Source organism: Bidens hawaiensis, unplaced genomic scaffold (assembly GCF_021521415.1).
Source record: "Bidens hawaiensis isolate Kalapana, Puna unplaced genomic scaffold, B.hawaiensis_p1.1 tig00042911_1, whole genome shotgun sequence".
In the NCBI taxonomy this organism is placed as follows: Eukaryota; Viridiplantae; Streptophyta; class Magnoliopsida; order Asterales; family Asteraceae; genus Bidens; species Bidens hawaiensis.
The window spans coordinates 21,092-93,180 of NW_027497599.1; positions in this window are offsets into that span (position 1 = coordinate 21,092).

Consider the following 72,089-nt stretch of genomic DNA (forward strand, 5'->3'; position numbering starts at 1 on the left):
GTAGTTATAGTACAGCCACTAGCCCATAGGGGGTCTTTTTTTTGGGAATATCATTGTAGATACTTTTGGTGTATCATTCAAGCACTGACCCATAGCGGGTTATGTCGAAATGATGCTGATGTAGGACCGTTGTACGAAAACTTGATCTATGGGCTGATGTTTAGGAAATGTGTACTGATGCTTATGTAATATGTACTAATGTTTATTAATGAATGGAATATGTGTTGTGTATTGAGATTGGAAATTGTATTAATTATATGTATTTTCTTAATGTTGTGTAGAATGGCACCAAAATGGTCAGCTCAAATGTCAGAAGTGGATGTGAGTCGTCTGATTGCTCGGCAGTTAGAGGCGGCGATACCGGATATAGTATCGCGCATCGCTGCCAGTATTAATAATACGACCAATCCAGGCCCTGCGAGCAATCAAACGACCACAAATAATGATGGGGGACAAAATGTTAATCCTCCACAGAGCGATAACTCGATTCCGAGTAATGACGCACCGCCTAGGGTGGTCGTTACAGACAGTAATGGTCCTATACCTAGTGTAGAAACGAACCGCACTGAGCCGACTCCTGCCGCAAAGGGGTGTTCAATCAAAGATTTTATGTTGTGCAAGCCCCTAGAATTTAGCGGGTCGGAGGGACCAAATGGGTTGGTTAAGTGGATTGAGAAATTAGAGGCCGTTGTGAACATCAGCAACTGCGCTGAGGATTACGTTGTTAAGTATGCTACTTGCACGATCACGGACCATGCCTTGACATGGTGGAACACAATAGTGCAAACTCGCGGTCAGGCAGCGACAAACCGCATGACCTGGGCAGAGCTCAAGGCTCTTGTACTGGAACATTTCTGTCCGAAAAACGAACTGCAGAAATTAGAAAACGAATTGTGGAACCTGGAGATGCAGGGGGCAGACCACTTGGGTTATACGAACCGATTTAATGAGTTGTCATGATTGGTGCCATGGTTGGTCACCCCAGAGTCAAAGAGGGTTGAGCGTTATATATGGGGACTAACTCCAATAGTAAGGAGTATAGTCAACTCTGGGGACACAAGACGTTTGAGGGTGTGGTGACGCAAGCTGGTATCGTCACGTACGATTTCGTGAGGAGTGGGTCACTGAAGGTGGCAGGAGAGTCTGCTGGGGGAAAGCGAGGTACGTATGATAATAGGACCCAGGAGAAGCAGCAAAATAAACGTGCTAGGCCCGCTGCCAAGAACTACGCCATGACTAGTTCAGGCGGAAGGCAGGAATCGCAGAAAGGGACGTTCCCTAAGTGTGGGAAATGCGGATACCAGCATGGTGGCGTGTGCAAGGAGGTAGTGTGCCACCGGTGTGGCAAGAATGGGCACTACGCACCAAGTTGTAGGAGAAACCTGAACAATCTGAACCGACAACCGCAACCTATCCGTGCGCAGCCATTTAGGACCCAACCAGCTCGACAACAATACCCACAAGGAAACCAAATGATGACCACCAGCCGTGCTTGCTTTGAATGCGGCAGCACAGATCACTTCAAAAGAAACTGTCCGAAACTGAACCAGGGAGGAAATGGGAGACAAACCGTGGGTCAGGCATCGTCGTCCAATCCTTCGAGAGGCCGAGCATTCGTGATGGGGGCGAACGAAGCACGCCAGGACCCCAGCGTAGTGACAGGTACATTCCTCGTCTCTGATCATTACGCTTCTGTATTATTTGATACAGGCGCCGATAGAAGTTTTGTTTCTGTTAAATTCCAATCGATAGCAAACCTTCCGATTAGTGAACCCATAGAACCTTATACCGTAGAAGTCGCTAACGGTAAAACCATGATAGTTAATCAGATAGTTCGGAATTGCCCTTTTATTCTGAACGATCAATCCTTCCTGATTGACTTAATACCGGTAGAAGTAGGTAGTTTTGACGTGATAGTGGGAATGAATTGGTTAGCACGTAACAAAGTAGAAATAAACTGTGAAAAGAAAATCGTCAAGGTCCGGGTGTCGGGTGACGAAGAGGTGTTAGTTCAAGGAGAGAAGTCGGGCACAATGATACCATTTATATCCCACCTCAAAGTGTTAAAATATACGACAGGGATGTGTGGCGTATCTAGCGAGTTTGATGGCCACAGATTCTGAGGAGAAACGGGTGGATGATATCCCGGTGGTACGCGAATTTCCACAAGTTTTCCCAGAAGAACTTCCTGGATTACCGCCAACCCGACAGGTCGAATTCAGAATCGATTTATTACCTCAAGCTGGCCCTGTTGCTAAAGCACCCTACCGACTTGCACCGTCCGAGAAGCAAGAATTATCCAGTCGGTTGCAAGAATTGTCGGATAAAGGATTTATACGTCCTAGTCATTCCCCGTGGGGTGCACCTGTATTATTCGTGAAAAAGAAGGACGGGAGCCTTAGAATGTGCATTGATTACAGGGAGTTGAACAAGTTAACAATAAAAAATAGGTACCCTCTTCCTTGAATTGATGACCTGTTTGACCAGCTGCAAGGGGCGAGCTATTTCTCAAAAATCGATCTTAGATCGGGATACCATCAGGTTAGAATTCAGGAAGAGGATATCCCAAAAACCGCATTCCGGACTCGCTACGGCCATTACGAGTTCTTAGTTATGCCTTTCGGGCTAACAAATGCGCCGGCAGTGTTCATGAACCTCATGAATCGAGTCTATAAACCCTACCTCGACAAATTCGTCATCGTGTTTATTGACGACATTCTGATTTACTCGAAAAGTAAAGAAGAGTACGAGCAACACTTAAGAATAATTTTAGAGCTTCTGGATCAGGAGAAGTTGTATGCAAAATTCTCCAAGTGTAACTTCTGGTTACAAGAAGTGCAATTCCTCGGTCACGTCGTAAACCATCAAGTAATACACGTAGATCCGAGTAAGGTTGATGCAATTAAGAATTGGCAAGCGCCTAAATCGCCAAAGGAAATCCGCCAATTCTTAGGCTTAGCTGGATATTATCGTCGATTTATAGAGAACTTTTCCAGCATCGCCCAACCTTTAACTCTCCTGACTCAAAAGGATCGAAAGTATGAATGGGGAGAAGAGCCAGAAACGGCGTTTCAAACGTTAAAGCAAAAATTGTGCCAGGCGCCGATTTTAAGTCTCCCCGATGGAAACGATGGTTTTGTCGCATATTGCGACGCATCGCGTAGAGGGTTAGGATGCGTGTTGATGCAGAATAATAAGGTTATAGCCTATGCTTCCCGACAGTTAAAAGTACACGAGAAAAATTACACTACTCACGACTTAGAACTGGGAGCGGTTATCTTCGCACTTAAAATCTGGAGACATTATCTCTACGGTACGAAGTGCACCATCTTCACCGATCATAAAAGTTTGCAGCACATATTCTATCAGAAAGAACTGAATATGAGGCAACGAAGATGGGTCGAGTTGTTAAGCGATTATGACTGTGACATCCATTATCACCCCGGCAAGGCTAACGTCGTAGCCGATGCCTTGAGTAGGAAAGATCGAATTAAGCCATTGCGAGTGCGAGCACTGGAGATGATAGTCCAGTCGAACCTTTCGGACCTGATCCGAGTCGCTCAACGTGAGGCGTTGAAAGAGGAACAATTGGAGAAGGAGGGACTTTACGGCAATGAAAAGAATTTCGAACAGCGCGTGGACGAAATTCTCTATTTCAAAAGTTGGATTTGGATCCCGACCCTCCATGACCTTCGTGAATTAATCATGGACGAAGCGCATAGATCGAAATATTCCATACATCCGGGATCTGATAAGATGTACAAGGATGTGAAGGAGTTCTACTGGTGGCCGGGTATGAAAAAGGATATCGCAACGTATGTCGGTAAGTGTACGACTTGTGCGAGAGTTAAGGCGGAGCACCAGAAACCCTCGGGGATGTTACAACAACCGGAAATTCCCGAATGGAAGTGGGAGCAAATCACGATGGATTTTGTGACACATCTTCCTAAGACGTCCCGAGGACATGATGCAATTTGGGTAATCGTGGATCGATTAACCAAATCGGCACATTTTATCCCGATTAGAAATAATTATAACACTGAGAGACTTGCGCAGATTTATATAAATGAAATTGTGTCTCGTCATGGGATACCCATCTCAATCATCTCCGATCGGGATAGTCATTTCACCTCCAATCTTTGGCAAGCGGTGCAAGAAGCGCTGGGGACGCGTATTGATCTAAGCACAGCTTACCACCCTCAGACCGATGGTCAGTCTGAGAGGACCATCCAAACCCTAGAGGATTTGCTTCGTGCATGCGTACTGGATTTTAAGGGAAATTGGGATCAACATCTCCCACTCGTTGAATTTTCCTATAATAACAGTTACCATAGCAGTATAAAGGCAGCGCCTTACGAAGCATTGTATGGTCGGAAGTGCCGATCACCACTCTGCTGGACTGAATTGGGCGACACTCAGGTTATTAGATCAGACCTGGTCCAGGAAACGACCAGCAAAATCCTTGAAATTAGGAACAATTTGAAGGCCGCGCGGGATCGGCAGAAGAGTTATGCCGATACCCGTTGAAAACCGTTGTCGTTTGAGAAAGGTGATAAAGTGTATTTAAAGGTATCGCCTTGGAAGGGTGTAGTCAGATTTGGGAAGGCAGGGAAGTTAGCCCCGAGATATATTGGATCATTTAATATTACTGCAAAAATCGGTCCCGTAGCATACCGATTAGAGCTACCCGATGAACTGGGTGCAGTTCACAACGTGTTTCAGGTATCAAACTTGAAAAGATGTCTGGCGGATGAGACATCGGTGTTACCTTTAGAGGGTGTCCAAATAAGTGATAAGCTCAATTTCGTAGAGGAACCCATAGAAATAGTAGACAGGAAAATCAAGCAACTTAGACACAATAAGATTTCGTTGGTCAAAGTTAGATGGAATTCGCAACGAGGCCCAGAATATACATGGGAACGAAAGGACGAATTCCGGAAGAAATACCCCTACCTATTTCCTCAAAAAGAAGTAGTCGTCGCGTAAAATTTCGAGGACGAAATTTTTGTTACGGGGGAGAATGTAACGATTCCGGCAGAATCAGGTATACCCTAACCGGTATAAACTATTTATGTGTTATTTAATGATGAATATATGAATTATAATGCGTTGATACGAGTATGTATGACTCACAGTACGGATTATACTCGATTATACAGTTAATCGTATCGGAAATACGATTAACCGAACAACGGTTGTTGAAACCCGAACGAATCGAGGATTACATTATAGACGAGATATATAATATTTAGTGATGTTTACGAAGTATTAAAGCTTCGGGATAAGTGAATTAAAGCACAGAAAAAGAATTTCGATTTAATGGTACGTCGGTACGTTAAACGAAACCTTTAATACCAAACCGAGCAAGAGACGATCGATCAAGCCAAAAAAGATGCGCAATTATTAATAATATGATGTTTCAAGTTAATAAATGTCATGGTTTAAGGTTTTGAAGTTTTTAAATCGGTTTTATATAAACTTCCTTTTTAAGCCGAAAAACGACCGTTTTAGCCTCGTTTTAAGCCGAATTAAACGTTTAACCGAAAAACGAACTGAACCAGATTATCCAAAACATTATCCAGATTACGGAAATCTGAATATGTGGCTAAGGTTGGAGGAGTGGGTCCCACCCCACCCTCCTTTGTGTTCCGATCGGGTTAAGGGGGTAAGACCCCTTTTCCTTTTTATTTTTTTTTACAACACAATCACAATCTTCAACATTTTCTCTCAATCTCAAGAGCTAAAACCCGAGTTTTGTAGCAAGAACAACGAGGTAAAGGTCGATTTATATTCGTTTTCATCTTCCTTTATCGAGTTTTATTGCAAGAAAATGAGGTTTCAAGTGAAAAAGGGTGAAAACCCGAGATGAAACCGATTCTTGCATGATCAAGTGATGTATACGGGTTATACAAGAGATCTTGGTCCAAGAAAGGAGTAAAACGAACCAAAAACGAATTTTTACGGTTTAAATCTTTGTTTTATATCAAAACCGAAACCATGAAAGAAATGGCTTGATTTTGGGTGTAACTTGCTTGGTGTGGTGTTATTGTGCTTGTAGGTGTTGTATCTAGTTGATAGCAAAGGCTAGAAAGCGAGATCCTTGCGATTTGAAGCTAGAAACACAAGGTAGTTCGGTTTTTGTGTGATGATTAAGTTTTGGACAGATTGTGACTCGTTTAGAGTTAGGTCATGAAATTTTACAGAGGTGTTAGATATATGAAAATATGAGTTCTGTGAAATTTTGGTAATTTTTGGACAAAGGATGAATATTTGGTGAATTTAATGCTCGGTTTTGGCCAAAAATGGTGAAAAATAGATAAATATCATGAAAAATTCTGGAAAATTACAGATAAGCTTTTTATAACATGTATAAGTTACACACAAAATTTGGGGTCAGTTGGAGAAGTCTAAGTAGGCTTTTCGGTTAAACGAGTTCTAGGGTTTTCTAGCTCAGTTTTAGTGAAAATGGCATGTAAAACGAGATTTTGGTTCTGGAAAAATTACAGGGGACTATGTCGATGGCAGGGGTCATCCAGGAAAAATTTGGGATTTTTCTAAGATCGTTTGGTATTTACGACATATTTAGTGTTTAAATGGTGTTTAAAAATAGATAAATAAATTTTAAATATAAAAATTAATTCTGGAAATATTTTTATTAAACTCCCCACTGTCAAAAAGTGATTTGTGCAAAATTTCAAGATCCGAGTCTAAACGGATAATTATTTGTGCTAAAAAGAAGATAAAAACAAACTTTTAAAGCTTAAAACGCGTAAACCGGTAAAGTTCGCATAAGCGAGCTGACTGGTGTATAAAAACCCTAAAAATGGACTATTTTCATATAACTAAGCTAAACAAGTAAAAATAAATCATCCGAAAATAATTCGGATGATTTGAGTAATTTTTACCCGATTTAACAGTTTCCGGTGCGCTAAAGACGAAAACGGGTCCCGCGGCCAATCGGGGCGCCTAAACCGAGCTCTAATTTCACAACTTTAAATAAAATATCAGTCAACCACTATTTTCGGGTCGTGTGTGACCAAACTCATTTTTGAAACGTAAAAACGGACAACCGTGCTAGGCACGCAAATCGGGGAAAATAAAATAATAGTAATTTTGACTGTTAAACTCTAAACGAATCACAATCTGAGTCCGGAAAAGTGTTTCTGGGTTAAAGTTGTATTAATAGTGATTGTATAGTAACGAACTTAGGGATCGTATTACAGATCCGGGCTAATAGCTGGTGTACTGTGATACCTACTTGTTGCGATAAGGTGAGTTTCACGAGCCCCTTTTTCCTGAATTGTTTTTAAATATTTTCCCGGGGCGGAAAGTATGTTGTTACTAAAATGTTTAAGTACATACTGAACGCATGGATTTGCATGTATTTATATATTTTTTTTATTGTACGGGAATCGTACGGAAATGTACTAAGATGGTAATTGTCTGAGTTACTAACATTGTAAGGCCCCGCAACACGAGTGATTAACTGAAAGCCGGTAGAGTGTGGATAGTACTATTGGTCTGACAAACCCAACTTGTCTGGCATGGAATTGCTGATGTTTCCCAGCCAGTTGCACATGTCTATATTGGGTGTTATATTTATTTTGTTATGTAATGTTAGGCATAGCGGTTTGGGGCAGGTTCGTGGGCGGAGTATGCCACGGGGTTGTGTGTGATAGTTAGAGGTTTCACTTGTGGGCTCAGCATAATTACATCGCTAATATATGATTTATCATAGTGATTTGTCAATGTTTATTTACATTTGTGAAACTCACCAATTATTCGTAGTTGATCCGTTTTCTTTCCATGCTTTCTAGGTACTCCCAAACTGGAATAAGTGCTACATACTTGATGATGCGTGCTTTTTGTGGAAGCTTAGTGATCATTTTGTATTAATTATGTTAATGTAATGTTGGTAAAACTTATGTGCTATCGCCTAGACGGTAACTAAACTCGGAACAATGTAATATGATGTGAATTAATGTAGTGGTGTTTTCTTTATAAGCAATGTTGTTGATATCAGATGTGTCTGTTGCATCCCGTTTACGTTTCCGCTGCGGTTACGGGGTGTTACAACTAATGCAACGAAAAAAAGTAATCGCTTACGCCTCTCGTCAACTCAAAGTGCACGAAAAGAACTATACAACTCACGATCAAGAGTTAGGCGTCATAATCTTTGCACTTTAGATATGGAGGCACTATCTCTATGGAGTAAAATTTATCGTGTACACTGATCATCAAAGCTTTAAACACATCTTCAATCAAAAAGAGCTTAATATGCGCCAACGACGCTGGATGGAAAATCTCAACGACTACGACTGTGAGATCGTCTATCACAAAGGTAAAGCCAACGTGTGGCTGACGCCTTGAGTCGTAAAGAGCACGAAAAGTCAAAAAGAGTCCGAGCGTTAAGGTTAGAACTTCAAATCGATCTTATTGACCAAATTAAATCTGCCCAAATTCAAGAGATCAATGAAAACCGAATCTCCGACGAAAAACGTAACGGCACCATTGACTCGCTAATCAAAGGTGACGATGGTATCCTTAGAATGGGAAATCGAATTTGGGTACTAACCGTTGGGGACTTGCGTGAAAAGATTATGAACAAAGCCCATAAGTCCAAATACATGATGCACCCTGGTAGTGACAAAATGTATCAAAACCTCAAGCCAAACTACTAGTGGAATGAGATGAAAAGGGACATCGCTTCGCATGTAGTGAAATATTTAACTTGTTTAAAAGTCAAGGCTGAACACCAAAATCCTTCGGGATTGCTCTAGCAACATGAACTTCCCGTATGAAAGTGGGAGTTAATCACTATGGACTTCATAACTAAACTCCCGAAAACGACTCGACAACATAATGCTATATGGGTAATTGTGGGTCGTTTAACAAAGTCCGCACACTTTATACCTATCAGTGAGTCGTATTCAATGGATAGATTAGTGCGTATTTATATGAACAAAATCGTTGCTTTGCATGGAGTACCGCTATCTATAATCTCTGATCGAGACAGCCGTTTCACGTCTCACTTTTGGAAAAGCTTCCAACAAGCCTTAGGCACCAAGTTAAACCTTAGCACCACCTATCATCCACAAACTGATGGGCAAAGCGAAAGGACAATTCAAACGTTGGAAGATATGCTCCGCGCATGTGTGATAGACTTAGGTGGAAGTTGGGATGACCACTTAACCCTAATGGAATTCTCATATAATAATAGTTATCATACAAGTATTCAAGCCGCACCATTCGAGGCGTTATATGGTCGAAAATGTAGGACGCCTGTGTGCTGGTCTGAAATTGGAGATTATCAATTATCTGGACCCGGAATAGTCCAAGAAACCACCGACAAAGTTCTTCAAATTCGAGAACGACTTAAGACAGCACGTGATCGCCAAAAGAGTTACGCCGATGTCCGTCGTAAGTCGTTAGAGTTCAATGTTGGTGACAAAGTTTTATTAAAAGTCTCGCCATGGAAAGGCGTAGTTCGCTTCGGCAAGAAAGGAAAGCTAAGTCCTCGATTCGTTGGACCCTTCTAGATACTTGAATGAATTGACACTGTTGCATATCGTTTGCTACTGCCCGAGGAAATGCAAGGGATACACGACGTATTCCATGTTTCGAACCTGCGTAAGTGTCTAGCCGACGAATCTCTTTCGATGCCATTAAAAGATGTAGAAATTAACGAAAACTTTAAATTCATTGAAAGACCAATGTAAATAGAATATTTGAAAACAAAAAACTTAAAAGACGAACTTTGAAAATTGTGAAAGTAAGATGGGACTCACGAAGAAGGCCCGAGTATACTTGGGAACTCGAGTCGGAAATGAGAAAGAAATACCCCCACTTGTTCTCGTAAGCAATCTCGAGGACGAGATTTATTTCAAGGTGGGGAGGATGTAACATCACGGAAAATATCGAACCAAAAATGCCAAAAACCAAAGTAAAGGGACCAAATCTGTCAACTTCCAAAGTGCGGGGTTAAAAAGGTAATTTCTGTTTTCCTGACCCATCGCGCTACGCGATGGATCAGAAGAAAGACCTATCGCGTACTGTGATGGGTTGTCTGACACGTGTGCCACGTGGCACATGGTGGCACCGTCTGCCGCCACGTGTCACCACGTGGCAACACGGCTGCCACGTGGCGCAAAGCATTCCACGTGGCAGGCCTACGCTGTGACTCAGCCAGCCTACGTCGCGTACCGCGACAGGCTAGCCAAGGGACCCATCAGGTACCGCGATGAGATCCAAAATCTTGCCTATAAATAGCAAGTACGGGATCTTCACAAATCACACCAAATTCACACACTTTACTCTCTCTCTAACATCTCACTACATCTCGAAGTTCGTGCCCTCGATCCACTTCGATAAACGTGCCCGAATCCTCATTTTCCGTGCCATACCTCGATATTCGTGCCACTCCCTGACGATATTCCAAACAAGAAGGAGGCGATGTCCCGACGTCCCGACAATCATCTTGAAATACGTACCGCGAAGAGTTGGTGTCTCGATTCGTTTGCCCAAGTGGAACATTGATCAAGAAAGGTTGATAAAGAAAATGATGTCGAAGTGTTGCCCGAGCATGAAAGGTTTATTAAACCAAGAAAAGGTAGGCATAATTCCCGAATAAAATAATAATAAAATATTGTAAAGGCTTAATGCCCTAAGTCGAAATTATACTCGATGTCTCAAAGATAAAAAGAAAAGAAAACAAAGAAAAATAAATGTATTTATATATGTGTGTATATATATATATATAATTCTTTGTTATAAAATATTATTTAAGTATAATGAGTATTTTTAAATAATAAAGAAAAGAATATGTCTCTTATTGAAGAAGAAACGTAGGGTTTTACTAAAGGGTTATAAAGATTACTTTCTAACTAAAGGTTTTTAAGTAAAAGGGAAGTGAACTAAAAGTTCATCGAGATAAATAAGACTAAAGGTCTTAAGCCGGATCATGTATCCAACTAACAAAAGTTATACTCGTATTATAGGTGTGAGATAGTAAGGGAAAGACCCAAGGACGGTGTTTGAAGCTGATCCCAAACAAAAGGTGAATACGCCCCACTTATACAAACTTATTTTCAAACGAGTCAACGTGTTATATGAAAAACTTTACATGAGACTAAGTGTCTCTAAAAACATTGTAAATAAGAGTATAAGCCTAGCCCTCAGGTTGTAGTATACGTTTGTCTGGATCCTTACATAAGTGGAATGCGGTGGGCACATCGTACCATGCTTGGTCACGACCTCCAGCCACGATGGGCCGGACCTAAGTTACGTTCGAGTGAGACTGACCATGTGTATATTTATGGTACCTAAGTTATGTCGAAACGCTGCGGTGTTTTGCTGAGGTGACCTAGTGTAGAGACTCGAGTTTATAATGATATTGTTTTAACTTGATTATTCCTAAGCCAAGATGGGCCGAGATTTACGTGGTCTCGAGGGGTGATTAAGTAAAGAAAATATTTAGCGTCAGCATATTCACCATTGCTGACGTATTTTCTAATATTTTGCAGGTAACCAAGAATAGAGCTTGAAAGACGAAGGGCTCAAGAATCCGATGGCTCGGATATTTTTGTTTAAAATATTAAATCTGATGTTTTTGTAAAACTTATAAACATGTAAACTTAAACGAGACTTTTGTCTCGTCTTTTGTATTGTAAATATTTATAATCTAAATCCACATGTTTTATAAAGTCTTCCACATTAACTCGCTACTCTGATTTATTTACAAATGTGGTACCAACTATCGTTCACAATCGTAGGCCTAAGATGGGGGCATGACACCAGTAGCTTGGTCTAGTGGTAATGGGTATGAAATCTAACCTAAAGATCTTATTTGAAATATTTTTATACAAAATTTTTTTACACAACTCAAATCATAATAAAGTAAGCCCATTTGGAATTAAATTTTTTAAACCCAAAAAAATGTTCCTTTTATTGAAGGTTAAAAAAAATTTCGCCTTTGGCCCAAATTTTTTTTCGAATTCTCGAAGTCGGGCCTGCATTGGATATGTATGAAATGCAAAACGGACAAATAAAACATCAAACATTTGATCACATTGACTATAGAGAACATAACAGTAAACATGTTACAACTAGCAAAAACAACAAACGTTAGGTCATAACGTATACTTAAAATTAAATCCCACCACAACAATAAACATACCTCAACGCAGTCGAAAGAAAAAAACTATAGAAAAAATGACATTAAAAGCGACCAGTCATAGTCCATATATGCCGAAACAGTTATAACAAAAACAAAAAATAACAACACCAGCCATAGACCATGTAGGCTAAAACATTATTGAACACAATTAATTAAATTAATATAAAAAATCGTATATTCAAAATAATATTAAAAAAATAAAATAAACCCGCATAAGACGCAGGGTAAAAGCTAGTGTGTGTGTGTGTGTGTGTGTGTACTAGTTAGATGCCCGCACGATGTAGCGGGAAACAACACTTAAAAGGTTGTTAGCGAGCCAAGCCAAGCTCGAGTCGAACATCATACCGAGCCGACTCAGCTCTGCTCGAAATTAAAGATAAAATCTTAAACTCGAGTTCGCCTTGATTATTTTGATATTTATATGATTTGAGTACTTTTAATCATATTTTTTGTAAAACATATCAAAAGATAATAATATTTATATAAACATGAGGGGCAAAGTTGTAAGTAATCCTTAAAATAACAAATTTTGAGTAAGTTGAGGTACTATACTTGTAATTAATTTTACTTGTAAAACTAACTTGTACATTCATGCATATATCCATGCATTAATGACTTGTACAAATTAAACCGTTTATCTGTTTAAAAAAAAAAATATATATTGGCACGTCAATAAAAATAAGTTCGTTAAATGGGTATGTTAAGATTTAGTTTTAATCATATTTTTGTAAAAGATATAACAAAAAAACCAAAAAGAATAAAGTTAGAGTAAAAATTGGATAACCATGAGGGATGAAAGTTGTAATTATTTCTTAAATTAACAAAATTTGACTAAAGTTGAGGTACCAAACTTGTAATATATTTGTTGAAATCAAATGAACGTATGTTGATTGTGTTTAAAAGACCACTTTGTCCTTTATTACACTTGTACTTTATGCCTTACAAATTGTAAATCCTTTAAAAAAAGTGTCTAAATTTGCCCTTGTTTAGTGTATTATATATATTAAAGATATATATATATATATATAATGAAATATTTTTAATTTAATTAAAAAAAATATTTTTTAAATTTTCTTTCTTTCATCCTTCTTATATGTTGTTATTCTTCACCACAAAAATAAAAAAAATAAAAAAAAAACCAGTTGTAATGCATATATGCAATACATCGACTTTTTTTATAATGCATATGAGTGTGCATTTTGATATTTGAAATAGTGTTGAATAACATATATATGGTTGTTTGTATTGTACATTTGCAATAGTGTTATATTATATATAAAAATTAAAAAAAATCGATATAGTACATATATGCATTAGTATTGTATTACATATATGCAATAATATGTTTTGCATACAATTATTTGTGTCGTATTTGCATATATTTAATAGTGTGTATTAGTTAATGTATTTGTGTTGTATTATATGCAATAAAACACTATTTTATATATACAATACACATTAATGTTCATACGCATTACATCAACGGTTTTTTTTAGGAATAATATCATCTTATTAGAAGGAGGAAAGAAAAAGAAAATCAAATAATAGTTTTTTTAAAAATAGTTAAAAAAATTATTTGCTAGTTCTTTAGTTCTCTCTTTAAGAGGAGTTCTCTCTTGATCCCACACCTATATATATATGTATATATATATACACACTAGTTTTTATCCTCCATATTACGGGGGTTGTTTTATATTGTTTGTTCTAATAGTTATTTATTTTTTGAATTTATATTTTTTTTATTGTATAAAAGTTAATAATACACTTATGGTTTGATGATAAATTGTTCCATAAATGAGATGTTATAACTCGGTCTAAAAGTTATATGGTTTTGATGAGACCTAAGACCCGTTTATTTTTTTTACTATAAAATTGGTTTTTTTAATTATAAATAATATTTGTGATAGTTAATAATATATTTATGGTTTGAGGAGACCCAAGACCCGTTTATTTTTTAATATAAAATTGGTTTTTTAATTTAAATAATATATATATATATATATATATATATATTTTAAAATAAATAATATATTAATTTTTATTATATCCTATTTTATAGTATTTTTACATCAATAATTTGGTGATAAAAATATTTAATTTAATGAGATGTTATAACCCATTTAAGGAATATCTGGGTTTGGTAAGACTCATACCCATGAATTGGGGTCAAATGCATGAGAAGTCTCAATTTAAAAATCAAGCAAATCTGCTGACTTCAAAAAAAGGGTGAGCGACTACATCACGACACGTAGGATTTTTATGTATTCGTTATATATATTATATATATATATAGATAAATACCAATATGTCGGTGTCATAGTTTTTTTTAAAAACCCACGGATTATGTATTTATGAGTTTTGTTTCATCATTCACTCAAACTTGTTAGCATTGTAGGTTGGTTGAAGGTTGTTATAGCAACCACTTTGGTATTACGTTGCCCGGGCTCAAACCCCTTAGATGTTCATATACATCAAATTTTTATGTATCTATCTAACTATACTATTAAACCAATAGATTTTAAGTTAACTTAGCCTATTTTTATTGGTGGTTTCCTAAACTTTTCATCTATATCTACCACTTATCTAATTTTCATGTGAATAAAATAAATCAAAATTAAAATATCTATAATCAATTCTCTTTAATGATTAATAATTATAATTATTAATTATGAATTTCTATTATTTATATTATTTCTATTATTATGTATAGATTATATATTATAACATAATTTAACCTAAAAGCCCAAATCAGTTATCTACTCTTTCACGTCTTCATCCTCTTCCACCGATCTCAACCTTCAATTCATTTATCTGACCAATTCACCGTCCACCATCGATGAAGCTGTTCACCAACCGGATGTTTAATCCATAGCATATCGGCCTACCCATGACTGTGTTCACAATCCATCAATGTTACCACCGGTCACTTAAATCATCAGGTTTTATTTTATTGTATTTTGATTTAATTGAAACTATATTCTTTTTTTTTATTTTCATACACAAATTTAGGCTTCCCACCAGGTTTAATTTATTTTACTATAATTGGTTTTAATTTTAGATTTATGAAATTTTACCGATTGACTAATTAAAAATTTAACCATTGGAGTATAAATCTAGATCCGTAATGAATTTTAGATATCAATTCTAATTATTTTGTATTTATAATATAATTTTACAACATTACATTCAAGTATTTCAAAATTTGAAAATCCCATAATTAAAATCTCATAATTTTCGTCCATAATTTAAGCTAATTCAAAATCCCTAATTTTATGTTTTTAATTAATTATATTTATACCTTTCTTCTTTATTCAACTCTTCAAAAATTCAATCATTTACTACTATGTATAAATACTATGACTTTGACACAAGAATTCTTACACTGTCACACAATATTTAGCAAAAATATATTTTTTTGTTTGTAAGGTTTTGATTTTTTGTCGTGCTTATATAATTCATTTTGTTTTTTAGTGTTTTGGTTAAAAGTGTTATTGTTCCGAAATTAATAATTTGTTTATTTTTAATTTGTCATCACTAGGAAGATAGAGCCGACAAACATCACAATGTTGAACCAATTGGATGTGCTAAACAGTGACTGTGTCCTCAAGGTGCGTATTTTGAAACTATGGCGTCTCAAGGACAATTTAAAACACGGAGAAGATTGGTCGATAGAAATGATTTTGCAAGACGAAATATTATTGTTACACATTCATTAATTTTACTATATTATTCATATAATTTTGTACTAATGTTAATAATAATGTATCAGGGTAACATAATTCAAGCTTATGTAAAGAAGGGTTGCATCCCCAAGCATGATGTGTGGCTTGGTGAGAATAGGTCGTTGATTGTTATATTGATGTTCCATTTATGTACGCGAATATAAGTTTGGCTAGACGGGAACGTGGGTATAAGCCGACGACAGATTTGGCGACCGGGTTGAAGAAGTTTGTTAAGTGGTATCTTTGGTATTACGGTCATAATCAAGGAAAAACTAAATCTGTACATTCATAGTTTTGATTTGTGTTTTAGTTTTATGATTTTTTTTTATTTTATGAAAGAAGTAAAAGATCTAATGAGCATGATTCTTTGCTTGAGATGAGGATGACTCAAAACAATATTCTCATTTTGTTTTTCTAATTTACATTTGTAAGTTATGAACACAAGTTCCCCTTGATTAATATTATACATTTAATTTTATTGTGTTTTTATATATTTTTTATACGGATGATCACATGATTTAGGTTGTCTTAATATATGTCAAATCTACAAATTCATAATTTTGATTTGTTTTTTTTAATTATAATTTATTTTAAATTTGATTATAATTTTCTTTTCATCTGCTTTCGTTTGTGATATGGTGTTGATTTTAATTTGAGTGTAGATTTGATTTAAAAAAATAGAATGTTAGATTTAACTTTACTTTCGTAATTAGTAATAATGACTTTAGTACAGTTTTTGATTATTTTCATATAAAATAATCCCGAAATACAAAAATAGTTAGAAGTAATTAATTGTTTGTTCCACTAAATTACAACATCATGATACAATAATTAGTCAATATACTATGCAAATTAATTCATTTCATATCTTGAATCAAGTCAACAACTTTTTGAATACTCATTAATAATTTTGAGAAAATTCAGTATATATGTTAGAAAATAAAAAAGAACTTTATTTTATGAATTGTCTAAAATAAAGTTTTTTGATTTTCGTAACTTTAATTTAAAAAAAAAATATCACATAAGAAATGTCAAACTTCTGGTTATCTTTAATAGGAAATTGTTAAAATATGTACTTTTTAAAAATAAAGAATTTTGACTATAATTGAATGGTCAATGTTATTTTAATGAAAACTTAATTTTCGGTTATATTAAAATTCTCAACTTCTTCTAAATATGTCAATTAAAAAAAATAAATTCAAATATTAAACTTACCTATTAGTCTTCTATTTAGTATTTATCTTAGTCAAATCATTCTCATACTGAAATTTGTTTTTAGACATCCCTTTTCCCTATTGATTTAATTTGTGGCTGCATTTTCTCTTTATTTGTTGTTAATTGTAATATGGATTAGTGATCCTTAAGTTGAAATGATTCTTTCAACTGCCTCGTATGCTCTCGCTAAAACACACATGCATTTGGTATATAGCGAATATGTATGTATACTTTTTATTATTACTGGGGTTTTTAAAGGTTTATGTGATTCAACTTTTTTCTGTCTTTGTATTATTATTATTATTATTATTATTATTATTATCTATAATCAGGTTTGTAGTCAGCAAGCGGAGGATTTGTTATAATGAGGATGGCATATTTGAATGTCACACTGGTAATGCTTTCTCTGTTAGCATTATGAACTTGTGATAAGATACAACTGTTAAAGAGTTATATGTAGATGCTTGCATATACGTAATTTTGAAATAGTGCAATTTATATTATTTCATAAAATGATTTTATTCATCTTTATTTTTGCATTTGTTGGATGAATTGCAGATGATGTTTAAGAATTAGTTGGCTTACCAACTGAAGGCGTAGAAATAACATGCTTTCAACTGACATTTTTCCGTGATTACAATCTTCTTCAAATGAATATCCATTGCTTTACTTAATAATATATTCCAATAAGATATACACTTTAAAATATATTATTTTAATAATTATATTTTTTTCTAAGCATAATGGTTCCCATTGTATGATATGCATACCATTTGTTTCACTTTATTTATAGATGTCAAGGTTACTCTTATCTATTTGTGTAGTGAATTTATTTTATTAATTTTTAGTTTTAAATGATATAATTTGTTTTTATTTGATTATATTCACAAGATGACAATGGTCATCTGCGAATTGTTATAATGTAAGTGTTACTTTTTTTTTGCTGCATCACATTAATTGTTATTACGTTCACTTAATTTTGTGCTTTAAGTTATGTTCAAAAAGTCAAATGAATATCAAAGCTAACTTATCATTGATATATACATATATGCAATGATATGCATGTATGTATATACGTACTAATTACATAAGCTGCAAAAATATGATGTCAAAAGACTACCTTTGGTAAGAATTTTCTAACAAAAATTTTTAAAAGCATGGTGATCATTGTTGCACGACATATGTATATAAATATTATTTGGTGACTTTTAACCGAACATGTATTAACCCGGTCAAACCCGATCATTTCTCCTTCAAAAACCGGTTCCAACCCAAACCATTTGGGGAAAAAACCGAGTTTGACTTTTTTTGATTTAACCGAACTGGTTTCAACCTGACCTGCTTTGGTCCCAGAACTCGACTTATGCATCAAAATGAACCAAATAGGTTCAATGTCACATACATCTTATATTGAATCTTGGTAATCGTCCGACTAATACTTTTTTTATGTTTGCATAAACAGGTCTTTTTTACTCTAATATTGTCTTTGGTTAGTAAAGCACCAGCTGAATGACCTAACCCAGAACGAAGCTAAGTTAGGAGCATGAGGTAAAATACTATTTGAACGTGATTAAATCACCACTTAAATGATCACTATGAATTTGTTGGTTAGAGTTGACTAGAAATATATTTTTAAACAACCTTGACATTTTTTTTATTGTGAGAGTATAATTTTGGTCACTCTTGACTTTTTAGAGTTACTAATAGAAACCCATATTGGTTAAATGCGTCTTATATGGTACACATTTCCTATTGAAATTCAATGATGTCATTGCCTTAATGGAGGTTGTCAAAGATCATGGTTTGTTATTTCAAGATGTTGAAAAGGGTAAAATGGCCAATCAGTTTGTTTGGACTGTTGGTGAACTTTTAAAGATCGGAAGTAGTTTAGTAGTTTATGAGTTTTATATTTTTAAGTTTTAAATTATGTTTATAAACATTGTACTATGTAGTCTATGAATTCTATATTTTGTATGTTTTTTAAGTATTTTCTTTCCATATGAATATGAATTGTTATTAAATATTATCTTGTCGTTTAATAAAACATATTAAAAAATATCTTGTCGTTTGAAATTATATGTGTTTATTGGACGATTTTTATTTTTCCATCCGTGGCGTCCACGGGTCAATAACCTAGTTTTTTTATATTTTGGTAGGCTCTGACATTATATTTATTAAAGGCCTTTAAATTTAGATTATTTTTTAAGTATAATAGAGGAAATTAAATTTTATATTTAGTTTCGGTAGCGTAACGAATTTAAGCGATGCAAACTAAATACCCAACACCCTTGTTTTTTTACTTAGTTTTGGTATTGTAACAAACCTAGCCAATAATGAAATTAATTTTATTATATTTAGTTCTGGTACAATAATGAACCTAACTGGTAACAATCAAATGTGTGTCGACTCGCCGCTGCAAAGCCCACGTATAGTTTTTTCATTTTTTAAACATGTTAATTTTTTGAAATTATCTTTTGTGCTTAGTTCCAGTACCGTGGCAAACCTATCGTTACCGACCGAATTTCAGCCATCCCCGTATTTTGCCAACCGAATAAACGTGGTTATACACATATTTTTTTGTATCATAAGCTATACGCTATCATCATAAGTTGTACGCGTACTGACACTATTTTAGACGTTCACATATCATTTTATGTATTTAGTGTAGGTGTCGTGACGAACTTCACCGATACCAACCGCTTTTGCGTCAAGCCGCCGCCGCAACTTGACATGTTTTAAACCTAGTTAGTATAAAAGAAGAGTTTTGTGCCACAAAATGGGTACTTTTTATTTTTGTATATGTATTAATGGTTTTGAAAGATAATACATGCATTGGTGTTGGCTAGGTGGTTATGTTGGTAAGGGAAGTTGTTTGTGCCAGTTTGGAACTCAGGTTCGATTCCCTAAAACATCAATTCATTGTTTTAGTTTTTCAATTGCGTCATCACAAATGCCGATTGGACCACCTGGCGGCACCTTATTGGTCGACAACACTTTGTATTTTGTTGTTTTTAGTTTTGGTACCATAAGGAACATAACGTAAATTGATCAAATGCCAATTTTGTTTTTTTCTTTTTTGTTTTAGTTCCGGTACCGTAACAAATGTGAGGGTAACCGACCAAATTCACATAGACTCACTGGATTTTGTTTTAGTTCTGGTACCTTAACGAACGTAAAAAAAACCGATCGAATGCAAAATTTGTTTTTGTATTTTTTTTACCGTAACAAAGTAACCGAAACCGGCTGAATTTGGGTAGACTCAACACCTCAACACCCGGGATTGACAACGTCCAGGTTTTACCGACACCTGAGCTTTAGTTCGAATACTATAACGCATATAATTGAAACCGATCGAATTCGTGTCAACTTACTGCCTCAATGTCCCAGGACCGACAACTCTTGGGTTTTACCGACCTGTCCCGGCACAACATGCCGGGTGTAACACTAGTAACTAATTAAAATTATAAGTAATCGTTGAGGTGCATTCATCAAAATTAGAAATAAGATTTATGAAGATGCAACTATGTAGTTAGTATATATTTAAAGTGTTTGATTGTGTAATGATTCAGGTTGTACAAGAGGTTATATTTACATAAGAATTTTACTTATTACTTAATGATTTAATGGTACGATATTCATCCTTTTAAATTGAAGATGCGTTCAAATTTTTGCAAATACAAATTTTAAAGGATTTTAGCCGGAAACAAAATTTGTTGTTTATAAAAAGTAATAAAAAAAAGAGAGAGACAACACTTACATAGACTATCCTAAACTAAAGTATGATAATTTACAATGTGGTCTAATATTGTCCCGCAACTAAACGAGGAACGATCTGTAGCTTTGACCACTAACTTGAATCTTTAAGATGAAAGAGGTTTCGTAAAGATGCCAACCTTTTTGTGAAGAAAGTGGAATTCAAATTCAATGTGCTTTGTTTGAGCGTGAAACGCCAATTAGGCGCAAGATAGGTTGCACCTAAATTAATATTAGGAGTGGAAGTAAATAACAAACATGTTCATTGGGTGGGTGAGCAGTGTTGTGCGTGTAGACTTGTCCTACGTATGACAACATAAAACAAGAGTGAAATTTTAAGAAAGCATTGTTATCTAGACATAGTTTTTGAATATAAAGGAGATTTTTTTGATTTCAGGAAAATAAAAAACATTACATTTACAATACCAACATGAAGTTAGTCACTACCATAGCATATGTCTTAACTATCAAAACTAGATAGATCTGGTGTAACATGGTTGTTTGCAAAGTTAGCTATTGGGTTGGTCCGAAATATGTACGGATCACGGCTAGGACAATCACTTCATATATGAGAGAAACTTCAATAGGTTGTTCAACTCTGAGGTGGCAACATTCAAAATTCTGAACTAGATAAATGCACATTAAATATGATATTCAGTTTAAAACATATCTATAAAACTGACTGGAAGTAAACATGATAAGTGAGACTAATGCAAGTAATTTTCACTTAAATTTGAAACCATTTTCAACCTCTCACTTTTATTATCTTTCTTTTTGAATTAAGAAATAATTTTATTTTTGTTTCTTTTTACTTTCAACAGTAAAATCTTTTAATCAAAAAATATTAATGTTTATGCAATTTAAAAAAAAATTAATAACTTTTTTTTGGTGTGTTTGCATGTGGTTGTTTTATTTATTGTTTATGTAATTTTAAAGTTTTATTTATATGACTTTTATTATTTTTATTTTAAATATATTAATAGAACTTATTTTATTTTTAAATAATATGAAATAAAAAATAAAATACGTATAAAAGTATTTTAGTTTATGGAAAGAAAATATAGAAGTATGTAATTATGTGGAATATGTGGTGTTTAAAAGTGGATGTAGTGTTTGAGAAGAACTGAAAATTTTTAGTGTTTGAAAGTGAAAGAGTGGAAATCTGATGTGGCAGCTGATGTGGCGCGTTTAGTTTCTTTTTTACTCACCCATCATTGTCGATGCTCTGATTAATTCCACAACTGTTGCAGGACCCAAGTATAGTGTTTTGGGAGGATGCCTAAGAAAACTACCTACAACCGCGCCCTTGTCGGTGCCACAAGTGGGGCCATAACTGTCACACCCAAAACTCTTATCTTAACAGCGGAAGACTTAACTAAGTTAATTCGGGCGGTGACAAACGCCGTTTAGCCAACCACAATTATTCACTTAAAATATATTAAATGGACTTTTATTTAAATATCAGAGTGAACGCGTCTTTTAAATTACACGAATTGTAATTTTATTACAAGTCCAAACTTTATCCCTTCAAACACACTCCTGGCTTTTCCTCCCATCCTCGCTAGGACAATCACTTTATATATGAGAGAAAATTCAATAGGTTGTTCAACTTTGAGGTGGCAATATTCAAAATTCTGAACTAGATAAATACATATTGAATATGATATTCAGTTTAAAACATATCTATAAAACTGAGTGGAAGCAAACATGATAAGTGAAACTAATGCAAGTAATTTTCACTTAAATTTGAAACCATTTTCAACCTCTCACTTTTATCATCTTTCTTTTTGAATTAAGAAATAATTTATTTTTGTTTGTTTATACTTTCAACAGCAAAATTTTTTAATAAAAAAATATTATTGTTTATGTAATTTCATAAAAATAATAATTTTGTTTTGGTGTGTTTGCGTGTGGTTGTTTAATTTTTTGTTTATGTAATTTTAAAGTTTTATTTATATGACTTTTATTATTATTATTTTAAATATATTGCTAGAATTTATTTTATTTTTAAATAATATGAAATAAAAAATGAAATGCGTATAAAAGTATTTTAGTTTATGGAAAGAAAATATAGAAGTATGTAATTATGTGGAATATATGGTGTTTAAAAGTGGATGTAGTGTTTGAGAAGAACTGAGAATTTTTAGTGTTTGAAAGTGGAAGAGTGGAAATCTGATGTGGCAGCTGATGTGGCGCGTTTAGTTTCTTTTTACTCATCCACCATTGTCGATGCTCTGATTAGTGCCATAACTGTTGCAAGACCCAAGTATAGTGTTTTGAGAGGATGCCTAAGAAAACTACCTACAACCGCGCCCTTGTTGGTGCCACAAGAGGGGCCATAACTGTCACACCCAAAACTCTTATCTACACAGCGGAAGACTTAACTAAGTTAATTTGGGCGGCGACAAACGCCGTTTAGCCAACCACAATTATTCACTTAAAATATATTAAGTGGACTTTTATTTAAATATCTGAGTGAACGTGTCTTTTAAATTACACGAATTGTAATTTTATTACAAGTCCAAACTTTATCCCTTCAAACACACTCCTGGCTTTTCCTCCCATCCTTCGCGAAGCTTGCCACTTTTCATTTACTTGAAAAACTTGTTAAAATGTTTGTCAACGCGAATGTTAGTGTTTTCTCAATTAAAATCAAGATGTGACAGTTCTCGACTTCACATCAAATATTTCATCATTATTATCAATGAGAATAATTACTTTAAATATTATATTTGATTTCTTAAGCAAACCTTAGTAATTATAAACTAGCTAAATATATGATACATGCATGAAAATTAAGTTTATAACCAAATGCATACGAGACTCAAACTATTCACCACCTTTTTAACCAGATCAATTGGAAAAGTGGCGGGGCGTCACCCTGATAGATCTATCAATATTTCTAAGGCCTAAATCCAAGGTTAACGGTTACGAAAACTCAATATTTCCACTTATGGTAAATGTCGACTCAACATTTCTACTTATGGCAGATGTCGACTCGGTATTCCTACTTATGCTAAATGTCGACTCAACATTTCTACTTATGCCAGATGTCGACTAGGTATTTCTATTTATGCTGAGCATTTCTACTCATGGCCAATTAACTTAACTCATCGCATTACCGTATTTTTTAAATAAAATGCATTTTTATAAACATGTGTTTCCTCTAAAAACAATAATTAAAACAATATCATATTAAAACGAGGGGATTTGTGAGAAACTTACTGTTTTAGCAGTTAGTCGGTTATGTCCAACTCGACTTGTGTCAGATTATTATATATTACACATTAATATCAATTTATAATTTAAGTTGTATGCTCTAACTTAAAATAATTCACACAATTGACTAATTTATTTAATAATCTTTAATTTTGTGTTTAGGTGACCCGTTGACGATTCCGTTAAAGTTCAATCCTATATGTTCACTCAAGTATGCAAGATTCTAACTTATGCAAAATATATACACAAATATTTAACATAACATAGTAATACACTTAACAGATAATATTATATTATTTATATTATCTAATATTATTTAATTTTACAAATATATAAATTTAGTTGCTGGAATATTTACAATTTTCTAGCTTTATAGTTATTACATTTTCAAGGTCACTTCTACGCTTTTGTCGGTTTCATGTTAATCGACGAACCAATTAACTTTCTCTTACATAAATCATATTTTTAATTATTTGAAAGTAACTTATGTGTGATAATATGCAAGTTCTATGTCATTTAAAAAAAGTCTATTTCTTATTTTAGTTATTATTTTCACAATTTTAGAAGTTTTGAGTTTTCGTGACACGCACTGTCAATTATAAAGTTTTACCATCTTGTCCTTATTATATATATTTACTTAAGTAATGTCTATCTATTTTTAGGTTTTTGGGGGTGTTCTAAAATAATTCCTAAAACCGTGTCAGTCTGAGTTAAAGAGTTGAACTTTCTGATCATTTAAGCTACCATCAAGCAATTAAGCCAAACGAACAACACCAAATACTAAGTGCTATAACTTAATTAAACCAAGTTTCAGGATTTGATCATACATAACAAAATGCATTTTGTAGCAATTTAAAGTAAGCCTTTCTACTAACTAAGCATGTATCTAGTATCTTATGCAATACAAGTTATACATTTTTCCCACAAACTACTAACTTATGAGTATCATGTTAATGTTATCAATTACCAATTTATTTTTCATATATTATCAATCCACCACATAAAGTAGAGATTCTCAGTTTGAACAATCAAAGTTTCTAATTTTAGCATACACTTTACAGTTTCACAAATTTTTATTCAACTATCTCACAAGCTTAATTCTATATATTACCATTTTATCCTAATCAAATTACAATGTTCAAGTATCATGAATCTGAACTAGCATCAGAATCAAACTATAAGAAATCAAGCATAATTTCAGCTCATTCTCTCTCTCTCTCTCTACTCACACCCAACACCCATTTCATCTTTATTATCTTTTAAGAACAAACTCATCAAGTAACTTAAGAATCAATAATCAAGCATCACCTAAGCATTAATCATCCAAGAAGGATTTACCTACATGTGTGTGTATACATGTATTTGGGTGTTCGGCACCACCATTTCACACACACACACACATCCACGATTCACACATCATACACACACATTCATCTTTTATTTTTCTTAGCTAATCCTTGATAATTTGTGTGAAATATCAAGTAGTGAAACCAAACTAACAAAACTTTGGTGCTAACTTTACCTTGGCTTTTGAATGAGAACTAAGACGAAAAGAAAAATAAGCTCCAAGTGGGTGTTTGATTTTGAGCCTCCTAAAGTTTCCTTAAGGTGCTCATATCCTTCTTGTTTACTCCTAACCCAACCTAAAACCTCCATGTTAGCTTAAATCTTGATGGTTTTATTGAGTGTTTTTGAAGTGATGTGAGAAAAATTGTGATGATGGTGGTGTCACGCGGTGACTGATGATGATGATGGAGAGAGAGTAAAAGAATGGTGGTGTTTTGCTTTTGTGATCTTAGATTGTGATGTTCTTAAGGATTATATATGTTATGGATTCTTATTTGTGGTTTTATTGTAGTGAAAATATGAACAATATGGATGGTAATGATGGTTTCGTTGGGGCTAAAGAAGAAGAAGAGAGTAGACGTAGGTTGGATGAGTATGCATATAGATTGGAGATGTGTAAGGATGATGGAGTTCTAAGGTGTGTTAGCAAGATGAGGCTTCTACAATAGATCATTAGGGTAATGACTTGCATAGATGGGCATTGGGAAAGGGGGAGGGGGGAACCAAGGTGGCAGATTTGGGAGGATTTTGTGTCAATATTTGGTATTTATACAAAGTCTTAAGTTTCAGGTTTAACGTTTAGAGAATTTTAACTAATCACCCGAATTCTGTTTCTAATCATTTTTATCGGGTTTGATCCGATATCAAATTCCTGACAATACGAGCAAAAGAAGTTGAATTTGGTAATAGTTGGTTTCAGGCTCATACGGTGTCCTACACTTCTTTTACTCGATTATTTTCTAAATTTTACAATTCGAATCTCCTAAAAATAAGTTTATAGCTTATTGCTAGCATTCTTGTTGATAATATAATTTTTTTCGGGCCGTTCCCAACTTTTTTGGAGTTTTCAACTTACCCGGGTACTCGCTAGTGTTTGTTCTGCGCAGTGAAGCTACGCGACAAACATGTCAGGATCAATTTAAATCAATATCAACCTCGTAACCAACAACTTAATGTTGACAAGACGGTTATGAATAAACTAATGTAAAGACCCAATGGTTGCTATAGACGGAATCAATAGTAATCAAGATATTGTTTTGAATAACATAAATATGACAAACACACAAGAAACTTAAAAGATTTCCGTTGATATTAAACAATAATACAAAGGAATAACTTCAGGGTATCTAGGTAGAATGTCAGGTGTGGCTACTTTCGTACAAAGATATTATGTATGATAAGGAGGTCTATTCAGCCGTAAATCACCGTTGTCATAAATATGACCTAACCTTTCCTTTAGGAACACCTGATACCTTCTAGAAACCCTAATCATTGGAAAAACATATTCAAATGTATTCAATATTTGAGTAAGCTTTTGTCATTATCGAGCAGACCTTGTAATACATAAGTGTGCTGGAACAGTTATCCGAGCAAGCTTTTACTTATGAATATATTCCTTCTAAAATATTCTTCAAGCAGACTTCAATCGTCATGATATAATTAAATTTGCTCGAGAATATCCTACGAGCAACCTTGTTCTCCTTGATCTCTTCAACCTTTTGTCTTAGACTTATTCAAACAAACTAAGTGTGCTTGTGGTAGGTATTGTAGCTTGCTCGAGGTTTAACCTTGCTCTTAGAAGTCCTTAGTATAATTCCATCAACTTCCTACAAGTGTGCTTGAGATCACTATTATTAAAAACCTTGCTCGACCCACCAAATTACTTGGTTTAGCTTGGCAAAGTCAAGAGTTTGCTCTGAAGCAAACCTTGCTCGACTTGAGAATAAACTTGCTTGATGAAGTGTAGTTTGCTCGAACTAAACACTTAGAAGAATCCAGAAGATGACCTTGCTCGATGCAAGATACCTTGCTTGAATAAGTGTTAGGCTTGCTCGAAGTGCCTAGTTTGCTCGTATTCCATACTTAACATATTTCTTGAAAAGGCTGAGAAGATTTCAATCTTCCTTAATCATTTTTGATCCCAAAAATCTCCCTCTAGATTGGAACAAACTCAGATGCATCAAAACACCTGTAGATTACATACAATTGTCTAAAATACACATCAACTTCTTAAAAGCACTAAATTACATTACTTTAATTGAAAATATTACATATTCATAATATTGTCACTAGGACATTACAAATCAAGATAAAGTAAAGACTCATAAATCAAACCAACCATCATGAGAAGTTCAAAACCTCTTGTTTGTTCAACATATTCTTTAATTTCTTAGTTGGTTGATTTTAGGGAACATGCTAATTCAGTTGCCTTTCGTTGGAACATTAAAATTTCTTAGTAAAAGGGGTGGTCATAGGGTAGAGTCCATTCCTTTATGTTAATTAGATCTCTAAAATGCAGACGTTTCAGTTCATTGTCATGTGAGATTACATGAAGTAACTTCCCCTCATAGTTTCTTAGAAAGAACCTTCCATTTCTATCATCGTACAGAATCTTTGCAATTTGTTCATTTCTTTGGTCTTGTGAGAAAGGTGCATTCACTAATCTTCCAAAACTGTTACCTTCTTTGATAACAGAACATGGTTTGCTTGATGAGGCTGTAACTCCGAGTCTTTCTCTTTCGGTCTTAGTTCCATCTAATTTGTTCCTTTTATTTAGAAAGGGAAAAACCTACTTTGCTTGTTCCCTCAGATATCTCAACAGTACATCTTTTTGTGTACTAGTAGACCTATGTCTTTTATGATAGTCAGACAAGTGCAGTGCTGCCATTTCAGTTAGTTGCTATAGAGAAAAGTCAATGAAATCATCCTTGAGAAATATTGATCTTAATTCTCCGTATCAAAGAAAGATCAAGTTTGTTTTATCTACAATAACAAGAGATCATCAAAGCTTAACTCGGATAAATGTTAAGCCTAAAAATTGTTCCGTTTAAGGTACGTGTTATCCTAAAGATCGTTCATCTGATATTGGTTTTCTATGAAAAATTGTGGAACCTTAGATCGGGGTCAGGTTAATAAAAATATAAAATTGATGTTAAAATGAACATTATGGGTCGGATTCATTCAACTCATTAGTTAAATTTGGCTCGTTTAGTATTCTAGATCAAGTTTTATTCGAGTGTTTAATCAATAAAAAACGAGCTGAAGGGTCACCTTAGCTTGGATATGGATCACCGGAAGCTACCCGGGGCATAAACAATCAAAATCCGGCGAACCGTGGTGGTTAACGGTGGCTGACGGTGCCGGAATCACAGAAAAACCCGAAAAACCAGAACTGAACATACGCGACGTAAATGTTATACAGGCGCATATGTTTGGACGCATATGATGTTAACATATAAGTGTGTGTATCCGTATATGTATGTATGCACGTATATATACCAGAACACGTATGTATGTACGTATAAGGATGGAGGCGCATATGTATGGGGACACATAAGTTAATGGGCACATAAGTATAAGTTATGCAGCGCATGACTTATACGGGACATATAAGTTATACAACGTATAAGTTATACGACGTATAACTTATATGGACGTACAAGTTATACGGTATAACTTATACGGGTAGGTGATCTTGAAAGATAACTTATACGTGAATGACTTATACGCGAGTGACTTATATGCTGGAGGAGACTTATACGCCTAAAAGCGTATACGAGCCTAAGTGAATTTCCAAATAAAGGAAAGATATACGGCGAATAAGTACGTGTATGATGTGTATGACTCATAAGGTGTATTAGAAAAGAATAAATGATAAATTAATACAAAAAGGTAATTTTTAAAAATGATAAAGACCTAAAATGAAAGACCAAGGCTAGAATAGATACGTAAGAGCACGATAGTAGTAGTTAAACATATGTGCCTTGTTACACAGTTAGCCGTGCTCAGTTGAAGAGAGGTGTTACCATCAATTACGGAAGAAGCAGGACTCGGGTGAGTTTCTAGACCCATTTCCTTATGTTTTCGGGCTGTGTGCATACTCGACGTGATTAGTTAATACACTTACCTTAAGTGGTAAATGTATGATATGTGAATGTGTTATGAATGATGCAAATTTCTTTTCCATAAATTCGACATTGGCCTTCTAAATTTCTTCAGCATGGTTACTACAGTCAAACAAACCATCTTGTGGTTATTGAGCTACAAGAACATTTCCTTGATTTCTTGGCTGAGTTGCAATATTTCTGTTATGATTTGTAAGAATTTGAGGAGGGATTTGTTGGTTTCTTTGAACATGTTGTTGTTGAGGAATGATTTGATGTTGGTTTTGTTGTGGTATAAAGCTGTTATTGTAGAACTGTCTCTGTTGTTGACTTTGACCCTTATTCTGATATTGATTTCTTTGAAAATTATTGTTGTTGTTTTCAAATTGTCTTGGTTGGTTGCACTCTCTTGCAAAGTGATTAGGATTACCATATCCAATCCTGTCTTATTGTACAACCTTTTACTTATCAAAGCTAACATGGCAGCTTGCCATTATAAATCCATATTTTCAAGATTATCTACATTAATTTGTTCCAAATCTTCTTATACCACACTGATATGAATCAAGTTCTTGGCAACAAAAGCGTTATAGGATTCAGAAAACATTGAAAACAAAGCTTGATATTCATTTCCATGACTTGAATTTCCAGGAACATATAGAGCATGCCCACTTGCCATAGAAGATGCACCCCATCATCTATCTTTTGGACATTAAATATTTGCGGTCCACATTGGCTCCCAGATTGACTTGCCACATAAACCCTTGGATTTTTAGTATTAAATTCATTAGGTTCTTCAATGATGGGAATATGTTGTTGTTTGTTCTTGGTTGACATATTTCCCATTGGGGCTATCAGGGCATTTGCAACTTGGAAACTTGGCTTCCTTCTTTGATCATGTGATTTCCAATCATTTCATGGTCAGCTAATTGTAGAAAGCATATGGCATCATCAAGCTTGAAATTGGTAAAATTTGCCTTTTCTTTGATAAACTTGCTTGTTGTATAACATACACTAGATAAGGATGAAAGCAGTTTCTTGTTTAGATAAAAATAAGTAATAGCAAGATCATTTGTTCTAATTTCATTGACAATTGCCACAAATGTTTGCAAAATTGATTTCATTTGTTTAGATTTCATTGTCAAGTTGCTGCTTTAGCCTATTTTTCTTGATGTGTTTCAATTCAGTTTTTCCTTTAAACATCTCTACCACACCATCATACATTTCCTTTGCAGTTGTTTGATGATTCACACTTGTCAATATTTCCCATAACAAACCCAGTTTCAACATAGAAGTGCCTTCTCATCCCTTTTCTTCATTTGTCTTTCAACATCTTCGTTGTTGTTTGCATCTACAGTGGGAACATAGGGACCATTTTCTGATGGAGTTCCACATTTCAGTGTCAATGTAGCAAACAACAATCTCAAACATAGCTTTCCACTTGATATAGTTTTGTTGACCTAACAATCTTTGAATCTTGTTAGTAGACACTTCTTGATCATCCATTTATTTGAAAATATTTTTGGTATTTTTAGTAAGCTTTTGAAATAAAAATTACTTAAAATTGTAAACAAACTTTGAAAAATATTCAGATATGAGGATAAAATCGTTGAATCTTGTCAGGACCCATAAGTCAACATAACAATCTGTCTCGTAACCAACAACAAGGTTGACAAGACGGTTACGAGTTCTGCTTTTGTGAAGATCCAATGAATATTAAAGGCGGATCCAATAATACACAAATTGTTTCTAAACAGACAGAAATTTAACAAACACACAAAGTAACTCAAAAGATTTTCATTAATATTGTGAAGGCTACAATGAAAATCGATTAGGGATTCTAGGTGGAATGTTTGTATTTGTGGCAGCTTTTCCATACAAAGATATTCTTTTTCAGGAATAGGCAACCATCAAATCACAATATTCACTCTATGTTTGTTGTCATAGGCGTGCCCTAAAGTTTCTTTAAATAGGCACACCTAACATCTTCTAGAAACCCTAATGATTGATACTTAACATATTCAAACATATTACAAAATATTACAAGTGTAAACAGGTCTTCGAGTAAGCTTGTAAGCTGTTATCCTTGTCCAACAGACCTTTGTAACCTTAAGTGTGCTTGGCACAGTTCTCCAAGTGAGCTTTACTTAGAATATTTCTTCTGATTATATCAAACTTTGCTCGCTATAAATCCTACGAGCAAACTTGTTCATTTGAATCCCTTCTACCTTTTGTTACTTAACTTATTTGAACAAGTTAAGTGTGCTGGTGACACTGTAGGTTGTTCGAGGTTGAACCTTGCTCGTTTGAAGTCCTTAGTAATTTCTTCAACAAACTTCGTTCAAGTATGCTGGGACTACTGTTTATTGAACCTTGATCGATCCACGATTATACTTCGTTTTAGCTTCGTTAAGTCAAGAGTTTGCTTTGAGACAAACCTTGCTCGACTTGAAGAACAACCTTGCTTGATGAAGTGTAGTTTGCTCGAACTATCACTTAAAAGAATTCCAGAAGATAATTTTTCTCGAAAGCAAAATACATTGCTTGAATTGGTTCTAGACTTGCTCGAAGGGGCAAGCTTGCTCATATTCCATACTTAGCTATTTCAGAGGAGGTTGAGAAGATTCCAATCTTCCTTTTGTTGAATCTTGATCCCAACAATCTCCTCCTAACATACTCAGATGCACCAAAACACCTGTTGGTTACATACACTTTTCAAAATACACATCAAATTTAAAAAAGTAAAATTACATTACTGAAATAAAATTACATATTCAAAATTCTGTCACATGGACATTACAAATCAAATTTAAACAGAAAATAGAAGGCCTTCATCTTCTTGAGCTTCCAGCCTCTGATCTTCTATCAAACTTGACCGCAGCAGCCTTTTGCTGGAATAAGGAGATCTCCCTATGGTGTGGATGTTGAGACGGCAGATTCCATCTGATTATGTCATCAAGATCCTCGACATGTAGATACTCCAAGTCTGTGTCATGCTGAATGATGCTTAAGGCCAATCCATCTGAATTTCTTAAGATAAATGATTGATCTTTTTGTTCAAATACTATCTTAGAAATTTTTCCATCTTTTTAGACTTCACAGTTAGGCCTCATCATCTGCTGCTTCATGTTTATGCACTCTTTCATTGTAGCCATAGGATTAGAGGATCTTCTTGTTTGCTTGTAGGATAGTTCAGTCATCCGAATATCACTCATCCTCCTCTGTCTTTTTGTCCTTTCAGCTTGAGAGAGCTCGAGCTTCCTTTTCTTGTTTAGTAAAGGAAATCCCTTTCTAGATTGTTCTTTTAGGAACCTAGAAAGTTCATTCCTCCGTTGTCCAGCAAATCTTTGTCTGGCCATATCTTCCGGTTGTTCTCTCTTTTCTTCTTGAAATTCATATTTGAATATGATATTCTTCAATTATCCATTAGACATAATTACTTTCAAGGTCTTCGCTCTTGAGTCAAAATAAAGTTTCTTTGGTAGGTCCACATCTGAAGGTGGCCTTTGTTGTCTTCCCAGATTTGACCTTGTAGTTGGAATGGAACACTGACAGTGGAGACCCTTGGAGTATATTGTCTTTTGGATTGAGGTCTTCTCACATGCCCCTTTGTTCATAAAGTTTCACAATTTCAGCCTTTTTCATCATGATCAATTTTATGTAATCACCCCCTTCTTTAGACAAGGTCTTAATGATCTCCATTGTCTCTCTATCAATCTGTTCAGTAGGGGGGAGATCTTTGCCTTTCAACTGGTTCCCCTCTTAGTCCACATTGGAAATATAATAATCTTCCTTGTTCGTCTTCCAATTTCTCCCAATGCACTTTTTCAATATAAGACAGTTCCTTAAGTTGTGCTTAACCAAGATTATCAAAGACTTTTAAGACATTCCTTTGCTTAACATGAGTTGTCTTAAAATCCTGATTCTATATTTATCTTCCCATGGCAATAAATTTACTCTTGTACTTGTTTCCACGGGTTCTTCTTTTACTTTTGTCACTAAAGGAGGAGCCTGAGTTGGTCTAGACTGATCTTTCAATTCTTCTATGTATTTTTCCAACTTAGACTCATAAAGAATTTTCTTTTCAGCATTAGACATGTTCTTTACTTTATCTCCTTCACCTCTAGCCACCATTAATCTTTCCAACAAGATCTGTTTATCTTTAGGTAATTTTCCCTTTTCTTCTACAACCAATCTTGTTTGTTTTGATTTTTCTTTAACAACACCAGAATCAGATTTGATTTCCTTTGAAATTTTCTTGAAATTATCTTCCATTTCCTTTTTGACCATGGCATCAACAAGCTCATAGTTTAGTCCATGATCAATTAGGAACCCGCACTTCCCTCCAAATCTTTTATATATCTGTTCAGTTCGCTTTTTATCATTAGAAAATTTTCTCTTCATCCTCTCATTTTCTCTCTCTCTTCAATTCCTTCTTTTGTAGACTTGTATATATTTTCAAAATCTTCAAAGCTCATATGACTCAGTTGTTTTTAAGAGAAGCTGTGAAGCCTGAGATGTTTCAGGTAGAGTTGTGTGAGCCTGTTTTTATTCTCCCCTCAGCTTTCTAATCTCTTCTCTCTTCTTTTCAAAGAGAGAATCTAGCTCCTCATCAGTCAACACCGCCAATTTATCAAATTGAAAGCCTTGTCCCATCAAATGAATGATCCTGCGATCTTCCCTTTTTAATTCATCAACTGTGGCTTGGATGTTTCCCTGTGAATATCAATTAGCTCCACATGAGGAGAATCATGAGTTTCTTCATCAACCTCATCATCTTCAGCATCCGTTAAGTCATTTAGAGGATCAATCTGTGGCTCATTCTCCACACAATCTTCAGGTTTTATTATTTGCAATGGCACAACATTGATTACTCCTTTCTTCTTTTTGGGTAAGGCCTCTTCTGGAATTTTGTTCACTCCAAATATTTTTCTTTTCCTCCATATCTCAACAGATCAGCATGCCATATCTTCTCATCCTTTCTTATTTCATCAACTATGCTCTGATTCATCATTTCACCTGCATTCTTTATCATTTCATCTTGAATTGTCTTTGCATCCAAATCAGTTTACCAGCTGCTTATCAGAATTTTTAACTTCAGGTTCAGCAGTGGGAATATTCAATTTAGGCTCATGGGTTTTGGGTTTAGGCTCTTGGATTTTGGGTTGTTGGAATTAATAAATGACAACAGCAAGAGCGTTGTCAGTAACTTCTGCTTGCTGGAACCTCAACAACCCTTCAATGACTTCTTGTTCAATTTCCCCTTTATCTTCCTTAATTTTCTTCTTCAGCTCAAACTCCTCCATCATAACCCTTTGTTCCTCTAATTCTTTGTCAGTCAAATATCTGTTTATCATCTCCATGACCATCTGCATCCATTCTACCACAATTTTGTCATGCCACTTAATCGCTTTTTCAGCCGATTCATCAACAAAAAGTACCTCATCACTAGACTCAATGTTTTTATGTTTTAATGGTTGCAGCTGGCCTTCATGCTCAGCCACTATTTTCCCCTTGATTCTCCTTTATTCATCTTCAATATTTTCAAGTCTTGATGGGCCTACTTCCCTCACCACTGTGGGTGGGAAGTTATCTGGGAAGTCATCAATTTCTTTGAATAAATCATTTAGCTCATCATCAACCTCTTTCTCCTTTTCCACCACAATTAATGACTCAATGTTGTCAAAATCTCCATACAAAATATCAAGATCATAATCAACATGATTTTGATCATTATTATCTTTAGCATTCACAACATCATCAGTTATCATACTCTCAACAATGTTCTCAACCACATTTTCAACAATTTCATTATTACTTACCTCCTCCTCGTCCTCCACATTCACCACAATCATATCAACTTCAGTTAAAGTTTCATCCACCTCCTTCTCAACCTCCTTCTCAACCTCATTCACAACAATGCTCTCAACCACCATGTCATCATTCTTTTTATCCTCAGCTTCATCCTAATCAGTACTCACCTGAACATCATTTACATTCTATTCATGGACAACCTCATCAGACACATCTGCCTCATACCCTCTCTCATCATCCCTACTTTCCTTTTCCTCCTCACTCCCATATATATCACCAATTAAATTTAACACATCCTCTTCTTCATAGCTAGAAACTAGAATATAGGACCCGGAAGGCGGGCTCTTATTGCAAAAACCGGAGCGCACCAGACGCAGGCAAAATTGTCCCCCTGTTTTGGTGCATCTGAGGTCTTCTCAACCTCGGCCACCTGTAGAAACCCGTTAAGGATCTAGCCGCTATGATACATCGATTATACAATACGAATCTAAGATATGTTAAATACATAGTTTATTGATAAATATGGAGAGAATACATTATGGTGGATAAATACATAACTTAGAGAGAATATAACTTAGATCTAGGACCTCACACCTCTCATATGTGTGATCTCACATAATTATGAATGGGAGCATCCTATATATAGGATGCACACTCCCATTCGTTAACATAAGCCTAATTCGCTATGTTTAGGCTAATCACTTAACGAACCAGTTCTCATTCGTTATGCTACCATAACGAATGAGCTTATACCTTAACGAACTAGCCTAGCATATGACGTGAGGTCGAAGAGTCACTCAAAAATAAACCGAACACAACTAATTAGATAGCGGTAAGCGGGTATCGAACACAGGGAGTTTTGTGGAATATGCTTTACTTAGTAGTTTGATAATTAATTTAAATTAAACTAAATGCAAATATTAAAATCAAGTATTTTGGTTGTTTGGTTTTGATTAATAAAAAGAACTTAAGCAATTAAACAAGTTTTTAAACAATAAGAGAAACAATGCTCTCTTCCAATTTCAGGTTTCCAATGTAGATCAATTTAACGTTTATTTATGGAACAAACTACACGAATATAGTTTTGTGAAAATTCAATTGATTGTGATAAACGAGGACTAAGTACTTGGATTACACAAACGCAAGGTTGTCACTCAAAAATCAGTTTAGTATTATCAACCCTAATTCTCTTTTACTAAATCTCGATTGCCTATGGCACTAAGAACGGATAGTCAAGAACACGAAATCAAACAATACTAACAATTACAATACAAACTCACAATCACCAAACAATATATTCATAAGATCAAAAGACTATCCCACAATTAACATAAATGATTCACAAGTATCTAATTGAAAACCTTACTTTGGAAGAGAACATAAAGATGACTAGCCACACATTGTCTGAATCATCACCATATCGATTAGGTTAATCAAGCAAATCATAAACCCAAACAATTGATTAGAATCACCAAAATATCGTTCTTGCTCTCTCCCAATCACCCCTAGGTAGTTCTTGATGAAAAGATAATGAAAAGTCTAGCCAAAAACGAGTAATAAACAATAATAAAACAGCAGTTACGACTACGCACCGTGGGTCACGGTTTTCTTCTGGAAATGCTGGACCGTGGCTCACGGTTGAACCGTGGGTCACGGTGGTGATCTGAAAATTTTGGACCGTGGCCCACGGTTGAACCGTGGGTCACGGTTGAGGCTACGGTGTCAGTCAGAGGCCACGGTACGGTGGCTTCTGTTTCAATTTTTTATTTGGACCGTGGCCCACGGTTGGACCGTGGGTCACGGTGGTCTTCAGCCAAAACTCTTTGTTTTCTTCATTTTTTAATCTCTCACACATTCTCGGTCCATTCGGTTGCCTCGGTATCCACCATAATAGCCCCGGAACCATCTTTGAACCTACAATTCACCAACAAAACCATAGTTATCTAATTCCACAAAATAAACTTATTCAAAATATAATTCTTACGGCTTTTATATCATTTAAGGGTTGTCCCATGGACCACCCGTCACATTCCCACACTTACACGTTGCTTGTCCTCAAGCAACATCTCAAAACAACTTCCGATTACATTCAACTTGTTTCCACCAATCTTACCACAAGTCCGGTTCAGTTAAGGTCCCTAGTCATACCCTATTCCTTTGTTTTTTTTATCGGGTGCACTAGATCAAAGTTGATAACCCACCAAATAATTTGATGTTACCATTTAAAACTTATGGAACCTCCTAAACGAGTATACATGTTCATACCCCTCACACTATCAACACTCTTCTCGGTTTAATTTCTGGACTAGCAAAAAAAAAAGTGCCAGTATATGTCTCTGCCCTCAAGAACCAAGTATGAGTTACAATTTAATAAGCTTGAAGGCCAGTCTTATCTCCACCCATTACCCACCGGTTGCATAAAGACTAGGATTAGGGTTTTTATGAGGCTTAGGTTGGGTGCGAAATAGGCATATTTAATGACTAAGGTGAATGAAACCCAATTTACAAATACCCAAACAACTAATCAAATATAAACAGACTGCTAATTACATAACTGAATAAGAACGAACTCTCTTTTTGGATTTTTTTTTTTTTTGAATTTTGATCTTTTTTTTTTACTAAACAATACACTGAATCAAACAGTTATACAACTCTGACAAACACATATTTACAACTCAACCGAGACATACATACATTGTGTAGTATGCTCAACAACTGACTATATACAACTCGATAACGAACTGGATTTCATCAAACAGGTTAAAATATAATAAGGCCAAAGCTGAAATGGTGTGTAATGTTTGGTTTAACAAATAAACAGGAATGAGGTCAAAACGGGCTCCTAAGGGGATTATGTCGGGTAAGGAAATTTATTTAGTGGAGGAAAAGTGTATGTAAAGGTTTTCTAAAATCCTAATCTCCATACAGATGGTGGTATTAAGATCTCGATAAGCATGTGACAAGCAAGTTCTAAGTCTGTAAAACATACCGGTTTTCCTCAATCAATGGTTTAAGACATGTTTCATATCTATTATATAATATGTGTATTAAGTATAGGGGCCATCTCACAATATGTCTGGAATAATGGGCTGCCGATGTGAAACATGTATACCCGTCCCCTTGACTCGTTATCCCCTCTAAACGGTCCATTTTAATTTTCTTTTCTTTTTTTAAAAGCAACTAGGCACATATAACTTAAGGAATTGTGACCATGAAAAGGGACCCAAAACTTCACCCCGCCATCTTACCACTTTCCAATTCTTTTAAAACATTTTAAACTTTTTCTTCATTTTTCTATTTTTTATTATTTTTTTTCAAATTTTTTTCAAAGCAAACAAAAATAAAGGAAAATTTTCCTCATCCCCACACTTGGGATACATTGTCCCCAATGTACGGTTTTAAGAAAAGTAAAAACAAACCACTAATTAAACACCACCTTCATTCCAACACAATCCCTTAATACTTAATCAAAAGTATTCCATCAACCACCCATCCACCCAAAATTAACTGAAAACAAAGGTAAAAACAATTATACATAATATACAAAACAGGGTTCACCTGGATTCATGCGGTTCGATCAGTTGTATGGCGGGTGGCCCGGCCCGAAAATAGATGTCATGAAATCGTGGAATTGGGCAAAATTAAATGCCCCATCACCGCCGCTGCTTCCTTCTCCTTGTGGTGGTGGAGGTGCCATTGATTGCATTGGATCGATCCACATTGAATGACGAAGTGGCGGTTCGGGATATCGTACCGAACCGTCAAACGGAGGAAGAGTCGTATAATCCACGACTTGTGGATCCGCTACAACCGGCACACCAGCATGCCACTGTTCATGCATCCTCCTATTACGATCATCCAAATATCTCATATTCATTTCATGTTCACGCCCATACGCATTGGCGCGGTTCCACATCTCTAACCGATCATGCCTCTCTTTCGCAGCCCGTTCAGCATAAGCTCCCATAAACGTCTGATGATCGAACAATGAACGCGACTCATCTGACCAGTTTTCATATGTGGATGGCCTATGCCTCTCCACCACTTCATTCATTACCCCACATGGGCCCAATTGTTCCCGTAAGAATTGTAACCATCCGAAAAGTCCCAACCCCCTTGTTGGGAACTACTACCACCGCCCACTTCCATGTACTCGGGCTCACTTAACTCTTCTATCACCTCATCCTCATCATCATCATCATCCTCTTCAACATCCTCCCTTAAAACTTTCCATCTCACATTATCAAGCACAAGCAAGTGATGCCTATCGGTTTGTGAGTAATCACAACCCGGCAAATCTTTCAATATAAACTCTTTAAGTACCTTTGGTGTTCCAACCGACTCATCAGTAATCACACCATGATTCTTTAACAAAGCTGTAATCAGTCGACAATGCGGAATTAACTTCCGCTTATTACTTTCTCGACTAATCCAAATATTTTGCATGACAAGATAGCGAAAAGAAATAAGAGGCTTTCCACACATCAGTGCATACAAAATAGGAACATCACTATTCCTCACTACTGAAATGTCCCCCCGACGAGGCATCACATTGTGCAAGCAGATAGACATCAATAACTTTGCCTCAATCTTCAAATTTTTTCTCAAAATCGTATCACTATTATTGACTCTTGCTTTAATCACTTTATCTACCATGTCGTGCCATTTAGGGTGTTTTTCGGGGCAATCGAATAACTCTTGGGAAGAGGGGTAGACATAGGACTTACTTGGCTTAGTGTCAAAAAGTGCAATCTCATCAAGTGAATCAAATGACATCACTACTTCATGACCTCCTACCATCCCAATTAACTTCATCTCGTTCCCCTTTTTGTAGGGAGGACATCGTAACGTAGATACCCATTCTTCAATCTCTTGGTCGTACTTAGTGTTCGTTTCCTCATCATAACACTTTAACGCCGCTTCCCAACCCAAAGCTTTAAACTTGTCGACTATACCAAAAACTTCAAACCCTGGATCGTTTACCTCACTCTCACACATAAATCCATGAAATCGGTGTTTTAACGTAGCCATTTTATCAACAAACAACTCCGCTTGCCATTCCAATGGGTACTTTGTCAACCCCCCACCCCTCCAAGTGGGTTTCATTGTTTGTACCGGAACATTCGCTTGCTCTTCTTGCATTCTTTGCCTCTTTAAATGGGCTGCCCAACCACTCGAAGTTGATGCCTTTGACTTACCCTTATCTGCCGTTCAACCCATCTACACACAACAAACAACCCATCCAAACCAAGTTAGATAAACAGCCTCATCCCCACACTTGCTTGTTATTATGGTTGTGGATAATTACTTGCTAATTAATTGGCCAAAAATTTCACACTTGATTCAACCAATAATTTCCAATTAATCAATATAACAACATATTTTTGTAACAATTGTTAATTATCCACAACCATACCATACAATCATTATACTCATTACTCAAACAAGCAAGTGGGTACCTATAAACATTCAAACTTACAACTTCAACACAATGTACCATCAATAATGACAAGAAATTCATACCTTTGTGTTGTTGAATGCGAAGAAAGCTTCAAACTAAACCAAAAGCCCAAAAATTAAAATTTCACAAGGATTTCGAATATACCCTTGAAATTGAAAGAATCTACTGTTTGGTTGAATGCGAAGAAAGCTTCAAACTAAACCAAAAGCCCAAAAATTCCAAAAATTTTCGGACACTTAATGTCCAAAATCGACCAACCAAACAGGAGATTCTTTCAATTTCAAGGGTATATTCGAAATCCTTGTGAAATTTTAGCCAAAATAGACTCAAAAATCGATTGATTTGGTAGAGATTTGAAGAAGTTATGAGAGTTTGAAGATGAGAGTTAGGGTTTGTGAAGGTGGGCTTTTAGGAAGAAGAAGATGAAAGATGGAGTAAATAATGAAGTTAGGTGATTTATGTTGTGTAGATTTGTTGTAAATGTTAATTTTAATTTTTTATTTAACCCAAAAACCCGGCTCCCCATAATTATTTTCGCCGAACCGTGGCTCACGGTCCGACCGTGAGTCACGGTGTACCGTTTCTGCTCATCTGGTGCGTCGTGGACCGTGGCCCACGGTTGGAACCGTGGGTCACGGTTGAGATATGACAAATGAAACAGAGCGGACCGTACCGTGAGCCCTATCATCACCGTGTACCGGAACGTGTGTCACGGTCAGACCGTGACAAACGGTTCACCTAATTAATTTTTTTTTCAAATTTTTTTCAAAAAAAAAGAACAAAAATAATTTAAAGCTATAAAAATCAAGAACAAAAATTAAAAATAAATTAAATTACCCCCCATGAAAAACCCGAGTTGTGCTCAACACGGTATAAAAATCATAAGAACTTCCCCACACTTGATTTGGACAACTCCAAAGCGGAGAGGTAAATTTTTTTTTTTTAAACCAAAGGTAAATAAAATCTAAATTACCCTAACTAAAATATACAACATACCTTGACCTTTTAGTTCGTTTCCTCATCCGGTGAGTGTAACAAATAACTCACCCGGTCCACATCGAGCATATTGATGTCCTTTCCTTCCAAGTAAGGTTTAAGTCGTTGACCGTTCACCACTTGTTTCGTTTGTTCTTGGACATCTTCTATCTCCACATCACCAAATTGACCAACTTTTGTGATGACGTATGGGCCCATCCACTTGCTCTTTAACTTACCCGGAAACAACTTCAACCTTGAGTTGTACAACCACACATTTTGACCCACTTCAAAAGTCCGTTTTCTCAACTTTGCATCATGGACCTTTTTTAGTTTGTCTTTATATGCGGAAGCACATTCGTACGCTTCATCCCGAATTTCCTCAATCTCATTCAACTTCAACTTTCTTAACTCACCCGCTTCCTTATAATCCGCATTAACATTCTTGATCGCCCAAAACGCCTTATGTGCCAATTCCATTGGTAAATGGCACCCTTTCCCATAAACTAACCGATAAGGAGTCGTGCCAATAGGAGTTTTGTAAGCGGTCCGATACGCCCATAATGCATCATTCAACTTAGAAGACCAATCCTTCCTATCGACCCGCACCGTCTTCATCAAAATTTCTTTGATTTGGCGATTAGACACTTCGACTTGTCCACTTGTTTGTGGATGATAAGGAGTAGCAATTCGGTGATTCACACTGTACCTTTTTAGAAGTTTCCCAAAGTTAAAATTCTTGAAATGTGACCCACCATCACTAATAATAACCCGCGGAATGCCAAACCGAGAAAAAATGTTTGATTGAACAAATTTACAAACTACCGAATGGTCATTCGTTCTTGTTGCTATCGCTTCTACCCACTTGGACACATAGTCAACCGCAACAAAAATATACAAAAATCCATTCGAGTTTGGAAACGGGCCCATAAAGTCAATTCCCCATACGTCGAAAATCTCTAACACCAAAATCGGTTGCAATGGCATTTCATCCCGTTTTGAAATACTACGCAACTTTTGACAATTTAAACAATGTCGGGCATACGCACTTGAATCTTTAAAAATGGTGGGCCAATAAAACCCACATTGGAGCACCCGGTAACCCGTCTTTTGACCACTAAAATGACCTCCACACGCCGATGCATGTGTGTGAGCCAAAACTTCCCATACCTCGGAATCGGGGATACACCTCCTTATCATTTGATCCGAACCAATTTTGAACAAGTCCGGTTCATCCCAAATATATTGCTTCACTTGGGCCATGAACCGTTGTCTTCTTTTCTTCACCCAATGACTTGGAATAGATCCCGTTGCTAAGTAATTCACAAAATGGGCATACCATGGTGTGGTCGACACGGCTAATAATTGCTCATCGGGAAACCGTTCGTTTATCTCCATTGGATCATCAACACCCTCCAATGGAATTCGGGATAGGTGATCCGCCACGACATTTTCACACCCTTTTTTGTCCCGAACCTCTAAGTCAAACTCTTGCAAAAGTAATACCCATCGAATTAAACGTGCTTTTGCATCCTTCTTCTCCATCAAATATCGAACCGCGCTATGATCCGAATACACGATCACCTTACTCCCCCAAATATACGAGCGAAACTTATCCAAAGCATAAACCACCGCAAGCAATTCTTTTTCGGTGGTGGTGTAGTTAAGTTGTGCTTCGGATAAAGTTTTACTTGCATAATAAATGACCACCGGTTTTTTATCAACTCGTTGACCCAATACCGCTCCGATAGTAGTATCACTAGCATCACACATAATCTCAAACGGCTTAGACCAATCCGGTGGTTGTAAAATGGGAGCTTCCACCAACTTTTCCTTCAAAACATTAAATGCTTGCAAACATTCATTAGTAAAGTCAAAAGGAACATCTTTTAACAATAAATTACATAAAGGTTTTGTGATTACACTAAAGCCTTTAATAAATCTTCTATAAAAACCCACATGCCCCAAAAATGACCTTACCCCTTTAATGTTTTTAGGTGGAGGTAAAGATGATATTACCCGGACTTTTGCCTTGTCCACTTCCATTCCCCTTTCCGAAATCACATGACCCAACACGATCCCCTCTTGCACCATGAAATGACTCTTCTCCCAACTTAGAACTAAATTTGTCTCAACACATCTTTTTAAAACTTTTTCTAATTTATTGAGACAATTTTCATAAGTTGGGCCAAAAATGCAAAAATCATCCATAAATACCTCGAGTGATTCCCCGACCATATCCGAAAAAATACTCATCATACAACGTTGGAATGTGGCCGGAGCATTACACAAACCGAATGGCATTCTCCGAAAAGCAAAAGTGCCATACGGACAGGTGAAAGTAGTTTTGTGTTGGTCATCCGGGTGAATGGCAATTTGGTTATAACCCGAGTACCCATCCAAAAAACAGTAATACTTTTGACCCGATAATTTTTCAATAATTTGATCAATAAAAGGTAATGGAAAATGGTCTTTAGATGTAGCGGCATTTAATTTGCGATAATCAATGCAAACTCGCCACCCGGTGACCAGTCGGGTGGCGATTTGTTCACCGCTTTCATCTTTAATTACCTGTATACCTGCTTTTTTCGGTACCACCTGTGTAGGACTTACCCATGCGCTATCCGAGATAGGATAGATGATTCCCGCATCCAACCACTTGATTACCTCTTGATTCACAACTTCTCTCAAATTGGGATTCAACCTTCTTTGAGTCTCTCGGGTTGGTTTTGCCTCCTCATTGGTGATGATTTTGCGCATAACTATAGATGGACTAATGCCTTTTAAATCAGCAATTGTCCAACCTATGGCCGCCTTGTTTGCCTTCAACACCTTCAATAATTGTTGTTCTTGCGTCTCTTCCAAATTGTATGCAATAATGACCGGTAATGTGTCATTATCCCCCAAAAACGCATACTTCAAATGGCTTGGCAAATCCTTCAATTCCAACTTTGGTGGACTTTCCAATGACGGTTTTGTACCCGAATCTATCATAGCCGGTAGATTTTCAATTTGATGAGTCCATGGTGGTCTTCCTTCTTTAACCGTCAACACGTCTTGATTTTTCTCTTCCATCCTCAATGCACAAAGATGTACCTGTTCAGAAAAATCACAAACACATGCTTCCAAAGCATCGTCCTCATAATCGTGCAGTTCACACGTGTCAACTATATCTGCCATAAAACACTCATCACCACATAAAGCATTAGATCCGTTAGTGAACACATTTAATCTCATTTTCCGATTTCCAAAAGCCATATCAACTGTGCCCGATCGACAGCCAATAATAGCATGAGCGGTGTTTAAAAACGGTCGACCCAATATAACATTTTGTTGTTGGGTCAAGTCAACCGATGAGTAGTCTAAGACCAAAAAGTCAACCGGATAGTAAAATTCTTCAACTTTTTCTCTTCCATCCTCAATGCACAAAGATGAGTAGTCACAATTCCTCGGGGGAGTTTATGAGACAAATCGGCTAACACAACCATTGTCTCGACTCGTTTTAAAGGACCAAAATCGTATTGGTCATATAAACCCCCCGGTAAAATACTTACTCCGGCTCCAAGATCGAGTAACGCCTTAGGCATTTGAAAATCGCCTACTTGAATGTTAATTAAAGACGTTCCCGGATCTTGAAGCTTAGGAGGAAGATCTCCTTTTAAAACTGCACTTACCCGCTCAGTTAAATCCACTCTTAAAGGCACTTTTTGTTGCCTCTTTTGAGTGCATAATTCTTTTAAAAATTTTGCGTAAGCGGGTACTTGCTTTATTGCTTCAAGTAAGGGTAAATTTACTTTTACTTGCTTAAAGACCTCCCACATCTCTTCTTTTTGAGGACCCCTTCATGAAATTATATTTTTCTTACCCGGGTCAAGTAAAGCTGAAGGAAATGGAACCACCTTTGGTTCTACTTCCTTATCTTTATCTTTTAAATTTGAAGTTTGACCCGGATTTTGTAACGGTTTTTCAAAAGTGACATGTTTAGTGGGTTTAGTTATTACTATTTCATCATCATCACTTTCGTTACCCGTAACATCCTCAACTTCCCCATCAACCACACCCGGTGATAAATCTTTTTTATATTCTTTACCACTTCTTAAAACACTCACATGGTTAATAGGAACATTACGAGAAGAGTTATGAGAAGGATTTACCTTTGTGTCGCTTGGTAATTGGCCTTTATTCTTCTTCAAATCCGACACTTCGGTTGCAAGTTAACCCATTTGTGTGGTCAACGCTTGGATGGCCTTGTCTTTAACCTCATCCTTTTGCATTCTCACTTCATCAAGTTGATTTCTTCGTTGCATATCTTGTTGCATCAACTTCAACATGTCCATCACCTCGTTTCCACCCGATGAACTTTGACCCGTTGACCCGCTTTGACCTTGAAATCCTTGATTATTCCCGCCATGATAATTACCTTGATTATTATATTGTTGACGAGGAACGTAATTGTTTTGACTTCCTTGAAAATTCGGGTTGGCTTGAGTAGCCGGGTTTCCATATCGAAGATTCGGGTGATTTCTCAACCCGGGGTGGTAGGTGTTGGAGTTCATGTTGTAATTCCTACCACCTCCCCCTTGAAGTGCATGGCCCAACTCATTACAATTTGTACAAACATTGATTACCTGATTGGTGGTTTGTACATTTTCTTCTTCCACCGCTTGCACGTGCGATCTACCAATTGCCGGTCTTGCCCTTCTTCCGGTTTGAGCTTTTTTCTTCGATGTAACCGCCATTTGTTCCAAATATGCCCAATCATCTTGTTCATAGTTTGTACCAAATGACCCGTTTGTAATCGACATTAAGTTTTGTTCATCTTCCGTGTTCAACCCCTTATGAAATGCATTCAATAACTCCCAAAGAGCAATACCATGATGCGGACAATTCTTGATCATCATATTAAACCGTTCAAACGCATCGTGAAACATTTCGCCCGATTGTTGTTGGAAAGATCTCAAACTCCTTCTCGCATCATTAGTCTTTTGGGCCGTGTAAAATTCTTCTAAAAATCTTTGTTGCATTTTGGCCCAAGTACAAATAGATGCGGAAGGCAAAGTGTAAAACCATCTCTTTGCTTTATCTTCCAAAGAAAATTGAAAAAGAACCAACTTTACCTCATTCGCCGAAAAACCTTGACCCCCAATTGTGTTGCACATGGAGTCATATGCTTCCAAATGAAAGTATGGTTCTTCCGTTGCTAGCCCCTTATACTTAGGTAGACTTTGGAGTGCATTGGTTCGCACTTCAAATGTCCTCCCTTGTTGATTGTGCGGGATAACTACCGGAGACGGATTATTAGTAATAATTGGTCGGAAATGGGCTTCAATCCCCCTTACCATCTCTCTTGCATGCCTTCTTGGTACACCCATCAGTACTCTCGGTTGACCCATTTGCCTATAAACGGGCCTTGGCTGCGCATATTGTTGTTGAAACTGTGGTTGAGGCATTTGTGGTTGGAATTGTTGATCTTGAGGTTGCCCTTGTGGTTGTTGAATAACCGGTGGCGGTTGAACTTGATTAACGACAACCGGTGGTAGTTGTTGAACTTGTTGTTGAACCGATGGTTGAGCTTGTTGTTGAACAACCGCCGGTGGTTGTTGCTGTCGATTAACCTGTAACGATTCCGACGAAACCCGGTATACCCTAACCGGTAGACAATAGTTACGTCATATTTAATGTCGGGTACATGAATTACCATAGTAATTATACGAGAATACATGGTTCACTGTATTGATCGTATGTGAATATATAATTCATCGTATTGAATATGCGATTAATCGATCGATAGTTATTGAAACCCGAACGAATCGAGGGTTCAATTATAGACGAGATATATGATATTTAGTGATGTTTACGAAGTATTAAAGCTTCGGGATAAGTGAATTAAAGCACAAAAAAAGGATTTCGATTTAATAGTACGTCGTGTGTTAAACGAAACCTTTAATACCAAACCGAGCAAGAGATGATCGATCAAGCCGAAAAAGATGCGCGATAATTAATGATATGATGTTTTAAGTTAATAAATGTCATGGTTTAAGTTTTTAAAGTTTTTAAATCGGTTTTATATAAATTTCATTTTTAAGCCGAAAAACGACCGTTTTAGCCTCGTTTTAAGCCGAATTAAACATTTAACCGAAAAACGAACCGAACCAGATTATCCAAAACATTATCCAGATTACGAAAATCTGAATATGTGGCTAAGATTGAAGAAGTGGGTCCCACCCCACCCTTTTAGTTGTTCCGATCGGCCTCCATGGGTTTATCTCATTCCATTTTTTTTACACCAACACATTCAACAATCCATTCATTCTCTCAATAATTTCATCCAAAAATCGAGAGTTCTAGCAAGAAAAACAAGGTAATGATCGAGTTATTCACGTGTTCATCTTCGTTTCTTGAGTTTGTTTGCAAGAAAATGAGGTTTCAAAGATGAAAACCGATTCTTGCATGATCAAGTGATGTATACGGGTTATACAAGGGATCTTGGTCCAAGAAAGGAGTTAAACGAATCAAAAACGAATTTTTACGGTTAAATCTTTGTTTTTGGAATCATAACCGAAACCATGAAAGAAATGGCTTGATCGTGAGTGTAACTTGCTTGGTATTGTGGTATGTTGTTTGTAGGTTCTGTATTTAGTGGTAGATAAGGCGGAAAGACGAGTTTGTAGCTTGTAGTGGCGGAAAACGAGAGGTATATTCGGTTTATGTTCGGTTTTGGAGATTTGGACAGATTGTGATGTGTTTAGAGTTAGGTCATGAAAATTTACAGGGGTGTTCTACACATGAAAATAAGAGTTCTGTGAATATTTGGTAATTTTTGGATAAAGGATGAATATTTGGTGAATTTAAGGCTCGGTTTTGGCCAAAAATGGTGAAAAATAGTTAAATATCATGAAAAATTCTGGAAAATTTCAGATAATCTTTTTATATCATGTATAAGTGACACACAAAATTTGAGGTCCGTTGGAGAAGTCTAAGTAGGCTTTTCGATTAAACGAGTTCTAGGGTTGTCTAGCTCGGTTTTAGTGAAAATGGCATGTAAAAGACGATTTTGGTTCTGGAAAAATTACTGGAGACTATGTGGATGGCAGGGGACATCCAGGAAAAATTTGGGATTTTTCTAAGATCGTTTGGTATTTACGACATATTTAGTGTTTAAATGGTGTTTAAAAATAGATAAATAAATTTTAAATATAAAAATTAATCCTGGAAATATTTCTATAAATTTCCCCACTGTCAAAATGTTATTTGTGCAAAATTTCAAGATCCAAGGTTAAACGGATAATTATTTGTGCCAATTATCAAACTTTTAAAGTTAAAACGCGTAAACCGGTTAAGTTCGCTTAAGCGAGCTGACTGGTGTATAAATACCCTAAAAATGAACTATTTTCATATAATTGAGTTAAACAAGTAAAAATGAATCATCCGAAAATAATTCGGTTGATTTGGGTATTTTTAACCGATTTAACAGTTTCCGGTACGCCAAATACGGAAACGGGTCCCGCGGCCAATCGGGGCGTCTGAACCGAGCTCTAATTTCACATCTTTAATTAAATTATCAGTCAACCACTACTCTCGGGTCGTGTGTGACCAAACTCATTTTTGAAACATAAAAACGGGTAACCGTGCTAGGCACGCAAAACGGGGAAAACAAGCTATTAGAAAATTTGACTGTTGAACTCTAAACGACATCACAATCTGAGTCCGGAGAAGTGTTTCTGGGTTAACCTTGCCCCCAGAACGGGTACAGTGCTGGGTTAACAGTGTCCCCAGATGTACCGGTTAACTTGGTTAAAGTTATATTAATAATGAGTGTATAGTAACGATCGTAGGGATCATATTACAGATTGGACGTGTTAACTGATAATGATTGTTGTTACCTGCTTGCATGTGCTAAGGTGAGTTTCACGAGCCCCTTTTTCTGAACTGTTTTTAAATATTTTCCCGGGGCGGAAGCATGTTACTATTGAAATGTTTAAGTACATACTGAACGCATGGATTTGCGTGTAATTATAAATGTTTTATTGTACGGGAATCGTATGGAATGGGTACAGTACTGGGTTAACAGTGTTCCCAGATGTCCCTAGACGTGTTTCTGGGTTAACATTGTCCCCGGAATGAGTACTGTACTGGGTTAACAGTGTCCCCAGACAGAGGTTTCGCTTGTGGGCTCAGCATAATTACATCGTGTTTCTGGGTTAACATTGCCCCCGGAATGAGTACAGTACTGGGTTAACAGTGTCCCCAGATAATATTATATTTTGATATGGATTTATCATGGTTTACTCAAATTATGAAACTCACCAACTATTCGTAGTTGACCCGTTTTCTCACATGCTTTTCAGGTACAATTAAGATGAAGTGATTGCTTACGTGCTAAGTGCTTGATGTGTGTATGATTTGCGTGCAGGATATTAGGATACATTATAACAAATAGAATTGTGTATCGTATTGTATGATGTGTGTATCACCTAGACGGTAATGAAATACAAGATAATGTAATTTGAAGTATATTAATGTATTCAGTTTTCTTTATAAACAATGTGGTTGATATCAGAGGTGTCTGTTGCATCCCGTTTACGTTTCCGCTGCGGTTACGGGGTGTTACATAACCTCTTGAATAACCGGTGGTTGTTGCCATTGACCATAACCGAAAGTTCCCGGATTTACCATCTTTCCTCCATCACCTCCCATGTAGTTACCTTCATCTTCATACCCATCAAATTCACTGTTAAACCCATATCCGAATCCGTCACCTTGTGTTCTTGAATGTGGCATAAACGGTTGGGGTTGGTATTGGTAGTTTGATTGTGATTGTTGAAATGGTGGTGGTTGATATCGTTGAGATGATGATGACGCACCAAATTGAGGAAAAATGTTGGTGATAGGTGGCAATGTAGATGATGTTTCATAGGTGGCTTTGGAGGGTATATGTTCGGTTATGATTGGTGGAGGTGGATTTGGTGGAGGTGTAGTCGGGGCTGGTTGACCCGAAGTGGGAACTGGTGAATCCATATTGTTTGATGCTGTTGGAGAAACAAGAAGCTTATTCTCCCTAAGTAAGACTCGGTTTCTTCGGAGTGTTCTGTCAATCTCGGGATCGATTACTAGCGGTGATGACCTGTTAGAGCCTCTAGTATGCATACACCTGTAGGTACCTGCACACTAACACAACCAGCATAAACCCGAAAATAACAAACAAAAACTACTAAAACTAACACACGTTGCGCACTACTCCCCGGCAACGGCGCCAAAATTTGACTTGAGGTCGAAGACTCACTCAAAAATAAACCGAATATAACTAATTAGATAGCGGTAAGCGGGTATCAAACACAGGGAGTTTTGTGGAATATGCGTTACTTAGTAGTTTGATAATTAATCTAAATTAAACTAAATGCAAATATTAAAATCAAGTATTTTGGTTGTTTGGTTTTGATTAATAAAAAGAACTTAAGCAATTAAACAAGTTTTTAAACAATAAGAGAAACAATGCTCTCTCCCAATTTCAGGTTTCCAATGTAGATCAAGTTAACGTTTATTTATGGAACAAACTACACGAATATAGTTTTGTGAAAATTCAATTGATTGTGATAAACGAGGACTAAGTACTTGGATTACACAAACGCAAGGTTGTCACTCAAAAATCAGTTTAGTATTATCAACCCTAATTCTCTTCTACTAAATCTCGATTGCCTATGGCACCAAGAACGGATAGTCAAGAACACGAAATCAAACAATACTAACAATTAAAATACAAACTCACAATCACCAAACAATATATTCATAAGATCAAAAGACTATCCCACAATTAACATAAACGATTCACAAGTATCTAATTGAAAACCTTACTTTGGAAGAGAACATAAAGATGACTAGCCACACATTGTCTGAATCATCACCATATCGATTAGGTTAATCAAGCAAATCATAAACCCAAACAATTGATTAGAATCACCAAAATATCGTTCTTGCTCTCTCCCAATCGCCCCTAGGTAGTTCTTGATGAAAAGATAATGAAAAGTCTAGCCAAAAACGAGTAATAAACAATAATAAAACAGCAGTTACGACTACGCACCGTGGGTCACGGTTTTCTTCTGGAAATGCTGGACCGTGGCCCACGGTTGAACCGTGGGTCACGGTGGTGATCTGAAAATTTTGGACCGTGGCCCACGGTTGAACCGTGGGTCACGGTTGAGGCTACGGTGTCAGTCAGAGGCCACGGTACGGTGGCTTCTGTTTCAATTTTTTATTTGGACCGTGGCCCACGGTTGGACCGTGGGTCACGGTGGTCTTCAGCCAAAACTCTTTGTTTTCTTCATTTTTTAATCTCTCACACATTCTCGGTCCATTCGGTTGCCTCGGTATCCACCTTAATAGCCCCGGAACCATCTTTGAACCTACAATTCACCAACAAAACCATAGTTATCTAATTCCACAAAATAAACTTATTCAAAACATAATTCTTACGGCTTTTATATCATTTAAGGGTTGTCCCATGGACCCGTCAGCATATAACGAATGGACGTCATTCGCTATACAAACCATATCGAATGGGCCATTTACAATAAATAAACAATCTAGACTATGTATAACTTATTCGAATGCTACAGAAAACCATTTCGTGCACTAACAGACACCCCCTTTTCCGTAGCTATCGAATACTTTAATCTTGAATACTTTAACTGCAAATCACCAGTCACAAACCGTGCACTAACAGACAACCCCTTGACTGATGATTTTCGGGCTTGTGCAAACGGACAATCTTTAAATCTTTTCAGCAAACCAACAACCTGTAGCTTCTCATATCAGATCACCCCCTCATTGTGAGCAACTCTTGGAGATCATCCCGATCATCCATTGGCGTATGATATGGTTCAATCTTTCAACAATCAGCAGCAAGTCATCAGCTATCCGTCAACACCGGTAAAAGAAAACATATCTTTACGTTTAACCTCGTCACACATCTTCATGAAAAACCCGATCATTCAACATCTTTCACTTCGGTTTTCCATCTCTTGATAACGTGTATCCAAATATACTCTTTGAAGCTCTTCCACATCTCGTTCGCAAAGGCATAAGATTCAGAGTTTCAACCTTCATTAATAAACCTCAAATGATCAAATTCTTCACTCCAATGACAAGACTCGTATATTCTTCAATAAGATCAACTCGTTCGAGAATCGTCCCCCTCAACAGAAGTAATCCGCCATTTACTCGTCGCCAACATAGTCAGGATCAAAGTCCCTCAGAAAGAAGTAAACGGACAGACACTCGTATCCCACATAGTCAGGTTTCAATCTTGAACAAATGAATCACCAATCGAAAAACAACTGCAGTCTTGAACTCAGTTAAACGAAGCTTTGTAAGCTTGAATTACCACCCGAATTACAGTAATTTTTCAAGAAACCTTGCAAACGTAGGAAGCCAAATAATCTCAAATGAAAGTTTTATCTCCCCCTTTTCTTGACAAATTCAGCAAGGTCTTAAATAATTTTCAAGGTTCACAAACAAACACACTCCCCTTAAATTACACGAGATCTCCCCCTCGGCCACTCGAAACGCATAAACAGTCAGCCGAAAAAGATATTACCAAAATTTGAGAGAATAGTACCCAATACATTAGGAACATCCCAGAAAAATTTTGATTAAGAAAAATTTTCCCGATTTTCCCGCCAAAAATTCACCGAAAATTTTCGAAAAATAAATTCTAACGCCAAAATTTTCAAGAATGAAAACTCACTTACGAGGAGTATTCGGGAAAAAATTCACTCAAGAAAATTTTTCCCGCCATCTTTTTTTTTAACGAATTGCCTCTGTAATTCGTTATAAATATACACCCCATTCGTTAACTTAGATTGTGCTCTCCAATTTGTTAACTTAATCACCATTCGTTATACACTTAACGAATCAACTCAATTCGTTATAAATTACCAATTCCAATTCTTTATAACAGTTATACGAATGGCCTCTCATTCGTTAAGATTTCACTTCGTTATAATAGTTAACTAATCACCTTAATTCGTTACCAATACCTTAACGAATTACCTTCACGAAATAACTTAACGAATTTCCTTAATTCGTTACCTTTAACTTAACTAATCTTCTTGATTCGTTACATTTAACTTAACAAATCAGCTTCACGAATTACCTTAATTCGTTATGTTTACCTTGACGAATTAACTCTTAATTCGTTAAATATGCCTTAACGAATTGCTACAGTAGATTCGTTAGACTCCTTAACGAATTAGCTACAGTAACAACGAATCAGGTTGTTGGATCTGTAACTGTTCGCCGAAAAACGAATTTCGCCGGAAAAAGTGGTTATCTCGCCGAAAAAACTCAGATCTGGCCGGAAACTGCATTTTCAAGCTGTATCCATGGCAGATCCATCATAAACACATAATTAACCATGAAAATATACCTGAACACTCGGATTTTTACCACGATTCCGAATCCATCGTCCAAATAACTTAACGATTACTTATTCATCACCAAATAACTCAACCCATAACCATGCTCTTTCATGGCAAAACCTTCGATACACCATAATTAACCACCAAAATCCACAGAAACATGCGGATTTCAATAATAAACACAAATCCATCATCCAATTAACTTAACAATCACTAAATCATCATAAACCGAATCAAAAGTTAACATGCTCTTCCATGGTGAATCACTCAATACACCATAACTTAACACCAAATTGCACAGGAAGCATCATCTTCCATCCATAAACACGAATTCACCAACAAATCCATCTATAACACACTAATTTACTCCAGATCTGACCAAAACCCGAAGAACACGAAAAATACGAAAAACTCAGATTCATACCATAATCGAAGTATCGAGAGCAGCTCCTGCTTTGATACCACTGTAAAAAACCCGTTAAGGATCTAGCCGCTATGATACATCGATTATACAATACGAATCTAAGATATGTTAAATACATAGTTTATTGATAAATATGGAGAGAATACATTATGGTGGATAAATACAAAACTTATAGAGAATATAACTTAGATCTAGGACCTCACACCTCTCAAATGTGTGATCTCACATAATTATGAATGGGAGCATCCTATATATAGGCTGCACACTCCCATTCATTAACATAAGCCTAATTCGCTATGTTTAGGCTAATCACTTAACGAACCAGTTCTCATTCGTTATGCTACCATAACGAATGAGCTTATACCTTAACGAACTAGCCTAGCATATAACGAGTGGACCTCATTCGCTATACAAACCATAGCGAATGGGCCATTTACAATAAATAAACAATCTAGACTATGTATAACTTATTCGAATACTACGGACAACCATTTCGTGCACTAACACCACCAGGGCTTGAATTTTTAAGAGAGCCTGCTCCAGTTCAGATTCCAAATCAGTGTTTTTCTTCTTAAAAGCCTCATTTTCCATTCTTAGATCACAATTTTCAATCAACACATTCATGTGTTTATCAAGGAGGCTCATTCTAGCATCAGGGGATGGTGATTTTATAGGTGAAATAGGAAATGGATCAGGTATTTGAGTTGGTTGAGTATCTTGGGATGGGCTTTCAATGATGTTTGCACTGGTGCTTGGTAAAGGGTTTATTGTTTGAATTGTAGGTGTATGAGTATGTATGATTGTGAAAGTGGGTATATGTGGTTGGTCAGAGGTTGGGGAATGTATTGGTGATTGGTAAGGTGTGTCGGTTGGTTTATAAGATGGGATGGAATGTATTATGGTATGTAAGATTCATGTTCAGGTTGGTCTTAGGTTTGGGGTGTGGGTTTGGGTTGGTGGTGAAATAGGTGGTGATGTGATGTAAGGTTCATGAGATTGGTCATGGTGAGGTGGTGAAGGGATATATGGTTCGTGGGTATGATAATGGGGGTGGTTATTGGTGTTGTAGGGATGTAGGTGGTGTAGAAACAATGTTGTTAACTATCAACTCATTTTGGGTTTCATTATTTGTTGTCTCCACCTGAACTTGTGTTATCACATTATTCACAACTGTATTCAAAACATTATCAACATTAACAATCTCCTCCTCTCTCCCAGCATCTCGTTCAACAACAAGATCATTTCCCCCCATGTCCATCATCTTCTTCATCATTTTTATCACCATCAGAATCTGACATGTCATCATCATCCTCACTTTCACTACTCTCCATATCACTAGTCACTCTTGGTGACTCAGGTACTTCCATAACCTCCATGTCATTATCAACAAGCCATGGGAGAATATCATACTCCACCTTCGGATTGAAACGGCGTTGGTCCCAAGTTGTTAATTCGTACAAACACATTTGGATTTTGGAGCACATGTGAAATCCCGGATGTTGGAAGATCTGGGCATAGAATGTTAAAAATAATCTGCAGAAATCATGGGTACATAAGAAATATCTGTGTTCTTCCCGCTTCCTCAAGTTCACCACTGGGCCCTCAAAGATCATTCTTGAAAAATTAAACCGCCTATTATAAACAACAACAACTGTGGCTATGGATATTTCCTTGCTTATTAGGGTCCAAGTACCTCTCCATGGTGTAAAACCGGGAACATTCCCTTTTGGAATCGGCCTTGATGCACGTTGCCTTGGTACCACCCATTGTTTCTTGGAAAATCCTCAACAATCTCTGGGTAGAATAAGAGAACCGGGCATCCAGATCATCATGCAACTGTAGACTCACCCTTATTAACTGCTCAGTGTTTTCCACTTCATGACCAGCTACAGTAGCTTCAATTCATCGCCCATTAATATCATCTTCAAGGTGTACTGATTTCCAGAAATCGAGATGACGATTTCTGTAGATCACAGAGCTTTCAGTCAGGGCAAATCAAATGTTGGAACGAACAAGCCACCTAATCATCAATTCCACTGGCCTGGTCTCCTCAGTGACTTGGAGAAAGGCGCACATATTGTTCTATGGCTCAAACGAGCACACCATTTATGCACAGTAATAAACAAAAATGCATTCAAAGTAAAATTAGTCATTAAAGTTCATCACTTTATCATGCATCAAATTAAAATTGAAGAAGAAATTAAAGGATAATCTTTTATGAATCTGTTCTTCGACAAACTAGTAACCTACACATATAGAGATGTCAGTAAACATGAAATTGAAACCCTAAACTCATATAATAAGTGTCGGAAATCATTCAGTTGAAGCTTACCGAGTCGGAATTAGAAGGATGACAAATTTTAGGTAAGAATTTTGAGCAACGGTTGAGTATCTTGGTTGCCAGCAAATGGATAATGATGCAAGAGTGAAAGAGGAAAAAAAGTGAAATGAAAATTTTCTAAGTCCCTCGTTAATAGTTTACTCTGTGCATATTTGAAAGTGAGTTTTAAATGAATTTTGTCATTAGTACGAGAATTCTGCCAAAAACCCAATTTTAAATATACCAGCATAAAGCTTGCTCGATAAAGTATATTATCCAAGCTTGATCGTCCCAAAGTTTACTCAGATATTAAAGTTATTAGAAATAAACTAAGTAAATAAAATGAAAGAAGCTTACTCGAATATACAAGATTGCTCGAGAAATTAATCAAAAGTTAAATAATCAAGGATATTTAATCAAATAGGCAACCTTACTCGAGATCAATAAAGATCCCAAATTAATAATTAGGAATATCTCTAAATGTCAACCTTACTCGAATACCTTATCATCACATAGTTTAATCGATTCTACTTAAAAAAACAAGGGGTTAACATTGGCTAGAGATATACATTTAAGTATACTCGAAAACAAGGTTTACTCGACATTACCTCAAAAGTTCAAAGTATGCTTGAGAAGACTTGATATTTTAAAATACAAGTATGCTCAAAGCATAAAGTGTACTCGTGGAGCAAAGGTTTCTCGAAAGCACTTGAAATATGCAAGCATGCTTGGAGAACATTTGAACTATTGTATAAATATACAAGTGTGCTCTAAGCATGAAGTCTGCTCGATAAACGAAGTTTACTCGAAATCACTTGCAATTTCAAAGAAAGTATTCAGACATGAACAATACATAAGTAAATCAATATTTTTTCAAGTATGCTTGACACATTTACCATGTTTACTCGATAGAGATAAACATTAAGTAAACAGTTAAGTTTACTCGAAAAATATTTATTTTTATCAAATTCAAAACCAAAGTCATAAAGTATGCTTGAAAAACACAGATTTCAACTAAAACTCTCAAGTTTACTCGAAAAAAGTATTTAAAGCATATTCAGAAATTTATATCTCATATTCATCAAGTGTGCTTGAATGAGATAACCTTCTAAAACAACCAAGTTTACTCGAAAGTGCATAATCATCAAAGTGTACTCGATAATACATGAATAATCATATTCAAAATAGATAAGTATCAAGTTTTGCTCAAATGGGTTAAAACTTCAAATAAAAACATTTAAGTTTACTCGAAAGTTTGAAAACATCAAAGCTTACTCGAAATTACATATGCAGATATATTCAAGGTGAAATGCAACACTTTTTGACTTAAACCTTTCATATAAATAGTTTTCTCATAAAAGTTCAAAGTTTAAGAGCAAATGGTGCATAATGAGATCAAATTTCAGTTTTATTCCTTTCAAATCCTTTTCTTTTATGAAAAGATCTCAACATGGGATCATATTGATTAAGTCACCTTTCAATACTTCATTCTCAGCATTATTATGACATAATAGGAAGGTTAATAGTAGGTATTGACTTAGCATGAATATCATTACTTTGGTGATATGCTTAAGCTTCAATTAGTTGCATAATATAAAAATGGATAACACTTATTGCACTATGATGTTCCATATCTCTTCTGAAGGCTTATTTGGCTTTCTCCAGATCACCCCAAATTGACTTCAACCCCATGATATTGGTCTAAATATTTTTATGACATAACATTTAAACTTTCTTAACAAATTATTCTTTTCAAAACTTGCAAACATTTGAGGTTGAACGTTGGACTTACATGCCACGCAGTTCAGACTAACAGGCCTTTCATTCAAGGTGTTTAAGGACTTATAATGATGCCCCACCTCTATAGTTCTAGTTTAAACCCTCATGTTTGTTTTCTTTCAAAACTTTTGAACATTTATCAGCTTTTGGTTGATATATAATCAATTTGCACAAATTTGTTCGTTGTCATATACATAAGATGTTTCATTTTGAGTGACCAAATACCAACAGGCTCGTGTACGACTGGATAATTACTTTTCTGCCTATCATTTAGAGAGATTTATCTTGAAACATGCATATTTCAACAATGTATCTCTACATTAAGTCTAGCATATTCATTATGTTTATATCACCCCAGGTTTTACACATCATGGGAAGCAACTATAGTTATCAATGACTGTACTAATAGTCCTTTTAGCCTATTAATCCATATGATTGGTATAAATAATCAATCTACTATCATTTCCCAAAGTTTGGATCAATTTTCATTTAAAGCCTTTTAAGCTTCTACAAAGCTTTGAACTGAATAATATTATCATTTCTCAACACCATTAACTTGCTCAGCTTGACAAAAATGATTATCTTTGAAAAATTTCTTTGTAAATTATTCATTTGAGCATTCATTTGAATTTGAAAGCACAGTTTTTACACAAGCATTCAATAACGTATTCAAGATCAATAAAAAATGAATGGTATGCATCAACACAATCATTGTAACATAATGTTGAAATCAAGATTAATTATGCAAAGTGCATCCTATCCTAAGCACATCATCATTTCAGATCATCTAATCAAAATAGATGATATCATATAAGCATGCAGATTCATCAGTTCAAAATAGATATTGGCATACCTATCAAATCATCATGATCAATCACTAGATTCATACCTAAGCATCATAGATACCTAATTGAAACATAATCAGGTAAAGAACACATCAGTTAAACAAATTTCACATAATCAAACATAGAAAGACAACTTACTCACTCAATACCTCTTAAGAGATAGTCAGTTAGCACATTGAACACATATCATCAATCAGACTTCATCAGAGTTGATCATGCCAAAAGCTTTTAGTAGAAAGTGAAATCTTGTCTTATCTAGTGGCTTGGTGAATAAATCTGCCAAGTTGTCACCAGTGTCAACTTTTTTCATTTCTATTAAACATTTCTTACTGCAATCTCTAAATGAAATGGTGTCTGATTTCAATGTGCTTGGTATTTGAGTGTTGGACTTGACTCTTAACTATGAATAGAGCAGTAGTATTATCAATATAAATAAGAGTGTTCAAGTAATTCAAACCATAGTCCAACAGTTGATTCTGAATCCAGAGGACTTAAGCACAACAAGAAGATGCAATAATATATTCAGCTTCACCAGTAGAAATTGAAACGGTTGTTTGCTTCTTGCATTGCCATGATACTTCTATCTCCCAAGAATTGGCAACCACCTGATGTAGACTTTCTACTCATGTTGCAACCATCATAATCACTGTCTATATAAACAATTAGATCAAAAGCATGGTTCTTAGGATACCAAATGCCTAAATCAGGTTTTCCTTTCAGATATCTAAGTTTCTCTTAACAGCTGTCATGTGAGAAACTTTTGGACTTGATTGGAATCTTGCACACACACATACCACAAACATAATGTCTGGTATTGAAGTAGTTAGATACATCAAAGATCCAATCTTAGCTCAATATTCATGTTCATCAACAAACTCCTCGTTTTCATCAGCTACCATCTTCTCATGTGTGTCCATTGGAGTAGAAGCAGTCTTCAAGTCTTGACATTTGAACTTGTTCAATATGTTTTGCACATCTTTTGATTGACAAATGAATATACCATATTTCTTATGTTGAACTTGCAAACCAAGAAAGAAATTCATTTCTCCCATTGAGCTCATACAATATTTAGACTTCATAACTTCCTCAAACTCCAAACACATATGTTCATTTGAGATCCAAAGATGATATCATCAACATATACTTGAACCAGAAGCAAATCTCTTCCTCTTTTCTTGTAGAAGAGGGTCTTATCAATGGATCCCTTATGAAAACCATTCACAAGCAGGTGGTTTGACAACTCATCATACCAAGCTCTTGAAGCTTGATGTAGTCCATATAGAGCTTTGTTTAGTTTATACACTCTATTTGGAAACTCGTCATCCTCAAAACCTGGAGGTTGAGTGACAAACACTTCCTCTTCTACTTTTCCATTTAAGAAAGTAGATTTCACATCCAATTGAAATACTCTGATAATTTTAGAAGCAGCATAGGCTAAGAAGATTATGATACCATCTAGCGTAGCCACTGGAGCAAATACTTCTTCAGAATCTATCCCTTCTTCTTTTAAGCATCCTAGTGCAACTAGTCTTGCTTTGTTCTTCATTACTATCCCTCTTTCACTCTTTTTATTCATGAAAACCCATTTGGTGCCTATTGCAAACTTTCCTCTTGGCTTATCTACAAGTTCCCAAACTTGTAAATTCTTGAACTGAGCCAACTCCTCTTGCATAGCTTCTACCCAACCATTGTCTTTCAATGCTTGTAAAATGTTCTTGGGTTAAATTTGGGATAGAAAGCAGGAGTTCAAACAAATGTTTGCAGATTTTGATGCACTTGTTGTAACTCTTTCATGTAGATCACCAAATATGTTTTCAGTAGGATGATATCTTTCTACAAAGGAAGTTTGGATGATTTGATTTGAAGTAATTGATGAATCAAGATTTGTATAATTGAGATCAGGTTCTTCAATGACTAAATCTGATGCGGCATTGTTCATATCATCATCTTCTTCAACATTCTGTTGTGATGTTGAAGCAAGATCATTTCCCATGTTCAAATTTTTAAACAAGGTTTCAAAGGTTGACTATCTATCAGCTTGGTCTTGATCTTGTTGGTTATTTGGTTGTTCATCATTCATGACAAGATTTTCTTGATCTTGTTGTTGATCAAGATTATCATTCTGCTCATCTTCTGATTCAATGTCAGAAGCATTCTCATGAAAAGAAAATTCAGTGTTTTTTCAGCAACCTTGGACCACAATTTGTTCAAATCAACATTCTTTTCTGAATTAGTTTCAGGGACACTTTTTGTATATAAAGTATCATCAAAGTCCTCAGGATAAAGTTTATAGGATTTGATTAACTTCTCTAGATCAAGTAGCCATGATGCTCCATCAACAGTGTTAAATTGATTTTCATTAAATATCACATCTGAAGATTCAATCACACTCAAATGATCTGTCACATAGACTCTATAGGCTTTTGAGTGTGTGGAGTATCCAACAAAGAAGCAATCTAAAGATTTTGATTGAATATTTTTCAAATAATCCTTGGTATTTAGTAAAGAGCACTTGCAACCAAAAGGCTTGAAGAACTTGATGTAGGGTGTTTCTTTTAAACAAAATCTCATAAGGATTTTTGTCATGACTCTTGTTGAGAAGGACTCTATTTTGAACATAGCAAGCAGTGTTAATAGCTTCTGCCCAAAAAGTAGCAAGCAAGTAAGCATCTGCAATCATGGTTCTAGCAGCTTCTATCAATGTCATGTTTCTTCTTTCAACTACTCCATTCTGTTCAAGAGTTCTAGGGGCACTGAATTGTTGGAAATTTCCTTTTGCTTGAAAAATTCCATCATCACCCCATTCTTGAACTCAGCCCCATTATCACTTCTCATAACCTTCACCCTTACATCTAGTTGGTTCTCAATCCTTGTCACACAACTCTTAATCAATTCAGCAGATTTATCCTCTGAGTTTAGAGAATAAACCCATGTATATATTGAGAATTCATCAATGATCACCAAACAATATTTCTTCTTTCCAATACTAGGAATACTCACAGGACCAAAAAGATCCATATGAAGCATTTCAAGCATCATTCATCCTTAATTCATATAAGTTTCCATTTCTAGGAGCCATCATCATTATCATATCAGGAGGAATTACAAATTCAGGTTTGAGGATGAAACAATGTGAGTCATCAAAGCCAACATTTTAACCTTTATCACACATCCGAGATATGCTCAAAATATTATATTGTAATCCTTCCACATAAAACACATTATCATATGACAATCTACCATTAGTAAGAATGCCTTTCCCCACAAATTTCCCTCCATTTTCATCACTACCAAATGCAACCAGTCCTTTAAATTTCTCTTCATAGTTGACCAATGATCCTTTGTCAGAGGTCATGTGCTTGGAACATCCATTGTCCATATACCATACATCATTCATTGGTGTGGACTGTTCCTACACAAATTAAAGAAAGAATATTAGATAAGTGATGAATAACAAGCTGATTCAGCTTGCAAATCATCAATAAATTCATAAACAGTTTCATCTGGTATGGGATCCTCATACACCAGCTCACAAGACTCATCAATCTCATAGTGTAACATCCCGCTTTTGAAAAGGATTAATAAAATAGTTTTCGTTTATTTTATAGTGTGTCGATTATCGGTTTAGATAAATAAACTAATAGAAGGTGGGCTTGGACTTTAAAAAGATGGGATAGGAGATGGAATAGGCCTTAGGTCCATGGGATTAAGGGAGTATAAATACCCCTTAAACCCTAATCTTTCCATTTTTATCCATCTCTACACCATAGCCTACACCTTCAACAATACACACTAACACTATCTATTAACCTGGGCCAAGATCCGAAGGTGAAAACCTGAACCCGTTGGTGCTAGAATGTTGTGACGAAACAAAACAACATCAAAACTAGACCATGATCGTAAACCTACTCGTTTAAGGTACGTTTATATCGAGAAGTTGTTCGTTTAGGTCTGGATTACGTCTAGAAATCATAGATCTGTTTGAGTATGTTAAAAACGAATCCAACATAACAAATCCTACTGAAATCCGTAAACAATTGATAGGTTAATTTGTCAAATGAATAATCGGGTCTATAATAGAACAAATCGCACCCTCTTTGTGTCTTATATTCCGAGCCGCGGCTTTCTCTTCCGGGAGAGCTCCTGATGTCAAGTAAGCCTTGAGTGGTGTCATCCAGGATTCTACTCCGGCTTGTATCACCAACACCAGATGCTGCGGGACAGATGGTAGATCAAGGACTTCAACGCGAATGTCTTTAGCGAAGTGCTCAAAGTTTGTTGAAGCTAACTTGCTAAGGGCATCCACCGATTTTTTTTCGCTTCCTTTGATGTGAATGACCTTGCACAAGGAGAATTGGAAGGATCAAGTCTTTCGCTTGTGACAAGTATAAAGCCATTACATCATTTTGTGCTTCATAAGTTCCATTGATCTGTCCCACGATCAACGTGGAATCCACCCGCGCTTCTAGGTGTTTTACCCCCAACTTCTTGGCTATTCTTAGGCCCGCCAGAAAAGCTTCATACTCTGCCTCATTTTTAGTACTTTTGAAGTCTAACTTGATGGCATAAGTGAATTAATGACCTTCGGGATTGACTAGCCTAAGGCTTGCGCCAGATCTCTCGTTGCTCTAAGCTCCGTCAGGGAACAATGATCAGACTTGCCCTTGTTCAGGAGGTGCTTGGGGTTGTTGTTCAATAAAACATTCCTCTTCTTTGTGTTGCTGGACTTCAGTGACGAAGTCCGCCAAAACTTGCCCCTTGATTGCTAGCTTGGGTTTGTATTCAATTGCATGTTCTCCTAGTTCGATGGCCCACTTTGCCAATCACCCAGACAATTCCGGCTTTCTTAATACATTCTTGAGTTTATACCCTGTTAGCACATTGATGGGATGGCCCTGAAAGTATCTGCGGAGACGCCTGGCAGCATAGACTAGTGCTAGAACCAGTTTTTCAAGAATTGAATACCTGGTTTCCAGCCCTGTCAATGTCCTACTGACATAATAAATTGGCGTTTGGACATTCTTTCTATCCATTACTAGTACGGCTCCAATGGCGATGTCAGACGCTGATAAGTATAGTGTCAGAGGCTCCCTTGCATGTGGTGCTGTCAAAGTAGGTAATTCCATTAAGCATTTTTTGACCTCCAAGAATGCTTGTTCAGCTTCCGTGGTCCACTTGAAGTGTGCCTTCTTGAGACAATTTCTCAAAGTTGAAACAAACGGGTGAGATTTAGCTGCATGATTAGCTAAGAATATGTTCAGTGCAACCAATCTTCCGTTAAGTGTTTGTACTTCCTTGAGGGAGGAAGGTGAAGGCATTTAGGCTACTGCCTGAACCTTGTCTGGGTTGGCCTTATAACCCGCACCCGTTACAATGACTCCTAAAAATTTTCCTTCCTACATCCTGAAGGAGCACTTGGATGGATTCAATTTCATGTTAATCTGCCTGAGGGTCTCAAATGTTTCTTCTATGTCTCGAAGCATCTGATTTTCCTCAACACTCTTGATCACCAAGTCATCCATATACACTTCTAGATTTCGCCCAATTTGTCCTTTAAAGGCTTCATCCATTAAACGCTGATATGTAGCACCTGCGTTTTTTCAATCCAAAAGGCATCATCTTGTAACAAAATATGCCTTGGTCTGTAGAAAACGCTGTCTTGTCTTCATCACCCGCCGCCATGCGGATTTGGTGATAGCCCTTGTAGGAGTCAAGGAAACAGTTAAACTTGAACGGGGCTACAACGTCGACTTTGAGATCAATTTCTGGAAAAGGATAACAGTCTTTTGGGCATGCTTTGTTTAGATCCTTGAAATCTATACACATCCGCCTTTTCCCATTACTCTTTGGAATGATAACCGAGTTTTCAACCCATGTCTGGTACTGGATTGGGCGGATGATTCTAGCTTGTAAAAGATCTTGGACTTGTTCGTTCATAGCCTTAGTCTGTTCCAGACCCATCTTCCGCTTCTTTTGAAGAATCGGTGTGAATCCTGGATTCACCCGCAATATATGCTCCGCAATCCTTCACGGGACACCAGTGATGTCCACGGGTTGCCAGGCGAAGATGTCTATGTTCTTTGTTAACAATTGTTTCAAAAACGTCCTCACTATCTCTGAGATAGCAGGACCAATCGTTATTGTTTGGTCCGGAAACTTCTTATTCAACACCCATTTTTCTGGCTCAGTCCTCTGAATTTGCTTTGGGACTTTGCTAGGTTTTAAACTTTCTGTCACGAAACAGTGACGATTAACGTGAATAATTGCTACACCAGTGTGGGTCGGAACACCTACCGCACCGTGCGTGTGACACCCGACATTTTCAGGTTAACTTTGTTAACTAAACACAGTTAAATCTTGTTGACTATATCAATAAACTCAGTTAGTTCGGTTAACTACGTTAATGAACCGTTATGCATGTAGTGTCATGTATGTGTACATTTAAGTTAGTAGTGTCGTTGGTGACCCAAGTAAGAGTAATTAGTTATAGATAACTAGAATAATAAACTTGTCACACATGTTATAATATATTGTTAGTGCACGGTTTTGCGTCTGGAGTCTTTGTATTTATCGTTAATGTTTATTTGATAATTAATGTAATAGTTAATGTTTATATTTGACTAGTTCGTTAAGATTAAGTCTAGTTCGCTAGGGATGTTAGCGAACTAAGACTAGTTCGTTAAGGTTAAGTCTAGTTCGCTAGGGATGTTAGCGAACTAAAACATTATAATGTATTCCCTCCTGATTCGTTAGGGGATGTTAACGAATCAGGGGGTGGTTCGTTATGTTAAGTTATGCAACAAAGGGGAAGCTGGTTCGCTAGGGGATGTTTGCGAACCAGGTCGCCTTCTATATATAGTGAACAACTGTTCACTTGTAAAGAGAGAAGAGAGAGAAGTTTTTTAGATATAAGTTTATGGAGAAAAAGTTTTAAAGTAATTACTCTCTCTCAAGCTTCACCTTAACATTATTGATAATATATATACATATACAGAACATTAAATCAAGGTTAATTATGAGCTAGATCTTTAACCATGGTAATTGGATAATTAACAGATCTAAGATCTGTTTTATTGTTATCAGGAGTTAATCCGGGATCCAACAAGTGGTATCCGAGCTGTTGGTGCTCTTTACACTTGAGTTGGTGTTTTAAGTGTTAATGTTATTGTTAGTATTATTAAGTTTTTCGGTTTTGTTTGATTTGAATCAATTTGAGGTTATTTTGGTTGAATTATGTACGGTTTGAATGGAATTCGTGTTGGTTAAGGTATGGATAGGTGTGGTTAAGAGGAATTGAGGTTTGAATTGGAATTGACTGATCTGGTTTTGGTTTCGGTTTAAGTCCGAAACAGAGTGTTTGTTTTTGGGAATTTGATTTGGTTAAAGTGTTAATCGATTACGAGGATATGTGTATTGGATTCGGAATTGGTTTACGAGAATTTTGATTGGTTATTTGTGCAATTTGGTTGAGTAACGAGGTTGTATTACGAATTTGGTACTTCTGGGTTTCTGGGTTAATCTTCATAATTTCTGGAAATTAGTTTGAAGATTTGAAGATGAACTTGATTCGTTATCTTCTTCCTGGTGATTCGCTATATGTTTCTTGGTGATTCGTTTTCAACAGTGTTACTTCGCTACCTTGTTCGTTAGCCAGTTCGTGTGAGTTATTGATTCGTGTTATCTAGTTCGTTAACTAGAATTAACTGATTCGTGTGACACGTGTTCTTCTTGGGATTTGTGTCATAACAACCTTTGCCACATGGCATAAGGTGTCAGAGTTTGTTACAAACGGTTGAAACAACCTGATTCGCTATTGTGTGATTCGCTAATCCACTGTAGCTAATTCGCTAAGCATTCCTTAGTGATTCGCTAAGTTTATGTTGGTGATTCGTTACTGATTATCATCTGATTCGCTAAACTAATCCTTTGTAATTCGTTTGGTCAATTCGTTTAGTTGACTTGGTCAATTCATTAAGTTGACTTGTGATTCTTTAAACCTTCATCTCATTCGTTATCTGTTTCGCCATTTGGGTGATTCGTTAACCTTATTTGTGATTCGTTAAGTTGACTCGTTAAGTTGACTTTTGATTCGCTAAAACATTTACCTCATTCGTTAAGGTTCTTCGTTGTTGATCAGTCTTAACTTCGTTAAGGATTGATTCGCTATAACTGTTCACAGTTCGCTACAACTGTTTGCAGTTCGCTACAGTTACAGTTCGTTAAATCTTAATTCTTATTAGTTAAACCTTTAATTTTTTTTGAAATTTTTCAAAAATGGCCGGCATGTATGCATTAGCGTCTCAAAACATGTTGATGCAACAAATGTTGCAACTTGATACCGAGATAGGTTCACATTCTAAATGTCCAAGATTGATGAAGTTCAGTGACTTTGCCAAGTGGGAACCTCGGTTTCGGGCACATTTGGGATCGGTTCATCCTGACTGCTCATATTGTCTTGATGAAGTTTATGTTGCACCAATGATTGGTGATGATACTATTGGGTATACTCCTAAAGTCGTTTCTCAATACTCACAAGAAGAGAAGAAAGCTTTAGAAATTGAGATAAAAGCGTACTCTACTTTAACTATGGCATTACCAGAAAATATTTTTCATCAAGTTGGTAGTATCAAGAGATGTGCGTCTTTATTTCAACATCCGCGTATGAGAAGCATAGGAAACACAGCTGAGAGTAAGAAAGTGATGCTCAAGTTTCAGTTTCGAAACTTTAATTTATTGAAAGGAGAAACAGTTGAAGAGATGACTACAAGATTTAATCATTTAATTCCTAAAATGGACAAGATGAAAATGGAAATTTCTGAAAGAGATAAAATTGACACTATTAAAAGTGTGCTTCCAAGTTCCTACTCAACATTTCTAATGGTTTTGAAAGAGAATGATTATTTTCTGAATGAAGACTTGATGGCACTTGAATTTCTACAAAAGATCGAAGCTAGAGAATATGATCTTAAGTGTCAAAAATCCTCCAAAGAAAATCAAGATCCAGCTTTCTATGGTGGAAGTATGCCTCTTAGTTCAACAATCTCTCCAATCACTGCTTTTCTTACTCATGCGGCAAGTGAAAAAGAATCAGCTATGTTTAATGATCCAAAAGTTTGTTTCTACTCTGCTGGTAATTCGGGTGGTTCTGAAAGTTCAACTAATACCAATCCATTTGCTACACCACCTAGTGTTAATATGAAGGAAGCTGAGCAAAACTTTGCTTTTCTGACGGCTTTTATGTCTTCATATGAAAACTTAGTGAGTAGTAAAATTGCCACAAGTAATTTAACAGATGAGGACTATGATCAGATAGATCCAGAAGATCTAGAAATCATGGATTTGAAATGGAACATGGCTATGATCGTTCGTAAAGTTAAAAGATTCATGCAGAGAACTGGAAAAGATCTTCCAGCTTTAAACAAGAAGTTGGGTTTTGACAAATTAAAAGTAAAGTGTTATAATTGTCAAGAATTTGGACATTTCGCGAAGGAATGTGACAAACCAAGGAAATAATACACTGGACCTCGTGGTCAAAGTCAAAATGCTTCTATACCACGAGGAAGTGATGCTGAAAAGAAACCATCTTCTTCTACAACACAAGCAATGTTAGCAGATGGAACTGATTGGTCACAACGGTTTCTATGCAATGATGTTCAAGCCAATTTGGCTATGTTACATAAAGATTGTCAAGATGCTACTGGTAGTGAGATGTCTTCTGATAATGATTTTGGATCTGATTCTGACGACTCTTGCGACAAGCCTTCTGAATCAATGTTTGCTTGCATGGCCAAGATCAATTAGGTTAGTAATTCTATTTCTACTACTTCATTTGTTAAAGCATCATGTGTTGACTGTGAATCTAACAAATCTAAGTTAGAAGCATTGAAAAATCAAAATGATAATCTTATAAGAGAAATTGCGTCTCTTAAGGATACTTATCGACAATCTCTTGAATCTCAAAGGAGATCTCGAGAACAGATTGAAGCATTGTCGACAAGTAACCACGATCTCAAAGCCGAGTTATCTGTGAAAATGACCATTAATGACCAAAAGTTTCAGGAAATCTTGAAACATCGTTCTAAGATAACTGAGCTTGAGAATGAGGTTCTTGAATTGAAAAACAAATTGGGAAAATTAGGAATTAATCTTTTCTGTTGAATGAAATTATTGAAGTATCTGGAAAACAAAAAGATTCTAAGAAAGGTATTGGTTTTGTTGAAATTCCACCCACTTTTCATAATGATTATTAAATTAATCCTTTTGCAAGAAAAGAAGAGGATTTAATTAAAAAATAATCTGTGATTTCTGAAAAACCTAAATTGGTTAAACCTGAAATTGTCAAATCCCAAGTTGCTCATCAAAAACCTCATGTGGAAAGTAAAAAGGTCTTTGTTGAAAATGTTGACAAAGTGATTATTGAAGATGTGTTTGAACCTAAGATTATACACAAGAATAAGAACACTCCTAGTTCTAATCATATTCTTTGCGAACCTTAAGAGTTTGAGGAAGCTGTGTGTGGTTCATTCAAATCTCAAATGAACAAGGAAGAAACTGTGAAAACCAAACCAGTGAGGACAAAGAAGTCAGTTAAACCAAAGATTTCTGACGAGAACTTAATGCGTTTCACTAATCCTCCGAGTTCTAAGTCTTCATCGGCTAGAGTTTTTAAGTTAAAGGGAATTGATACGATGTTCACTGAAAAAGATATTCCAATAAGTATTATCAAACCTGAACTTATTGAGAGTGTTTTTTTCAATGAAACTTCAAAAATTCAAGAACTTGAACTTGTGTATGCTCAAACAAAAACATCAGTTCAATCTGATCCATTGACTAAGGCAAAACAATTTTTAAAACAAACTAAGAAGATTCACTTTGTGAAGTCAACTGGGACAGATACACTAAAAAGCTTTTCGAACTGTTCTAATTTAGACTTTTATTTAAAAAGGAAATCTGAATTATCTGATGAGTTTCCTAAGAGCATGACTAAAAATGTGAGTCATCATCAATCATCTGCATCATTTATTCCAATTTCTTCTAAACATTATCATGTAGACATGCGAACTTGTTTTTTATGCGGTAAAAAAGGTCATGTTGTGAGGAATTGTAGTCAGCAAAATTTTCAGAATCTTCATCCTTTTATCAAGGACAAATCTAAGCCAATTCCAGTGGTCAAGAAGATCCTGAAACGACCTGTGTCATATGCTGATGATACTCATATTTTGTTCTCTGATGTGAATCCTCGGAAGGTTTTTCATATCAATGAGACACACGGTCAAGTGAAAACAAAATTCATTCCAACTGAACCTATATGTCAAAACAAGAATTCAAACATTGTTCAAGCAGCGTACTTAAGACGAAAGTCTAAAAAGCCGGTAACTTATTCACAAGTGGCTGAACAACAGTTGAAATCTGTTAAAGTTAATGATCAAAGAGAAAACCAAAAGGTGCCCAAGACTGAGGCCTGGGCTGCCTTTTAGAAGTAATCACTTTTGTTTGTGTTTAGGGTTCATCCAAGACCATTTCTGGTGAAAACTGGATCATGGATAGCGGATGTTCTCGTCATATCACTGGGAATCTCAATCTATTAACCAACGTAAGGAATATTCAAGGGGGTTATGTAGCGTTTGCTGGGAATTATGGGGGGCATGATCACACAAGAGGGTGAAGTTTCAAATAGTCACATTACGTTTGAGAAAGTGAATTATTGCGACAAGGTTGATCATAACTTATTGAGTGTATCGCAGATTTGTGATAAAAGGTACACTACGATATTTACTGACAAAGAGTGTCTTATCTTGAAACCGGGTTATGTTATTCCCGAGGACATGGTTGTCATGCGATCACCACGATCTAATGATATTTATGTCTTAAATATGAGTTCTAAGGTATCCACATCGATCGAAACATGTTTTGTCTCGAAAGCAACCGAGAAAGACTCAATTCTATGGCATCGTAGAATGGGTCACATACATGTCAGAAAGATGAATTATTTAATGGCAAATTAATTAGTTGAGGGTGTCTCGTTAAAGAATTTTAAGTTATCTGATCACTGTGTTGCATGCAAAAAGGGCAAGCAGAAGAAGAAGACACATCCCTCTAAGTTATTGAATTCTGTTGATACTCCTCTTGAACGACTTCATATGGATTTGTTTGGTCCTGTGAATCGTGCGAGTATTTCTGGAGACTGGTATTGTCTTGTAGTGACAGATGATTATTCAAGATATTCATGGGTGTTATTTATGAGTTCAAAAGATCAAACACCGGTTTTGGTACAAAATCTTATTACTAAGATCGAATCACTGTATAAACAAAAGGTGAGGAGAATCCGTAGTGATAATGGTACTGAATTTAAAAACACTATATTGGATTTCTTTTGTATTCAAAAGGGAATTCACCGAGAATATAGTGCACTTTATGTACCTCAACAAAATGGTGTTGCTGAAAGGAAAAATAGAACTCTGATTGAAGCTGCACGCACAATGCTCGCTGATTCAAAGCTTCCTGTCCAATTTTGGAATGAG